The sequence below is a fragment of the Microtus pennsylvanicus genome, chromosome 6 (assembly GCF_037038515.1).
Source record: "Microtus pennsylvanicus isolate mMicPen1 chromosome 6, mMicPen1.hap1, whole genome shotgun sequence".
NCBI lineage: Eukaryota > Metazoa > Chordata > Mammalia > Rodentia > Cricetidae > Microtus > Microtus pennsylvanicus.
The window spans coordinates 92,529,460-92,601,548 of NC_134584.1; positions in this window are offsets into that span (position 1 = coordinate 92,529,460).

Consider the following 72,089-nt stretch of genomic DNA (forward strand, 5'->3'; position numbering starts at 1 on the left):
TTTTGAGAAGAGGAAACAGTGTGACCTGAATAGCTCAAGATGGCATCCAGGAAAGCGTAGGGTTGAGGTTGCACCAAAAGAATCTATAGAAACATGGCTCAATTCTTTCTAGCCTCTTTGGTATGTGAAGGCCCTCACTGCCAGAGCAAGAAAGCTGAGCCTTTCAAATCCTGGAGACCAAAGCTGTAGTCCCAGTTTGCACAGAGGGCTCAGCAAACGCAGCCAAGGTCATTTGGTCTTGGATGTAGAGTAGTCTTCGGTGTGGGTTCTGCTCCTTGGAGGGTTAGAAGCAATGGAAAGAATTCTGGAAGGTCACTGAGAGATGGCAAGTTTGAGGCCACACAGCAACCAGGCCACGCTTAGAGACACTTCCGAGGAGGAAGCTCATGGGGATTGGGAGTTGACATGCCCATTTGTTCTGAGACACTCAGTATTTACTTCTTGCAGGACCCACAGTGTTGAACCGCAGCAAACGGGTATCTCTTTCTGTACTATGTAAAACACATTGACAAAATGTGTCCGCTCAAAGACGAAGCCCTGAGGAGAAAAGAAGCCCCGTGGGGAAAGTCAGGCACAGACTGGCAAGGAGCAAAGAAGATTTGAACTGAGTTGGAGGCACTTTGTCTTGCCTTCTAGTACCAAGAACAGCCTTTGCTCTAAGACAAATGCCCAAATTTCAGCAGATTACAGTCTGCCTTTCTGGAATGGGCCAAATCTCTACAGCCACATACAATGTGTGTTTCTGCAGGGTCCTGATCACACCCTCATCTTACTTGCTAATTGTTGTTATTGCTTAATTACCGAAACAGAATCTCAGTATGTAGCCCAGGGTAGCCTCAGGCTCACCATCATGCCTTAGCAAGTGCTGGGCTTGCAGGTCCATGCCACCATGCCTGGCTCTTTATTAATGAAAAAAACCTACATCACTTTCATAAAAATAATAGGTCCAATTTGATTTGTCATGATTTTGTTGAATTTATTTTGTGCGTGCCCTCCGCAACACACACCCATGTAGACGTAAGAAAATAACTTGAGGAAATCGGTTCTCTCCTACCGTGTGGTTTCCAGAAACCAAACTCAGGCCAATAGGCTTTTTGGCTGATGCCTTTACCTGCTTGTTTGTTTCTTTCTGTGTTGTTGCTGATATTGTTGTTGAGACAGGGTCTCACCAAGTATCTCTGGCTGGTCTGGACCTCACTATACAGATCAGGCTGTCTTTGTCTCCACCTCCCAAGTGCTAGGAATAAGGCACGCCCCCTCCGGTCACTGTGTTTTTAAAATCTTTTAACTGAGGTACTCTTAAACTTTCAGAAGAGTTTCGAAGATAGTATGGAGGATTTCCACACATCTTTTATCGACCCTGCGTTAGAACCTCCCATAAATCCACTCTAAACTCCCGTTAACAGCGTCACACCAAGGTTAATTAAGTGTTCTCTGGTTATGTAAGGTCCTTATTAAATTTTAATTGACTTATTTTTGTAGCTAAATTTATTTAAAGGAAAGATGTACATTACTCTTGTTCCTGGGGAATGAGTGGCAGGGCAAAGAGAGGCTGAACACAAAATAAACATCCTGGAAATGAAACAGTGATTGCTCACCGCTCATGAATTCCAATACTGGCTTTGCCGGGGACCTGGTGTCCATTTGATGAGGGAACCTTAGTAAAAGCAGTGCCGATGTAGTTAAGACCGAGATTCTTCAAACAGGAACTTTCTACATGAGTGACTGAAGAGCCGGAGAATGGATTGACGTGGAAGCCGCTGCTTCAGAACTCACACGCAGGTCCAGTGGTACTGTGGGTGTGGAATTTCTCGACTAGGCATGGTGGCACACACATGTAATTCCAGCATTTGGGGGACCAATGCAGGAGGATCGTGAGTTCTAGGCCAGTGTGAGCTACATAGCAAGACGCTGTCTCAAAAAGCTACATTCACTAAAAGCCATGGCCAGTATCTAGTACTAGCAGAACCATGTTGGATACTGTTGGCATAGCCTTGTCCCATAGAAAATAATACAGCTTGAGCGTTGGGGATCACCTGGGGTATGCAACCCGGGGTTTCAGGAGAAAGGACAAAAAGGAGGAAAAGGAACCGGGAGGAGAAAACAATGGAAAAACAAAGGGTAGGAGCCCTCCACTGAGCTGACTAAGGCCACCCAAGAAACCTAGCCATTTGCTTGGGCATATGGGCTGTCTCTGGGGTACAGGGAACTGTCTTGTGAAGAAGGAAAGATGGGTCACTTGCAATGTCTTCCTGGCTCTTCTCAGCCAATGGAGTTGGATTTATTTCTCCACATTTCTGGTTTGTGCTAACCACAGGTCCAGTTTGGTTAGGGATAGGGATGGGATCTATCAAGGTAAGTGCCATGGAGGTCATGCTGAAACGACATTTCCTGGCCAAGAAAGCTGAATGGTGCTGTCCTAGGTAGATGATGATGTGGTGGTGGTGATGGTGGTAGTGGTCGTGATGGGGATAGTGGTGGTGGTAGTGGTAGTAGAGATGGTGTAGGGGGTGGGGATGGTGGTGGTGGTAGTGGTGGGGATGGTGGTGGTGGTGATGGTGGTGGTGGTAGTGGTGGGGATTGTGGTGGTAGTGGGGATGGTGTGGGGGGGGTGGTGATGGTGGTGGTAGTAGTGGTGGGGATGGGGGATGGTGGTGGTGGTGGTGCTGGTAGTGGTGGTGGGGATGGTGGTGGCGGTGGTGCCTCTACTTCCTTCTCTGCCGAGTAGCAGGCTGGAATCACAACGTGGAAGAGCCTGTGGCATGCTACAGCTCTGTGGGCTCAGCTGTTCTCTGTGCAAGAGATCAGGGTAGCTCATGCGGGTGGAACGCAGCTCCCTAAGGCAGGCAGGACTAAGCAAACCCAACAGGATGAAGGAGTCTTGTGCCTATGGTGGTATCAGTGAAGGTCTACGGCCGGTGAATTGATACAGCAATTGGGAACAACAGGAAATGAGGGACAGAGAATACGGTTTATGTGACAGACTGGAACTCAAATCAGAAGAGGGAAATGCACTCACTTTTCCAGTTACTGGGCAATCGAAAACAGGGAGCAATTTCAAAGCTGGAAGGAGCTGCCAACATCGTCTCCTCTAATCTCTTCGTTTGTATAGCAGGGGAAATTGAGTCCCGGAAAAGCCGAGCTAAGACTAGAACCCAGTTCTACCCAGGGTCAGGTGCAGCGGCCATACGGCTTCCGGCAGCCCCCGGCTCAGGGGCCTTCTCCACCTCTCCCTGAAACAACAAGGCAGCCACCAGAACTATATTTCAAGTTTATTAGTCTTCTTTAATGTGTTTAATGTGGCTGTAATGCTAAAGACCCACAGCACTGAAGCAAGGAATTGAAGGCATAAGCTTAGGTTTGCTCTGTTTCCAAAAAGCATCGCATCTTGACCAAAATATCTCCTAACAAAATGCATTGGTTCAAATGATGCAATTTAAATATTATATATACACTATAATATGCTTTAAATATTTTATGTATTCTTTGTGTCCCTGTGTAAGAACACACACATACACACACACACATACACACACACACACACACACACACACACACACACACACACACACACACCATTCAGCTTTTAAAATGTCAGAATGTTCTTGGTCAGAGGCCATTCTATTTCACTTACCTTGATGGCATTGGGGGAAAGTCGCTCTTTAAGCAACTTGGCATTATCCTGGCAGGTTCGCCTTGCTTTTATTGTTTTGTTTTGTTTCCCATTTCTTAAGTGACATTTTGAAATATGCACTTATGTTTCTTTCTGCAAAATGCTCTTTTGTGAAAATGAAACTATGTTTGCATAACAACTAAGATCTTCGCTTGAAAGTGCTTGGGGGTGTTGTTGGGAACTTTCATCTCTGAGGAGGGAGGGGCGATGAACTTGTGAGACAAATCTGAGAGCTGAATTGGGGAGTGAGTCAGAGGGAGGGCTGCGCAGAGAGGGGTGCGAGAAAAGGTTTGAAGTATTTCAAATGCAAGCAGACTTAGCAGAAGAATGGAGATCGGCTTGAGCGCCACTGTCAGTGTGGAACTTCTTGTTTGGTTGTGTCATGGAAAGTTCATTTTCTTAGGTACTGGAAGAACTACCTACCAGCCACTCTCCTCTCTAACCTACACTTTTTCCAGGGGCAAATTTGGGTCAGTCGTCCCTTCCCAGTCTCGCCGGTGACTTTAGATTGGAAATGAATTGTTGCAGAGACATATACTAGGGAATTTTTCTGCTGGAAACCTCTGTGGTCAAATAGAACAATCCATTGCCTTACAACTGCACAGCAAAGCTTTACTGCCAATCGCCAGCTTTCTCTCTGTTGTGGTAAAGGCTAGTCTCATCTCCAGAGGGTCATGCTTCCCTCCATGCTTGTATTGTTAGTGAGAAACAATCCTGCCTGAGGTTCAAATCCCCAACCTCCTTGACACTTCACTGGGACCACATGACTGAGATATACCAGTCTAAAAAGGCCAGGGGAACGTTACACACTTCCCAGGGATGGGAGACCCACAGAATGGGTTTAGGGAGCTCTGGGTTAACACACAGAGCTGTAGTGGAAAGAACTGGAATTCCAGACTCCTTAAAAATGAGCCTCTTAAATTAGAATTAACCAAAGTGGACTATTACGTAAGTGGGAAATAAATGTTTCCTACGTGAAGCCAATAAGGAGAACGGGGCATAGTATCTGCTCCTGCAGCTGACAATCCCTTAATTAAGACCACGTTTGAACAGCTCAGTGCCTTCCTTATGGGAAATTACCTCTCCCATTGTGTGCCATCTATATTGGATAGCAAATCACACGCCCTTTTCCCACCACGAGAAACAGAGATCCTGTTTCCTCTTCCTCTTCCCCTCCTCCCATCATGCAGCCAGAGAGGAAGCACATGACTTGGGCTCAGCAAGCAGGCTGTCTTTCCTAGGGGAGGAAAACGGGAGAAAATGTATCAGGATCAGAGGGAGGCAACAGCAGCATTCTGTCCACCGCCCTGCTGCAAGACACTTGCTACATTCCTATTGTCTGGCTCTCCACAGCCATCCTGGTTCCTGCCCATTTCTGGCCAAATTCAAAGCACTCCTCAATTCGGTGAATTTCTGAGATCCTGCCGGTAAATTTCCCCTTCTTAAATTGGTAGAGTAAGATTTACTTGACTGTGACCAGAAAATCCTAACACTTCTTGAAGGAACAAACCAAAAATAAAATTTGCAAAGAGTCCATGTTCCGGTAGATACTTTGAAGACTGTGTTTGGTAAATAACACTGAAAGCAAATATGCTATCTCTTAAAATATAAATCCACCGTACCTAGATGTCTCCTTGAACTCTGCAGGGACGTGGGGGGGAGGGGTGGGAGTGGGAAAGGAATAGCCGTGGTTTTGTATAAGCTGCAATAAATATGAAGACAGTGAAGTCAAGGCAGGGGAGTATGATTGATTTATTACATTATAGTTCATTAAAAGTGTTCCATTGCCTTTTTAAAAACCATCCAGTCATTAAAAAATCTTTGCGGACACAGTTTCCAACATCGTTATAAGGGATTTGTGACAGCTCTTCATTTTTAATGGCTCCGTTATAAACAAGGTCCATAATGGTCCTGCCTAGTAGGAGGCTGGTTTAGAAGCCACTGGCTGAAGCCGCTCAGGCTGCTGCCGCGGCCCTGTGCAAAGACGGAGTCTGAAGTTAATTTGTGTGGAGTAATTGAAAACCCTGGATGTTGCGGTATGATGTTAAAGGTACTTTTCTAGAAGGCTCTCGAATTCCAACACAGGCCTCTCAGATGTGTTTTCTCTTGTGAAACCCAAAAGATGAGAACTCAGTGAAGAGTCCCTGTCCTCAAACATCTAAGGGAGGACATGGTGCTGATGTGCAATTCAAATTGGTAAGACGGTGCCTCGGGCCAACTGGAGGGAAATGCCAGCTTTCTCATTTGTAGCAAATGGATATGAGCTCTCGGCTGGCTTGGCTAGGGTCCCCAAGAGATCAGGCAGCAGGGGAAGAGATAGGGGAGTGTGGGCGGGCTGCCTTAGCAGCAGTGCTTCCGCTAAGAGCCCCCTCTACCCACCACAGGGAAAGTGAAGAAATATAGTGGCGGTCTCAATCATGGCAAATGCCAGTTGTACCCTTGAAATAAATGTCTGGTGTGGCTGTTCACATCTAATTCCACTCCACAAACATCTCCCTGGTGTTTATTAGGTCGACACCGGAGAGCTGAACTTTGCTGGATGTGGGGATGAATAAGACAAAATGTGGACCCCTGGAAAGAGTGTGACTGGGGAGCACAGGGAGATGTTGACAAAACTGGGAATAAAAGTGTCCAGGGCAATAGAAAACACACCTAACATTCCACCTGCCTAGCACCTCCTCTTTGGAGAAAAGACCTTTATTTTCCTCTAGACAAACTGGCTTTCCGTTCCAATTTGACTCACTCCTCCACCCCACTTCATGACCTGGCTCCATCCGAGTGCACACACAGCCGGGTCTAAGGAACTAGAGCATTCCACATTCCAGTTTCCTCCCCTGGTCCTTAGCAATAGATACCTCAGCCAAGACAGGACAATGAAACTCAGCTTTGAACTTCATTTGGAACTCCTGAGAACATGATGCTGGGTTTTGTTCTGGGGTTGCTCAGCCAATACATGAAAACCTGGAGCTACCAGCAGGTCAATGTTTTTCCCTAAAAAGCGTGACCTAAAGAATAACAGCAGGTGCAGGAGAGCAGAGGCGAGAGCTACCTGATGCCACAGACAACCATCTCCACCCGTCTCTGCCTAAAGCCTTTACCCTGGATAGTCCAGAAAAGCGAGTCACTTGCAACTAGAACAAGTCACAAGTAGAGTAGCTTTGTCAGGTACCTTTGGAAAATTCCACATGTCTTCCCTGTGCTCTATTCTGAGCCAAGACATGGGAGTAGTTCTGTGGCCGTTCTTAGATTTCCTTGTGCCACCTGACTATATACCGGCCACTTAACCCACTTGGTCTTGGATTCATCGCCTTCCCTCGCCCTGATCTCTGTACCCAAAATACTGATAATCTCTGCAAAAGATGGTGCCCATGCTCCTTAGCAGGAGACTCTGAGAAAGAGAACCGTGGGATGCCCAATGGGAGACTGGGCAGTGAGGGAAAGAGAGAAACGAAAACGTTCATGCGCACTTCCCTCTCTTGGCTCTTACCTATGTGATAACTGTGCTGCCTCTGGGTTCTGGTTCTCCACCATGGCTCTGTGTTCTGCCAGGTGTTCCTGGCTCTTGGACTTCTTTTTTCTTTTCTTTCTTTCTTTTTTTTAGTTATTGCTCTTTCTCTGTCTCAGTTTCCCCTCTCTTTTTTCTCCATCTCTTCTCCTCTCCCTTCTTTCTTTTTATTCCAAGTCCTAGGAGCAGAACAGTTTCCCTCAGTCACTGGTTCTAGGTTGCCTTGCTATCCTCTATTCATCCCTAACACTCTTTCAACATTTCCCAAGTGGATCTCTACATCAGTGACCCTCTGTTGAATAAGTTGGCATGAGTGTTGTTCCAATGAAACAAATCACATGGTGGTAGGAATGGCAAAGTCGGATCACTTACCACTAAAAAGTACCCTGAAATTAAGTGCAAAGTTAGCATTATTCATTTCCAGCCCAGTAATGTCAATTGCTAAGACCAAAGTTCTAACCTCTCTGTGTTGGAAAAGGAATTGCCAACGCTAAGGTGCTGAACAAGCTAAGATAATCAAAATTTCTCAGGGAGGAAATCAGTGGAGATGTTTTAAAAGGCTGGAACTGTATCCTATGGAACACTATCACTCCTCAGCCAAAATCACCATGTGTACCTCAGAGGTACCCATTCCAGCCTACAGCTTTGGATCAGGATAAGTTTGCTTGCAGAGATCAAGAGCCAAATTAGGCTAGCTGAAGCTAAAGGGGCTTTATATTGAGAAAGCACCACCTGTGTGTCCCTCCCCCCAAATCACCCCCAAACCTTTTTTCCTGAAGAGTCTCTCTGCCCTGCCTTGGCCTTAAACTCTGGAACCCTCCCAACTAAAGGGCAGCCTGGATTCAAAGACAACTAGCTGAGATGCAATGATTTAATCTGGAATGTGGGATGACGAAGCTGCTTGGTGCAACTTGGATGGAGCATCCAGCTCTGACTCAGGCAGCCACACCTGAACAGGGGTGCACACACTGGTAGGATAAGAGGGCGGAGTCTTGGGAAGAGTTTTGAGTGGCCTGAGAGACACAGTGAATCAGAAACCAGCTCTGTCCTGGCCTTGAAACAATAGACAAGATCATGAGTCCTCAAGGCCCCACGTGGTTTCTGGAACAGCTTTGCTGAAGCTGCAGGTCTCTCGCGCTAGCCTGACCTGAAGCTGCAGACGGAGTCGGGTTTTCACCAAGGGCTGCCCATCCCTCCATAAGCATCCAGCCTAGAATGGCAGCGCTCGCTCTCATGGGCAGTGAATCCGCGCTTAGTCTGAGGTATGTGTGGCTTTTGAGTTTTTGTTTCCGAGTCACTCTTTCCCGGACACCAGGTTGATGTTATATTCTTAATTTCCTAAATTCCAGGGAGCAAAAAGCAGCAAAGACTGCTGTACTCTGTGTCCTACAAGGCTGCTGGGCTTTTCCATGTTAGCCTCAGAGCCTGAGATGCGAGGGGGGAGTTGAGCCTGGTGATCGCCGCTATTGCCGCAAACCTCCTCTCTGCTTTTAAGAACAACAAAGACACCAGCAGCCCAGTGCTCTGCCTTCTCCTGAGTCAAACGTTCTTGTTTCTGTCACATTATTTGTTCCTCGCATAGCAACATGCCATTACATCATTATCCTTCTCCTTGATTACTTAGGACTTTGATCCCCATACTGTGCCCGAAACACATCCATTCAAGAACCAAGATCAAGGGGCCGACAACAGGTCTCAGCCTACCTGGCAATGCTGATCTAAGCTGCAGCCTTGTGTTCAATAAAATCCTAACGTTGAGCCAGGAAGATGCCATCCAGACTAAGGCAAGAAGAACGTTCCAAAAAGGTGGCAGCATGGGCCACACCCTAGCTTCCAGTGGAATTAACCTGAGCCAAGAAGAACCATCTGTTGATTTGAATATTCAGATTTAAACATGTTGGGGGCAGAGGTGACCCTAGGGGTATCCGTATCAGCGAAGTATGGCCTGCGGTTTCCTGTAGGCTCTTTCCTGGGATGTCTTGCTTACCTCTGATTTTGTCTGGATGGTAGCCTGAGTCTCTTCTGCTAGAGAGGGGGGTTGTTGCAACAAGAGAAGAGGGGAGCGGCTTGGCTAACCTGCACACCACCCATCAGAGAGGGGTCTTCCCTGCAGGTGGAGCTGGACAGTGCCCAGCTTGGGTTGGGTGCCTATCACTGACCCATTGTGAGTAGGATGTTAATGAACAAGGAACAGTGCAGGCATCCAAACAGCCCCTCTTTGCTGGTTTCTGTCATCAAAAAAAGGACAGTGACCTATATAGAAATTGTTATAAAACAGTTTCCCATCTTCCAAGTCTTCCTGATGAACAGATATAATCCAGAAAGGCATGGAAATCACATCACCAGGTTCATGCAGTTCTTCATGTGGAGTCTGGGGGATGTGCTAGACCCCGAGGCCTCTCCTGGCCCTGGTGTTAACCTGTCTACACAAAGGCGGCTTTAAAATGCTTATTTCTAATTTCAGACATGTCTATGTATGACCTAAGTGTCTTGTGCCCAAGTGGGCCAGAAGAGGGGGATGGGAAATCCTGGAACTGGAGTTTCAGAAGCTTGTTAGCTGCCATGTGGGTGCTGGGTCCTCAGGTCCTCTGCAAAGTGCTCTTAGCCACTGAGCCATCTCTCCAGCCTCCTCCTCAGTTTGAATGTCAGTGGGGTAATTCCTAGTGGCTGGTTGTTTGCAGGAGCACAGCACCGACTTGTAGCATCTCAAAGCACATCCCCGTCCATTCTCCTCATGTGGCCACTTTAGGACTATCTCGAATGGTCATGCCACATCCTCTGTTCTCTGCTCGCCACACTCTGTTCCAATCCCTGCTAGGAAGATGGGAGACCATTTATATTCAGACAGAGCTGGGAGGTGGGAAACTGCATGATATCAACCAACTCTGAGCATCAAGAGGAAGGTAAAAAACAGTGGCACGGAATTGCAGATCATAAAGCTGCCGAGATACAGTTCCGTTCTGAAAGGGGGAGGGCATCTATTCTTCAAAAACCGGGTAGAGAAATATTTCAAATGGAATAAACAGTTATTTGAAAGCTGCCCTAGAGCAAATTGGAAGTCAGCACAATGCCCAGGCATTTCACTTGTTTAAGCCTGGGAGAATGCACACATACATTCTCTCTCTCTCTCTCTCTCTCTCTCTCTCTCTCTCTCTCTCTCTCTCTCTCCCCTCTCTCTGCATTCTTTATGCATACATATTTACACGCAATATACATAAAGAATGACCTTCTCCCACTCCACTACTCTGCTGCATGCAACGGTAACATTTACTGGAGATTTTATTACAAAAGCCACAAAATGAAATTCTAATCAATAATAGTTTCCAGGATGGTGAGGGGGGAAAAAAAGAGGAATTGAATACATTCATAGGTAAAAGATGCTATTATCTCAGTTCAGTAACTATGAAAGAGAAATAGATGAAAAAATCCGGGTTTTATATTAAAACCCAGCACAGCTGTAGAGTTACATAATAAAGCATTGCCTGTATCCATGGAAATGAGAGTAATTGATGCACCACGAGTTATTTTTATAAACCCAAACAAAAAAATTCAATCAGAAATGTCTCTCCCCATTTTGGGGGCATTGTATATTTTGTATCTGTACATAATGCTCACATTTAGAGTCTGAATACAGTCTCTATTGATCAGCCTTGCTGAATAGGACGTGCTGCCTTTCCTGAATATTCAGGATTAGAATCCTGCGGCCTAGTTCCCACCTCTTCTCGCCAGACTTCCTCTGAATACATTACACAGTTCTTTAAAAATCCAGGCGGTGCTGACTTGGGGGGCAAGGGTGGGGGGAGTAAAGGAGGCAGGTTCCTGGTTTTTGCAGGTGTCAGAGGGGCCGAATTTGGAGTTGGGGCCGTGAATTCCGCCACTGCTCCTAATGTCATCAACCTCATTTCCTCAGCCCATACATTCATTTCCTTAGTGCCTAGCACAGAGCGGTGGACACAGCGGGCCTTCACAAAATAAAGAGAAACAAGGAGGTCACCCTGCACATTAATCGCCCTGGTTTGCTTGGCAGAGGACAGCTGAAGACACCTGTTTCAATCACATTCTAGGGCCACACTCCAACCCTGTGTTGGGTCTGCAGAGGAGACACATAGGAATCTGAAGAATGAATGCATCTCTCCAAGAGAGTTCTTGCTGGTTAAGAGCTGGAGCTGAGGTAGTTGATCTGGGCAGAGCGGCAGGGCTCTGAACTCCAGTTCCTTTTTCCTTTGTTTGATATCAACACACTCTCTCTCCTTTGGAATTCTTAATAGTTTTTAAAAAGGGGTCTTTTGATTTCATTTTGCACTGAATATGTTGTATTCGTAGATGATCTACAAACCTATGATAGTTAAGAGCATACTGTTAGCAAACAGATAAAAATTCTACCTTCTTCACTTAATTGGTTAGATTTTAACAAGGTAAAGCCCTGAGCCTCTGTGTACTTAGCTATGAAAGGAAGATAATAGCAATATTGACATGGTGGGTTGCTATGAAAATTACACAGCAGAGTATTTGCAATGTGCTCATGATTTTAAGAAAAGCAAAACGTTTCTCAGTGATCTTGAACCATTAATGTTTGACTTGAGCTAAGTAAAAAGACCTGAAAGAGGGAGATTACTGAAGGTGGGAGTGTTATGGTTTTTGTCTCTTTAAGAGGCAAGCCACACCCACTCCCGGCTACCCCTGCTCCCCTATCCCCATCTTGGATCACTTACTGTCCCTTCTTCGAGCGTGCATGTCTCTCTCAGGCCCTTCTCTGTCTCTTTCCTCTTCTTCTTCTCTTCTCCTTCTTCCCCCACACTCTCTCTTTCCTCTAAGTAGTAAATATTCAATTCTATTCTGTATGATGTGTCTATGTGCCTTGTACCTATGCCTGCTCACACCCGCCCCCCGCATGGTGGGACCAGCCCATCCTGCCACCTCTCTGGTGGCTCTCCCGGGACCCACCGCGAGCCACTCCGGGGTCCGGTACCCACCAGCCCGCTGGGGACTGGCTGCACTGTGGGCCTGCCTATTGCCTCTGGGGACCCACCAGCATTTCCCACCGTCAGCTGCTTGGGAATCACCAGCATTCATAAAAGGGAGACCACCTAACTAGGCTCTTGCCACATCAACAATGAATGACCACGCAAAATTGCTTTAAACAAAACAACCATATTGCAGATAAGTCTTGGAAGCCACTCCAACAGACTCTTACCTCCAACATCATATCAGCTTCGTTCTAGAACCTACTAGTAAAAGACCGTGCTAGGGGGATAGAGAGGCTACCAACATGATGTTCCCCCCACTGCTACTTCCCAATGCACTGGCCACAGTAGGGAATTGAGCGTGTGTTGGAGCGGGTGGCATGACAGAGATTGGAGGGTCACATGAGCGGCTTTCTAGCTCATCCATACAGACACATACTTACAGACATTCATCTCCCTTCAGAAGTTACCTACAAATAGCGTCAACAAGTCATATAGTAATTCTGCTACTAACTTATTAAATAACTGCCAAGCTATTTCTTTGCTGCAGTTGTACCATTTGGCCAACCTGCCTCCAAGAATCTGTTTTCTCTACATCCCTACTAATATTTTTTTTGGACTTTTAGGTTTTAGTCACTGTAACAGACATGAAATGACACCTCATTGGAGGACTGATTTCCGCTTTTTTTTTTTTTTTAGGCACTAATGGGCCATTTTTTATCCTTTGAAGGAAAATATTTATTCATCTCTATCATCCATTTTTAAAATTTTGATCCCATTTGTTGAAAATATATTCTTTAACTATTGCATGACCTTGTCACTCTCATCAAAAATTAATTGATCACAATGCATCAGAGTGACTTAATTCAATGCCATCTCACTTCTCCATTTCCGTCCTTGCATCTGTGCCACAATGTCTCAATTATTGGCACTTTGTAGTAAGTTTTGATATGTGGAAATCTGGATCTACAAACTTCCCTCTGAGCTGTTTCTACTGTTCTAGGTTCCTTGGGTTTCCAAATAAACTTCGGGATCATCTTGTTAATTTTCATATCACCTTCATTCTAGAATCTGCTCAATGAAAGGCTGTGTGTCATTGACAAGATTATCCTGAATAATGATAAGATTTCTTTGAGTTTCTGAACTGTTTTGGACAATATTGTCTGGTAACAATAAATCTTCTAATCCATGGACGTGGTATATCTTCCATTGACTCAGATGCTACTCTCTTTCAATAATGTGTGCATATTCCCTAGTATAATGATTGTAGTTTTATTCTTTATTACTTCATTACTTTGAGCTGTAGTAATTTGAATTGTTTTTGTATTTCCATTTTTAGATTCATTTATTTTTATTATTTTCATTTGTGTGTGTGTGTGTGTGTGTGTGTGTGCATGTGCATGTGTGTGTGTATGCGTGGGAGTGTAGTTGTCTACAGAGGCCAGAAGAGTTGGATCCCCGTGGAGTGGAAGTTAAAAGAGCTTGCCAGCAGTCTGATATGGTTGCTGGTGACAGAACTCAGATCTCTCAGAGTACATAACTCTTAACTGTGAGCCATCGCTCTAGTCCATTTTTAAATCTTTAAATTGAAAAAAAGTGCATTGTATGTGAGTGTATGTATGCATGGTGTGTTGGGGCTGGTGCCTATGCCATGGAAAGCATGTGGAGAGGGGAGGACATCTTAATGCGGAAGTTTGCTCCCTTTCAGGAAGCAGACTCGGGTCCCTGGGTTTGCATGACAAGCTTTTTTGTTCTGGAACTATCTCGTTCATTGGCCCTGGCTTTCCAGTCTACAGCTTGTAAACTTGGTGAGCATTGTTATTTCTTCCCATAGCTTATCTGTGGCTCTTTAGTAGTTCTATGTATAGGACAAACGCCACCTGTTATCAGGTAGTTTTGCTCTTTCTTCCCAGTCCAGATGCCTTTTAGTGCTTGCTTTTTTGTCTGCTGATCCTAGAACTAAGACAATGTGTAACAAAAGTGGAAAAAAAAAGAAAAAAAGAAAAAGAAAATCACTCTTAACTTTTAGAAACAAAATTTTGGCGAAAAAAAACATAATTTTACATCAAGTATTGTGTTAAGTCTTTATTAGGTGCCCCCTTTTATTTTAACTAAGTAAATTCCTATTTATTTTTGTCTCTAGGCCCAGCCAGATACCTATATTCTCAGAGCTCTTTCCCCTCCTTGGCTGTTTGTTACTGCAGTTTGACCCGCATCTGCTACCCACTGAGCATATACTCCATGAGGAGCCCTTTGTGACCATTTTGTTCCCAACTCCAGCCATGGGATCCAGGAAATTGAATGAATGAATGAATGAATGAACAAACAAAGAAAGCCAGCCAACATACATGAAATTAGAATAAGAGGCTGTGAGGACCCTCAGTGCTCCATTCTTCCTGGTTTTAAACCATGGCTTTTTTGTTGTTGTTGTTGTTTTGTTCGTTGTTTTTAAAAAATCTTTGCTATGCTCTGGAATAAAAAGTCTACTTTTGCTCTTGAAGTGACAGGGAAGCTCCCGTTTTGGAGATGACTTTTAAGTATTGAGGACATTATTGATCCTTCCCATTTTCCATTACATCCATCCTTTTCCTGCTATCATGTCTGCGACTCCCTGGCCACATCTGTCCCAACAGCTTGTGTGATTTTCATCGGGCTCATGCCACACACATGTTAGTTTTCTCTCCCCCTTTCTCTTGGAAGGAAAAGGTCATGGATGTTCTGACTTGGTCTTCAGAAATTTTCCAAATGGAGAAAAGAGTGATGGCCACCATTGGTAAGTAATTTAAGGGCCTAATACAAAGCAAAGTTTTATTTAGTGCATATTCATTCTGAAATGTTTGAGGGCTTTTTATTCTTTCAACACAAGATACATTGTTGCATTTTCATTTTTAGCAAACAAATCAACGTTTTAATGACATTATAGCCAAAATTCCTATCTAAACACAACTCCAGTAGATCGTGGGGACCACATAGCCTCTTCGGCCAAAATCATAGTATTTTCTTTATCCATGTTTATCCAAGTCATTTTCCCCTGCCCAGAAACACTATCTTTCTCCCTATATTTTTAAGGGGTCGTTAAAAATCTTGCCTGGTTTCAGAAGTCACCACCATTCCAGCCAGAGCCATGCTGAGTTTCCATCTCTGCCACTGACAGAGCACTGACCTCCTGAGTGTCTGACAGCTGCTTAAGCTAACTTTCAGCTCCTGGAAGACTTCAGCTTGCCAAACTCCCTGGGTCAGTGGCTGCTCTCATTGCTGTCACAAAATGCCAGACACAAACAGGAAAACAGAAAATCTAAGATAATATTCTATTTTTTTTTTGAAACAAGGTTTCTCTGTGTTGCCCTGGCTATCCTGGAACTCACTCTGTAGACCAGGCTGGCCTCAAACTCAGAGATCTACCTGCCTCTGCCTCCTGAGTGCTGGGATTAAAGGCTTGTGCCACCACTGCCCAGCTTAAGATAATATTCTTGATTTTAGCAGTGTCTAGCCACATGTCCTTTTCTATCTCACTACATGCACTGATTGATACTAAAGTTACAAGTGTGTCTTACCTTTCTTACAGACTAGAATATAGTTTTCCAATACCCAGGAACTTACCATATTCACTTCTATTCCTTTATATTAATTTTTCTCTTGCTGTATAATATATTCTTATGCCCGTTTCAGCTTAAGGCAAAGGTACCTCACAGTTTCTGGTGCTCACGAGCCTTCATTCAGGATGCTCTTCTAAGAGGACTGCTCATTGGCTGGATTCATTTCCTCACATTTGAAGGTCTGATGTCACAATCTCTTGCTAACTGTTGGCCAGGGACTGCAGCTGTTGAAGACTGCCTATGGTTGCTGCTATGGAGCTCCCAGGCAGTTCAGTCGATCCCAGATTGATTTAAGATCATAGTTTTAAAGATGTCGGTCCCTGGTCACTGGCTTCCTTGATGCTGGGCCACTGGTGGGAGCATGTGCAGGAAAAGAATGTTCTCCACATGATGAGCAGTGACATAGAGAATGACACAGGAATGGGGGACCCGCTACCACTGTCAAAGTCAGGCACCCACACACCTAATCCTCCCGGCAAGGCCGCACCTCCAATGGTTTCCAAAGCCTCTCAGAAAGTGCCATCAACTCGGGAAGTGGCCCTGTCAGGTATATTTCATACTGAAACCTTAGTGGTTCCTTTCAACAACCTCTGTACATCCAAGCTCACAATCGTCAAAACTGGAAAAACCGTCTTGACATATGCGTGCTTCGTTAGAAAACTGTCCCTGCCCACTCTGCATCGCCATGGTTACCCAGCCCCAACTCCCCACCATGCACTAACTCTATACCTTACTTGAGCTTACCTGCCCCACCCTTTCATTCTGTTGCTAGTGACTAAGTGTGCTGGCTAGATTTGTGTTGCCTTGACACAAGCTACAGTCGCCTGGGAAGAGAGAGCCTCGATTTAAAAAAAATGCATCCATTACAGTGGTCTGTAGGCAAATTGATGGGGCATCTTTTTGATTAATGACATTTGTGGGAAGACCCAGAACACTGGGGTTGGTGCCACCCCTGGGCAGGTGGTCCTACGTTGTATAGAAAAGCAAGATGGAAGAGCCGTGGGAGCAAGCCAGTAAGTAGCATTCCCTCAAACCCTCTTCTTGGGTTCTTATCTTCAGGTCCTGGCCTTGGAGTCCTGCCCTGTCTTCCCTTCATGATGGGATGAAAGATGAAATAAACCATCTCCTCTCCAAGTTGCTTTTGGTCATGGTGTTTATCACGACAGGAGAAAAAACAAACTAATACAACGAGTAAGCTTGGCTCTAACCTATTACTTCCTATAGACACTGACTTGTTATTACAGTAACAAGAACACATAGCCATACGGAGTCCCTGTGCTATTTCCTTCTTCCTCCTCCAATAAGAGGAATATTAGATAGCATGGCTAGCTCATAGCTCATAGTCATGTTCGGTATCCTTCAGTCCTTGGAAAAGTTTCTTGGACATCAAAGAATTGATTCTAATGAAGAAGCATCAGGGTATTGACATGGAAGAAGGAAAGTAGGCTGAAGGGAGTTTAGGACACAGTAAAGTTAGAAATATTTTCTTAATTTGAACATGGCCTACAGTATAAGCTTACTTTATACTTAGGGAATCAGAGTAATTTCTACCTTAGTCTCTTAAAGACGTAGCCAAATTGCGAAGGAAGAGACGGGATGCAGCATTTCAGGAGAAGAATCCAGCTCAACTGATCATGAAGCATTTGCTTATGACTCGTTTCCCAAAGGCAGATGCTTCTACCTTCTAAGACAAGAACACTTCCTCCGCAGTGGCTTATGTGCTATCGTAGGCTAGCTAACCAGTCCCCAAGACAAACACGGCATGATAAACAAACACACAAAAACCCTGACTTGTGATACCAATCCTTTTCTGTCCCATCAAAAGCCTTACAAGGGCTGTGTTTAAGCTACCAAAGGTCCTACAGCTGGTTTTCAAATCCCTGCAAGCTGGATAAGCTGCTACCCAGCAACACTGCACCAGCACCGGCTTCTGCATGTCACCACACCTGGGGGTTGAGAGATACTTTCCCCGCAGTAAGCCTCTGCTCTAGCCTTGGCATGGGCATCCACACTTTGATTAATTGCTTTGAGAAATATGGTGGTTATGGTGGTTATGGTGACTTGGAGCCCATAAAGATAAAAAACCTTGCTTCCCAAAGGTTTAATTCTCAGAGATTGATAGGTAATAATGCCCTAACCATAGCATCCACTCGAAATTTCTACCTTATTACATGTTCAAGGCCTACACACTAATGGGCTTCTTGGGCATTTTTTTCAACATTAAGGCACTTGTGGATAGACACAACTATTCTTTCAAAACAGTTAAAGACCATTAGCAAAAAAAAAAAATCCCCACTCCCACAAAAATTCTTTGATGGAACAAGATAAAATTGCTCTCAAATTTTGTATTATTTATGAGGAAATCACAGCTCCTAGGGGGAGAGGTCAGTGAAGAGAGATGAAAGCACAGTGTGGGAACACAGGCTGGGGGCTGGACAGCTTGTCCTGACGATGCTCGCCTCCTCTTCACCCCGTGTGTGACGGCGCTGTGCTGTGCTTCAGCCATGTGATCTGTCACGCTCTGCAGAGGTTTCTGCCTCCAGCAATGGTGACATCCTTAAGGTTTAGGTACGTTTTGCAAGCAAATTGTGGGAGAAAATCTGGACTAAATGCAAAAAGGAGTGAGAGGCATCTTTATTTAACTTTTAGTGAGGAGGGACTCACTCTCTGATAGCAGATCCTACAACGACTCGAAGCTTCTAGTAGTTAAAATCAGAGGATATAGCACTTCATGCAGTTCACTTGGATTTGACCACTGGATTTTTCTTTCAAACTGTATTCAACTATCATCTATGACCCCATATTCACATGTATATTCTCTCTCTCTCTCTCTCTCTCTCTCTCTCTCTCTCTCTCTCTCTCTCTTCTCTCTCTCTCTCTCTCTCTCTCTCTCTCTCTCTCTCTCTCTCTCTCTTTTCCTCCCTCCTATAGCACCTCTTTCCCACTTTGAATTCTTCACAGTCTAAACTCCCGACATCCTAACAGTCTAAATGCTTACTCTACGCAGCATCCCCACTGATCCATGCCTGTATATTGTCAGCCACGGTTGTCCTTCCTTGCATAGTTCTGTAACTTCTGTCTTCTTCTTCTTTTTTTTTTTTTGCCTGGGCTTAAGCCCTTTTCCCCCCACCTCTTCACCTACTGCATCCCACTACCTAGAGAACCTCAAGCAACCTCTCTAACCTTCTGAAGCCTTCCCATCTCGAAACTGGGCATAAAGTAACATTAAACACTGTCTTTATCTGATTCAAATATACTCATAACAAGGGCATAAATTCTCCCCAGTCAGAAGCATTTCTCTTCTTGTCTTCCAGCAGACTTGATTAGGTGTGTCCCTCATCTCATTGTCCTCACTAAATTGGAGCCTATTTGAAGTATCCAATTCATCATATTCATAGCCATTCATCACAGCCACTGAGTGTCTGACAGCACCCAGCAGGCTGCCCTGTACGCTGGAACCTCATAGGGGCAGGTCGCACATCTGCCTTCTTCGTTGCACCTCTGCTTTATGAAGCAGAGCTTGATAAATCTAGACATGCAATAAATATTGGTAGAATATAAAGTCAGTACATCAGTAACAGGCTAATATGCTTCGTGAGAAGGGTGATACATCCATGAGCTGGACAACAGAGTTCTTGAAAGTTCTTGTTCACTATTGTATGCCTGGAGTTCTGTCTGTCCGTGGTCAGAAAATGACCAGTAAGTGAACTAGCGAATCAATCAATCGATCTGTCTGCTGACCTAGCATAGCTTCCATTGCTTCATGGAAAGCACCTTGCGATCTAAAAGTGCTGTTTGGTGGGGCTTAAGTAACATCATGCTCTTGGAAGCAATGGCACAGATAACACACAGGAGGTCCCTGAAACCAGTGACTCACAGGCATGATGATTTTGCTCACTCGGGGGGATGTTTGGCAATGTCTGGAGACAATTTTGGTAATCATCACTGGGAGATTATCACAAGCATCTAGTGTACAGAGTCCAGGGACACTGCTAAACATTCTACAATGACAGGACCCACAGTTTATCAACAGCTCAGGCATTGGGAAAGTCTGCTATTAATGATCAGTTACAAGAGATTGATCCTTTCACGGTAACATGCTAAAACATGGTTCAAAAAAGACAGAGACTTTCTGTGCAGTGGTCCATTTCACTCACATAATCACAGAAAGTCAGAGCGGAAAGGAGACACCAGAGTTCGCATGTGAACCCTTTGTTCTATTTAATTATTTTGTTATGTTTTGATTTTTTTCTGAGACAGAGTCTCAGAGTCTCATGATATAGCACTGCTGACCTAGAACTTTCTGTATAGATCAGGCTGGCCTTGATCTCACAGAGATGCACCTGCCTCTTCCTCCCGAGTGATGGGATTAAGGGCATGAGCCATCATACTGGTTTGAACCCTTTATCCTAAAAGGGTACCAGGTCCCAAAGGGGAAGGGAATGGTCTAAGTCATGTGGCTGGTGAATGGCAGGCCAGAATAAGAAGCAAAGCTCTTGATTCTTTTGCAAGGCAGGAGAATTCTGTGACTCATGAGCTCCTCCCCTTGTTAAAAAAATATTCTTCCCTGTTAGGAGTAGATATAATTATCTACCCATGACTATTACATTTTATAGCCAAAGGGAGATTATTCTAGGAGCGTCTTAAAATCAGATTCTCTTGCTGGTTGCTGAACAGGAAGTCAGACAGATATATACAACCACCAACTAGCTACAGATACAGGTGAACATCAACATTGTAACCTACCCTGGGCTACACAGTAAGCAACCACAAGCAGCACATAGCAACCTTGGTTCCCAGCCAGCAGTTAGCAGGATAACTTGACATTGGGCCTTCAGATGCAAAGGAATAAATTCAGCCAATAGTCAGCCATCTTAGAAGAGGATCCTGAGCGAAGGCTGATGAGCCCCAGAAACCGTGGCATAGCTTTGTGTTAAGTTGAATGAACTTAAGAATATATTATACAGCAAGGGTTATATTAATATTAAGAGATAGAGGTGAATATGGCAAGCTGCCTGGGATCAAAAAACAAAACAAAACAAAACAAAAAAACTTCTATTCTAGCCCTGAAGAAGGATTAGATATGCCTGTGGGTATTTTAGTTTTTATCTGGGCACATAAACTTGCATCTGCAAAGGTGACAAGAAAAATAGAAAAAGGAATATGGCTAGAAAGAGTATTTAAAATCAAGTAAATTCTATTGGCATTTTAGCCCATATCCAGGATGGGCCAGGTTTTTGCTGAGCCTTCTACACAAGTCCTGGGCTGTGCAGGCTCTGGGTCCAGTCTTGTCATCAGACTGGGAAAGAGGAGGTGCTAATAGCAGAACCCACTTGGGGTAAACACAGACCCCAGCAGAGCTATAATTCTACACACCTCCCTCGATAGTGTATCCAGTGTCAGGGTCACCTAGGGTGGGGTTCCAGTGTCCCACTCACCATATATCTATAGATCTACAGCCTTTAAATTAAGCCCAAAGCTGGCAAATAAAACCCTCTGGCCTCCTATAGCCATGAATGGACTTCATGATGATATAAGGGGTTCTTTTCCAAAGACAAGCTCGTGTTGCCTTGCTCCAGTTGGGACACCTCTGAAGGATGCCTCTTTTCAGAGCTCCCAGAACCTCCCATAAGGCCTGAGTGATGACCCTCCAGAGGTCAGCCTCTCTTTGCTCTGTCCTCCTTCCTGCAGGTGGCTCTTCTGATTTGTACCGTTAGCTCCTGATCCCTCCTTCTTCAGCCTGCCACCTGCTGGTGTACACCCGATGGCTTCCAAGAGTCACCCATTTCTCAGGAGAAAAATGTTACCGTCACCTCTTGTTGTTTGTTTGTTGTTTGTCATCCTGGGGACCAGACTCAGGCCTGGAGAATGCTAGACAAGCCCTCCACCTCTGAGATACACACCCAGCTCTGCCATCACCTACTTATTAGAGCACGCTGGTTGTAGCTCTTTCTGGCAGTAGTCTATATGAATGAACATTCCTATAGAAAGGACCAGCTCTGTTTGCAGGATCACATTCAGCATAAATAATACATACATACACACATATCATTTAATTATGTTTGCTGACCAGGTTTGTTTGAGACTCTCTTGTAGACCATGATTCCTCAGCAGATTGAGCAAGTTTCAAGGTTAATAAAATCATTCTGGCAAACTTGCTATTTTGAAAGCAGCTGAAGGCAGTGTCCCACTCATCACATATGTTGGACCTTTTGGGGGAGGAAAAATAGAAGAGGCTTGTGGTAGCCTCCCGCAGGGTTCATTCTCCCAATAGCTGTGAATTGCGTGGCCTGTGTTGTGTTGCTTTAAGACCAGACTTGCCTTCCAAAGCCTTTTTCTTGGACTTGGACTCATCATATTAAACAATGATAATAATCATAACTTAGCAAAAAGCTGCCTTTTTGCTCTCAGGCTCAGCACACTGCCCTCTGTGAGAATGCTCCTGTTCAATGTGCAAAGCAGCCCTACAAGTCAATATTTCTACTCCATGAGAAATAGAAATAGAAATAGGGGATTGAGGATTATGAAAACGAAGTAACTGACCCTGAATCAAAGTGTTTCAGGGGTAGAACCTAGATGGAAACTGAGGCCTGTCCCGCAAACAACCTCGAGACTGCTTGTCTTCAGTCATAGTAATCGGGACCATGAAGGCTTCCAACAGGATCTTCTCCCAACCTCCAGAAGGCCACCTGTCCCTGGAGAGCAGGCAGCAAGTTCGGAGGAACTCATAGCCCACAAGGAGCCTTATTGATGACTCATGAGAGCTTTTGAGTGAAGATCCCAGCTCTCTGGGCAGTGGGGTGAAAGGGACCACTCTAAAGAAGCCTGGGTTTGCCAGCATTGCTTTCTGGTTGTTAAGCTCCAGCCACCCACTGCCCACACTGGGATAGCAATGCTCTTTTATTGGCCACCATCTCTTCCCTGAGTCATGTCTCCATTTCCTAAGTAATATCCTGTAGCTCTCTCTCAAATGAATGACTTGTACTTGAACCTTTGGTCCAAAGTCCCTTCTGGAATGAATAAATAAATCTCCCTGGGAATACTGGGGCAGGAGGAGGACAGTATTGAGCTGACTCATGCTTCTCCTTTGGTAACATCAATGACTGGATAATTCTGTCTATTACATTGGTCCTATATCTTAGGCTAGCCCTCAACTAAACTCTTGCATGTAAAATCCTCCCTAAGGAAAACCAAGAGTTTTTGTACACTTTAGTCATAGATTTAAGACTTTTGGAGGTTTAAAGGGAACCTAAACCAGTGCTTTAAAGAGGGATAGTCTATAGAGATTTGCATTGGTATGGATCTTGGCTTATTGGTACAATTTTAAGGTCAATTTTGTTATATGTATATTTCTGCTCTTGATTAAGGTATTGTGTTTGTGCAGCTCATTTAAACTGTAATGCATAATTAAGAACTATAGGTTAATAGATATCATCTATAATAATTAAGCTTGGAGTCATGTTAGGTTTTCTAGATGTACAGAGATATATTTCAGATAGATGGAGTTGAAGAATATATAGTTATAATTACGATTTTCCTTAGTTATAATAAAAGATAATGTAGATATAAATATTGTACCTATAATTCTTATTTGATACCTGTTTTGTTATATGTAATTTTACAATGTTAAAGTTAAAACCTTCCTTTTTATTTAGTCAGAAAAGGGGAGGTGATGTGGGACTCCCCTCTGTATAGTGTGAATATCATTTATAAATGAATAAAGCTGCTTTGCCCTACAGCAGGGCAGAATTGAGTAAGGTGCGAATTCCAAGCAGATAGAGGAGGAAAGAAGGCAGAGTCAGGGAGAAGCTATGTAGCTGCCAAAGTAGACAGACATCAGATGGAACCTTAACAGTAAACCACAAGCCTCATAGCAATATATAAAATAATAGAAATGGGTCAATTTATATAAGAGCTAGCTAGCAATATGCTTAAGTGATTGGCAAAGCAGTTGTAATTAATATAGTTTCTGTGTAATTGTTTTGGGTTTGGGTGCCCAGGAAATAATTGAGTAGTCTCTCCCTACACTCCCTATTCCCACCCCTCCACATAAACCAAGATAATATGCTAATTGGCCCATGGTCAGTTTGATAGATTCTGCCCTTAATCTCCCTATTCTCCTACTTAAAAGACTTGTCACCTATGACAACCTTCTAACCTCTCAATGACCTTATAACCTTGGGAAAAATTATGATGAGAACTTCTGCTTTGTGAGGTGGTGGTGAGTAAAGTCACTATTTGTATAGTGTTTACACATTGGTAGGTAAGTGCATGGCACTACCAATCATTATCATTGTTGATATTATTGCTGTCATTGCTAAGTGTTGAGGAAGAGATCCTTGGATGAAAGTTCAAACACTGTAATGCATCACTTGAATTGCACCTTGTTCTCTTATTGGGCTCATTCTTCCATTTATAGGACCACAGTCAAATCAAAACTTTACAGCAAATCATCAGCTTGCCAGCACATCCCTCCTGCCTTAACATTGTCATCTGAGTGCTAGTTAGGGTAAAATTCAGATCTTCTGAAAAAGATGGTGGAGGGTGTGCTCTTCCAGAATACTTTTCTCTTTGGAGGAAGATGCAGGACTGTTCTAGAAGCGAGGCCCACAATGCTAAGCTCCACTTCCCCCACCCAACCTCTACTCATACCTTTCCACTTTAGACAGACTGCCCTCCTGACAACCTGTGTCATTCACCTCCTGTGCAGTAGCTTTTGCCAACTCCCCCTGAAGTCCTGTCTTTTCTGGCAATCCCCTCAAACACCAGAGAGGAGGTAGAGGCTTTATTTCTGCTCAAGGTCATGCATTAAGCTTGACTCCTGTCCAGCATGATTCCTTGAGCTCTTGTTATCGCTTTCCATCCTGAATTACTATCCAGCTTTGTATCAAAAGATCTGCACATAGAATCCTGTTACCTAACAAAGACATGCAACCCTTCTGCACCCCGGTTCCCACATATGTTACCAATTACCCATTCAAAGGTGTCTAGAAATGAGGCCTGTGAGAGAAGAGACAGCCTACACTTTTGCTTCTTGGTAGAATAACTCTGAGACACATGCTAGCACAGGGTTCATCACTCTTTTGAAAAGAGGTAGACAATAAATACTTGAAGGTTTGCGGGGCATATGGCTTTTGTCACAACTGTTCTACTCCAGACGATACATAAACAAATGAGCTTGGATGTGTTCCAATGTAATTTATTTACAAACAAGGTGGGTGGCCCCTGACTCCTGCTCTAGATTATTATACAGGGTCCCCAGGGTTGGTCTCAGTTGTCAAGTGATTCACTCATTAACATTCTTTCTTTTCTTTTCTTTCTTTCTTTCTTTCTTTCTTTCTTTCTTTCTTCCTTCCTTCCTTCCTTCTTTCTCCCTCTCTTTCTCTCTTTCTCTCTTTCTTTCTGAACCTCCATATAGCACTCTGTGACCATATTATATCCTGGTCTTAGTTTTGCTGTAGAAGAAATCCAGACTGAGACCAATAGGTCAAGCGGAAGTTACCATAAAGTCACATGATGGAGAAATTATCCAGTCCGATGGAGTCACGGGGAATGGCCAGGCAAAAGAAACAACAATTGCATAACTCAAAGCAGAAGCCATGGATGTTTTGAGAAATCAGAACAAGATCTGAGCAGCTGGATCATGGGAGGAGGTAGCCATAGCAGATCAGAGCCATTCACCCACAGAGATAGGACCAGATTCCATGGAACTATATAGACCCTGCTAAGATCCTGGATCTAGATCCTGAAATAGCAGGGAGGCACTGAAGCACCAAAGCTGCCATCTGGAATGACATGTGTATGTGCAAAGGCCAAACATGAGAGGCCACTTGGAGCTCTGTCCCTTGTCCCCTACCCAGTACTAGTGACCTGCTTCCTTTTGCTCTGTTCACCCCCCCCCCCCATTTAACTAGAACCCTTGGCAGAAAATCAATAGCATCACCCTAAACCAGATTCATCACCAGTTAAGTGCCCTCCACCCACAGGGGACCAAGAGGAAATAACCAATAAAAATACACAATAAAACAATGACAGAACAAACAAAGCCACAGTGCTCAGGCCTCATTGGTTATTGCTTAGATTTGGGGAAGGATTTGGGAGTAATATCGTTGGCTTCTACCAGCTCCTTACAATTATTACAAAGTGTCCCTTCTGCCTTGCTGCTCTATATCCTTGTCTTAAAGAACTGGGGTTATGAAATCTCCAAACAGGAATCCTGGAAAAGTTGTTTCCTGTGTTATCTCCTGTCATTCTTTACCCACATGAGAAAGAAGGCACTGTTACCCAGAGTTGTTGCTATGTCCCCATGCTTTCCAGAACTTTCTTCTGCTAGTGTGTAGGCGCACAGGAACCCAATATGCTCTGCTTCCTACAGGCTGAGGATGCGGGACATTTTCCTACCTCGTAAGAATCTACAAAGTACTTGGGGATGGACCAAGTCCACGGTGACAAAGGGAAGCTCTTTGGAGGAGTCGCGCATGATCACCAGGCTGCTGGGGACACTTCTTCCCCCTGAGGTTTAATGGAAGACAGTTACTCACATCCTCATGGAAAGATTCAGTCTGTCACAGCAATGCAACATTGCAAAAGTAAGCCTTTCTGTGACTAAAGCCACTCAGTTATAAGCTACCTGCTTCCTAAGCCTGCCAAGGCATCCTTCTGCCCCCTTAGCCTGCCCTGACACACTGCCTGAACATACGAACATATGGTACGCAGGTTACTTGAGTTGCTGTTGGGTGTTTTGAGGAAGTGGTATTGTCGATACAGGCAGATCCAGGGCTGGCACATCTGTGAGCCCCTGCAGTCATACAGACGTATCACTAGGTTTCTTAGCTTGGAACATTAAAACAGCCTTTGTGGCTTGCTCTCGTTCCCCATTCTTCCGTTTTGCTTATCTGGTTGAGTTGGGGTTGTTTGTTTGGTTGTAGTGTTTTTATTCTTTTTAGGGCTTTGTTCTTGCTTTGTTTTATTGAGATAGGCTATCACTGTGCAGCTGGGGCCAGCCTCAAGCCAACACTTCTCCTGCTTCAGCCTCTGGAGTACTGGGATTACAGTTGTGTGACATCATGTCTGCTTTCAGGCCACTCTTGTGACAATGGTGACATGCATTTTCAGGCCGAGCAATCAGAACACTATCAACCCTGCAGGCCAGGAGGCACCTGTTTGCCTAATGTTTCTGATATACTTCCTTTTGTTACAACCAGTAGAAAGTCCATCGGTTACCTGCTGAGGCAAAGAGGAAGTTATTGGGCAAACTCATCTGAGACAACCAAGGCCAGGCTGCCGAACCGTGTGCCTCAGTCCTCTTGAGTGAAAGCCAAGCTGTTTACTATTTTAAGCTACCAGGATTTGAGAAAGATCATTGTTTTGTAAGATGAAGAATTTACCATGTGCATCACTTTGTAGCGGTGCTGTTGTTACTTCACACACACACACACACACACACACACACTTCTCTCCTGTTCCATTCGGTCTTTTGATGTTGACCGTGAGTTCATTTTTGAGCTCATGAGTAGTCAGAAGTCACGTGCCGCTCAAGATTTCCGGCTGAACTAGCTGAACATTGGGGCAGAGGGGACTGTCTCATAGAGACTCGGTTTTTCTCCCCTTCTCTCTGTCACCCTTTGGCTCTTCGTAGGTACAAACAGTGACAGTTGTTCCGGACCCTATGTCCTTGCTGGCTTAATGTTAGGGATCCAGTGTTCTCATTAAAAGCCCTATCTTGTATCCCTGGCCTTGATTACATCAACATTATTCCTGGGCCAACTACAGTGACCAGAAGAATCCTGTCTGTGGCCTCGCTTGGATGACAAGTGGCATCTGTGACCAGACACAGTGCTCTATACCAACACAAGTGCTGAGGGGGCTGGAAAATATGAGGGTGCGTGTACTTTAAAAGGATGAAGGGAACGGAAGGTTTCCCCAACATCGTGAATGAGAGAGACAATTTGCTTGTGATTGGCAAGTGGAGGCATGGCCATAAGTGTGCTCCAAGCTCATTAATGCCTGTCTTTTCTTTTGAAGACAAAACTTACAAGTCAAATGTCTCTATGAGAAAGGAATTATTCGTGCTAAACTGTAAATAACTGGTACAAAAATGCTTTTGGTTGGAGTAGAAGGGAAAAGGTAGCTGTCTTCTTCCATTTGAATTTCAAAATATCCTAAGTTGGCGGTCCAGAAACAATGTAAGCTTGATCTGGAGGCTCCCACGCCAGGGTTAAGGGGGAATTCAGAGTCAGTTGGTGAAGTCTTGCTTCTTCTTCAGGGGCCTCACTGTAACTCCATATACTGGAAGAGGAAAGATTTCTCTTTCTTTAACAAGAGACCCCATCATTAGAAGACTTTGTTTCACACAGCCATCACTTTGGGAGCTGAGTTTTAACAAACTGTTTTGGAGGGGCTCAAACGTGCAGATGAAGGCAGCATCATAGGAATATTTGTTCAGTGGGGTGGGAGAGAGGAAGGGCAAAAAGAAATGCAAAGAAGAAAAAGGAAAATATGCCTCCATCTCCATTTTCCTAAGGCTGTTCTTCTGCACAGGAAAGGCCGTCATATTTTAAGAAAAGACCAACGGGGGCTTCCACAAAAAGCCTTGTTTGCAACTAGGAGTGGAAGGAAGGAATGGAGAACGCATTCTTTCCCTCAGAATAATTACAGTTTTATTGAAACCCAAGCATAGGTACATAGCCTGTGCTGTACCCATAATAACCGTGTACCATGGTGCCATAATGATGCCATCAAGCAAGTCATCAGGCAACCTAAATGGACTCAGGGGAGGGCTTCATAATTGCATCTATGGAGTATCAACTCTTCAGATTTATAGACAGTGCGGTGTCCAGGGACTTGGGAAATGGCAAGTGTAAAGGTCCTCTACTACAGGATGCCTCACAGCTGTTAGCATCCCCAAATATGTGAGAGAAGACAGAATGAAGTACTTCCTCCATTCATTTAACATCAGAGTTGTGTGCAGGAAGAAACACGTACCGAGAAGGGCAGACTTAATACCGGACCTCCTTCCTTTTTCTTGACTTGCTTGCATTCATTCAACAAGTTGTTATGGGGCACCAAATACCTGATCAGCTGTTAGAAATACACTAGTTATCAAAGAGATTAGTCAAGGTACAAGCTGTATTGCCCATAAAAATTTATTGAGAAAACAGTCCAAGTTACACGGACATAACGATAAAGATTCTAGTTCACCCGCACAAATGGTCACAAATCAGGGCAACATGGGCCAACAACAACTTGTATATAATAACATGAGGAAGGGCCACTGAGGAAACTTGCAGCCTCAAACAACACATGGGAATAAGGTTGCAGCTGGGAGGCTTTAAGGAAAGGCTTTGTAGGGGAGAAATAGATGGCTTGAGTCTTAAAAGATTAAAGAACAAAGCACCAAAGAAACATGGTAACTCTAAAGGTATGTGACCTGGTGGCAAAGACAAGAGGGCTAGGACTGCAGAACTTCTGGGTGCAGCTCCAGGCCACCCCTCTGGGGCTCTTGAGGGGAGTTGTGGACCTTGCAAAGTCAAGCATATGAAGGGAAGCAAGCACCAGCGAGTTCTTGTTTGCGGAACAGCTCCAAGCCTGGGCGGCTGGTGAGCCCCTTTGTGGAGGGGAGAGCCTCAAAGGCTCATAGCTCTTAGCCAGAGAACAAGGGAATCTCTGAGGCATGTTTGCTGGCAAGGCGGATTGCACCCCCCACCTGAAGAGAGGCACTGGGACAGATGCCAAGCCACCGCAAGCCCCTCTGCTCCTTAACATGGCACTTACAGGAGCTGTGGAAAATATAAACCGGATCATTCTCTCAAGACACAAGAGCAATCATAACCGTAAAAATTCTCATCTGCTCAATTTAATCAGTCCCAACAAAGGGACTGATCTTTGTCAGCTCTGTTACAAACCAATTTAAAAAAAAGATTAAGCAAGATAGATGGATAGATAGAGATATGACACAGTTATAGGCATACATTCCCAAATAATGTGTATCACTCAATAAGCCATGCAAATAGAACTGTACCAAAACAAACAAACAAAAAATACCATCATAGCCAACACCACAGGAGTTCCCCATACTAGAGTATGTTGTGGAATATTAGTGGAAGATGTGTTACATTTGTTTATGCTGTGGAACATTTGTTTAATGATGCAAAGATGTATTGCATTCTTTTATGTTGCATTTGTTTAACTCTGTGAAACTGTGTTAATTTGTCTGTCTAAAACACCTGATTGGTCTAATAAAGAGCTGAATGACCAATACCTAGGCAGGAGAAAGGATAGGTGGGACTTTCAGGAAGAAAGAATAAATAGAAGGAGAAAAAGAGAAGAGGGATAAACAAGAAAAAGAGGAGGAGGGCCCAACAAATCAAACTTGAGTTGCAATGAAGAGGTCACATGGCCCTGTCACAGTCGCTGAGACATTCAACTGAGGCTGACTGCATGAGGGCGGAGAATGGAGCATTTGCAGAGTAAATCCCAATACCTTTCCAGTATACAGTGAGGATAGTCTTTTTGCTGTACGGTGGTTGCCTGTTTCCTGATGGAACATGCCACCAAGTCTGAGATGTCTGAGAATAAAATATCTTTGGGGAGAATCCCAGATTCTTTCTTCTTACTCATTTACTGACTTATCCCACAGATAACAACTTTTTGGATCCCAAGAAGGTTGTCTTACTCTTCTGTTGCCTCAACAAAACACCAGAACCAAGGAAACTTAGAAAAAGAAGTGGATTTAACTTGGGGCTCACAGTTCCAAAGGGTTAGAACATGACCATCTTCCTCCACTGGTGTGGGGTAGTTTGCCTTCCTGATGAGTGGAGTCTCCATCATGAGTGTGGGGATTCCACCACACAGGTGATGAATTAAAGAATGTATTCTACAATTCCTGGGAGTAACATAGATGAGCCAGATTCACAAGCAGGCAGTTACAGGCAGTAAGACATGAAAATGAAGCTTAGCTGCCTTTCCAGAAAGAATTTGTTTGTTTAAGGGAGGACTTACAATGGGAATGGGACACAAGGTTGCTAGCCTCTGTGTAAGCCTCTGGTTTGAAAAAAAAAAGTAGGTAAAAGGGAGGATGAGATAAGAGTCCTGGCTTGTACTTATGGCTGGAGAACTAATGGTAAAGAGAACACAGCTGAAATCTGTGTTAAAGAGCTTGTGGTAGTTGAAATGAGAATGGCTCGGCCTGGAAAAATGACTCGGCCATTAAAGGCTAGGCTCACAACCAAAACTATAAGAGAATGGCTCCTATAGGCTCATATTTTTTGAAGGGTTGATATAGTTGGTGAAACTGTTTGGAAAGGATTAAGAGGTATGGCTTTGTTGGAGATGGTGTGTCACTGAGTTCAGGCTTGGAAGTTTCAAAAACCCAAGCCATTCCCAGTTAGCCCCCTATCTCTCTGCTATCTGCCCCTCTCCTCCCCCTCCCTCCCTCTCCCTTCTGCTTGTGGATCAGATGTGAGATCTCAGTTGCTGCCTCACCACCATGCCTCCTGCTATGCTTCCCAAGATGGTCATGTTCTAACCCTCTGGAACTGTGAGCCCCAAATTAAATCCACTTCTTTGTCTAAGTTTCCTTGGTCCTGGTGTTTCATTGAGGCAACAAAAGAGTAACACAACCTTCTTGGGATCCCAAAAGTTGTTATCTGTGAGATGAGTCAGTAAATGAGTAAGAAGAAAGTGAGGTAAAGGTCATGAAAGTGTTCATCCTGTCTAAACTTTAATAAAGAGAAAGGGAAAATCTACGGTTCTGCACATAGATGGAAACCACAAAAACGGCCTGGTGCAAGAGAGCATGGTAGAAGGGAAGTGTTCTGTCTCTCGATTGATGAAACTAAGAAAGATTCTTTTGTAATAAGTAATAAAAGAACTTGCCACAGCCTGATTCATGAAACTGTGGGAAATGGGAGAGGATGAAATCAACCTTTGTGCTGTGGACCCTGCATGCTACACTAACAAAATGGCAACTAAGGTATGGCTGCGGGTACAATAGTGGCACAGGCTGTCTTGAGAACAACCAATGACTTTCTGATTGGATTTAAGGTCCATTATATAGGAATAAATCTGTGTCTGCTACTGTGTGCCTGGACAAAAACATGTGGCTAGGGAGATCATAAGCTCCAGTAGGAAGGTTTGATAGATACTTTACTATGTATCTTTGAAGTGTACATGTTTGGGGAGGTTTTTGTTGTTGTTTGGGTTTTGTTTTGCTTTATCCTTTGACTTTTTACTCTAGGTAGGTACATATTCTCAATATTCTGATACATCAATTGTTTTCTTTTATAGGTAGCATTTTTAATTTCCTGTTTTAATGACCTTTGCTGATTCCAAGGGCTTTAAAATGTTCTTCTGTTTTTTTCTAAAGACATTACTATGATGTTTTCACGTTTAAGCCAACAAACTCTCTGGAATTATTATTGTTAGTTTGGAGTCAGGTAAGGGTGTGATAAGTCACATGCAGCACATGATCTAACATGAGCAAATCCAGCACACAGGACCAGCAGGTGCCATGGTGCTTGTCAGGAGACAGCGTGTGGAGAATCTCAACAAGTCCTAAGGTAGGTGTGGTCTGGAAACCTAGTCCACACACCAGTTAGTGACTTCCATTAGTAACCCTGCCTTGTGTACTTGGAATGTTCTTAGATAATAGATCTCACTTTCTCTCATAACACACAGACACTTGTGGCAAATGTCTGTAACACCAGCATTTAGGAGTTTGAGACAGGAAAACTTCACCACATTCAAGGCCAGCCTGGGCTACATAGCGAATAGTAGGCTAAACATAGTTGCATAGCAAGACTCTGAATCAAACAAAATACACACAAACTTGCAGCTGTGAGAAGTGACCGATGCAATTAGCTTGATTGTCGTTCACAGTTCAGACACAACAAATCATCATTGTATACTAAATGTTTCACTTTATTTGTTCATTATATCTCAAGAAAGCTCGAAAGAACAGCAACTAAGTCTTTTTTTTTCACCTTGCTTGTCTGCCAGCTTCCCACGGGTTTAAGACCCAGTGACCATCTACAGCCACTCCATCCCAGCATGCTTTGGTACTGTCCCCATGTATTTGCATATGCTATTCCCTACCAGAAAGAATAATAGAAAGAGATTCAAGTAACCTGTGCAGGATGCAGAGAAGCCACAACCAGACAAATGAGACTCAGTCTCACGAATATCTGAGAGAAGAACAGTCCTGAAACATAGAGTAAAGTAATGCATTTCATAATATTTCTTAGGCAACTTGTTACAAAAAGCAGCAGTCAGGAGACAGCAGGATAGCATCTTCAGAGTGCTGGATCCAACCACTGCCAATCCTGGGCTTTACATCCAGCACCGTATATCCTTCAGATGCTGGCGTGAAATAAACATGCTGTCATAGAAATGACGGAGAGTGTGCTGGGAACAAAAGTGCACTGTGGTGAAAAAAACAGTAAAGGGAATTCATTCTTCACACTGAAGGAATGTGATCCACACAGTAGTTCAGATCTATGAGGAGGAATGAACAGTGGATGTGAGGTCAGGAACAAAAGATAGGTCCCCATCTCTCAAATTCATGAGGGGAGGTGAAGAAACAGAGAAGAGGGATGAGGCAAAAGCCATGGACAATCAATGAAGATCAAATCTTAGCTTGCCATGTGTAACTATACGACGGTGATCAGATAAGCCACTACTTCATTCTCTACTGAGCTCATGACACATATGCATGGGTGTTTTTTAAAATACGAATATACATCAGAGCTTAGCATGGCCTCCAGACACAAGAGAGCCTTAAGTGAGCAGCCTCTGTGGTAGACATTGGGAACTATGTAAGAGGCAAAACTTCAAGTTCAAAACTATCCTGTCTAATGCAAAACTGTCTAAAATTTTAATAAATATTTGCCTTTTTTTCTTTCTAAAATAAAGATTACAAAAGTTCATAGCATTTATGCTGTTTGATTGTCTCAGATCTAAATATTCAGAGAGATCAAATTTCAGGATCATGGATGATGACGTCAAGTACTGGGTTCCCCATGTTAGGAGCTCAAGGAACCATGGGCACCCAGGACAAAGGGACGCTAACGTGTGCAAGACAGCAAGCACCTCAGGACAGCAGAGCAGTCCCTGCTAGCTTTCAGACTCATCCTTCACTTCTTTCCAGGAGGGGGGGGGTTGACTCAGTGCCCAATTTAATTTCACTAATTCTACTAGTTAAATACTCTCCAAGGGCTCATAACCACACCCTCTTGTTCCTGGAGAAATGCAGGTGCCCTTCCTTTCCTGACGACTATTTATTTTGAGGAAGAATTCACATCGAGCCATGATTTTAATTTGTTGGTAGGCTTTTGATTTTACAGTTTCTGGACTAAATATACGAATAATTTTAGCTATTAAACGATTCATAAGCTAGTGTTTGCAGTCATGTGAGCTCTTGCCTCCACTCCACACTATCGGTCTCCTTAAAGGGACAGCTACCATGTCATTCGCCTCCACAGTGAACACTCATTCTCATATGCTGTGGAATTCTTCTAAAAATGGCAAACCCTCACCAAAAGAAAAGGCACATTCTTGGGTCAAATCTCAGATCTATTGATTTACTGAGCCAGAAATACTGGAGGCGAGCCTAGAAGTCTGTCTGGGAGTATTCCGGAGGATGAGCACCAGGCTTGGACAGCCCTCCTTCTGAGGCATGGAGGAGAAGCATGGTACTCCATGTGTTGGGGACATCACTGTGGTAAAAAGGATGTTCAGTTTGTAGACATTTACCTTTTGTTTCAGAGGCTTTTTGTCTGATTGTTTGTTTTTAGGCAGGGAGACCAGGTCTTACCACATAGCCTAGGCCAGCCTTGAACTCACTATATACAGCCCAGGCTGGCCACAATCTCTAAATGAATGGACTCCCAAATGGTGGGATAACAGAACTATACCTAGCTCTGCTTCAGAATTTTTGTGGAAAAAATTCACACAGGGGGCGGGGCGGGGGGAAGCTCCAGGTCTATCCCATTTTCCAAATATTTTGCAACAGTACTAACTGTGGTGCTGGCCTCTTCTTTACTTTACTAGCACAGCTTTTGATTCTATTAAAAAATGATTTCCATCAGTGAAATAGTTTCAGTAAATTAGAATTTAACTTCAAAAATAGAACCATAAAGTTCTCAAAAAAAATCGTGATGTATTTCCTTCTAGTGGAAGGATCTAGAGCTCGCCACATTAATACTGGATCTTTTTTCTTTCACCGACACGAGTGGTTAATTACTTGCACTTTTGCTATCAGAAACAATAAAAAGCAAACAGCATACAAAGGGGGTTGTCAAAGCAGCGCCGTCCGTCAGGCGGCACGCCTCTTCCCTTCATCAGATCTCAGCCATCCATCAGATGTGTTAATATTTATGGAGTGTTTATGGAAGAAATCTGTTAGGATTAATAAATAATAAAGCTAATATCGTCCTTAAAATAAATCAAGAATCTCGTCATAAAGTTGCCCATAATTTACTGCAGCAATAAAGCATCGAGAACAACTGGAAAGCACCAAGCATCGAGATTATGTTTCCATTACTCAGAATATCTAACCACTTCTAAGTCTTTGTTCTTTCTTTCTCTCTGCACAAGGAAATAAAATGCCTTGGCAACTTCAACTTTTAGTAATCTTTTTATCAATCCACATCATGAGGCCAGAAGGATCAGATGTACTTGGTAGCTCACCGGCATTTTCTTTCCCCCTGATTTGAGACTGAAGTGTTAAATGTGATAAATACAATAATACTAAGATTAAAGTCTTACTATTCCGAACTGACATGGAATGTATTATTGTGAGATGTTTTACCATGTTTGTGTGTTAGGATTATAAAAACCCTTTGAAATTTATTTGAAGGTTATTTCTAGTCCTGGGTAAGACATTGAATGTTCGTTGACTTTATCTGCCAGATATGATTCTTTTTACTAGCTAAAAATTCTGGAAGGGGGTGGACATGTAATTTAAATTTTTTCATCATGAAAAGAGAAAAAAATACAAATGTGTCAAGATTTTAATGCTCATATTTTCTGTGAAAAAAATAGTGAAAAATCAGAAAAGTGACTGTGTGGTAGCAGGCCACAGCTCCACTGATCTGGGGTTTTGTTTGTTTGTTTTTCCTTCTCTGATTCCAAACTATAATTTCTTTTTCTCAAGATTACTGATCTTGCTTCAGTGATGCCCATGCCCCTGGGAAGAAAGGAAGAAGGGAGATAGCCTTCTATTCAAAGCTTAACGTTTTCAAAGCTCTGTCTTAAGAGCTGAACTGTACCAATTGCAGAGCCGGGTGATTAAATGTTCTTGAGCTTGGGAGTTACACAGGCAGATAAAAGATCCTAATCTGAGCCAAAATAGTCACTTTGTGATCACATATCAGCTACAGAGTTCTGGGAAAGAACAGTAAGATCATATCAGCCAACCCTAATGTTTTTGGTTTTGGATCTTGAACTCTTATAAGCGACTAGTCTAATTATTTCCCAAGGTCTTTGAAGTAATTTTATTGTCTTGGGGAAAGTATTAATTGTACAGGTTTTAGCTGTGTCCAAAGCACTACCAGCCAGCTCTTGAATTTTTTTATAGACAGAATCTATTTTAAATCCATCAGTCTGACTTTTGCTTGATATATTTAGAATATTTTTATTGAAGGCAACTACTTTAAAGGTAATAAATTTATCCTAATGACATTTTATGACATAGGAAACACAAATCCACAATCACGTACAGGGTAGTGTTGGAAAATTAGTGGTAAGTTCGTAATTTTTGAGAACAAAATTTGACATTGTACACACTGAAGATCAAATAGGCGAGCTCTGTACCAGTCTGCTTCAGGTATGCTCCAGGGTACAATTTCAATGCATTCAGCACTGACAAATTCATACATTCATGCGAGGCAAAGAGCCAGGAGAAAGGGAATTCTGATTCATCAGAGAATACCTGTGGCCTGAGTATTAGCTCCATGTTGGTCATGTTCATCAATAGAAGAGCTGTCTCCTCACCATGCCTGACATGAGGCTTGTATCAGGAAGTACTAGTTCTGTCTAGGGATGCAGTTCAGTGAGAGCTCTTGTCTAGGATGCTCAGGGCTCTAGGTTCACCATGTAGGAACACCCCACACAAGAAAGCCCTCAACCCCATTATTTCCGCCAGTTCATCCATCACAGTGAAGTTTGTAAAATAATTTCCACTGTACTCAGAAATCTATGATCACAAACAAAAACTTAATTTCGCCTTCCAATGAAAGCCTTGCCTTTCCTAACTAGAAAGATTGTGCTTTTAAATTTTATTTTGTATTTATGCGTATGTTTGGCCTGTATGAATTTATGTGCACGTCGTGGGTACAGGTACCCACAGAAGCCAGAGGGCATTGGATCTCCTGGAACTGGAATTAAAAGTTGTTGTGAACTACCTGATTTGAGTGCTAGGAATCGAACCTGGGGCCTCTAAAAGAAACATATGTGTTCTTAACCGCTGAGCCATCTCTCTAGTCGCTGGAATTCACTTTTAAGGACAAAATTACTTTGGAAATACCAATATTTCGATCTCTGCTCTGACCTTCAGCATGTACAATGTCAATTTCTGTTCTTAAAAGTATTGATTTTCCAACTCTATCCCACAGGCTGCGTTTCCTATGTCACTAAAGCCGTTAAGATAAAGTTATTACTGTTGTTTTAAACACTCAATACTTTTATTCCATATACACATTGTCCTGGTTTCCTTTGTCAATTTGACACGGCCCAATGCAATCTGAGAAGAAAAGCTTCCCTTCAGTAATCGCCTAGCTCAGCTTTCTTGTGGACATGTCTGTGAGGGCCTGTCTTGATTAGTAACTAGTGTTGAAGTGCCAAACCAACGTAGGCAGGACCATTCTTGGGCTGAATAATAATAATAAAAAGCTAGCTATGTATGAGTTAGTGAGGGCGCTAACAAGGATCATTCATTCTTGGCTCCTACCTCCAAGTTCCTGCCCTGACTTCCCTTGGTGATAGATTCTGACTTAGAAGTGTGAACAAATATACCCTTTCCTTCATGGTTGCTTTTGGAAAGAGTGATTTATCAGAGCAACAGGATGGAAGTTATAACTTGAGCACACAGGCACGAACGCACATGCACACACAGACACACACACACACCTCCAAGAATCCTCTGTTCTTGCTACTGAAGGCATTTTCCTGCAACCTAAGTTAGGTGTTCTTTCTTAACCTACTGATGGACACCTGGGCTGTATCTGAGGTTTATCTATCACGATAAAGCAAGTACGAATACAGGTGATTTTTCTTGAGATACTCTGTCTTTCTCCCTCAGGTAAATTACTGAGCAAAGGCTTGCTAGATTGTATAAGTAATTACAGCTTTAGTACCTAAGAAAACACCACGTATTTACCTCAGCTGAAGAGTGCTCCACTGCCATCAGCAAGGATGAGAGCTTCAATTGATCATAGGTCACTAACCATTGATAGTGTAGTCTGTTGAGCTTCGGCTGTTCTGGTGGTTCTGACTTACATTTGTTTTCCTAATAAGTAACAAAATTGAACAACGTCTCATGTTTCTACCGGCCATTTCTATGTATTTTTTGTGAAGTGTATGTCAAAATATTTCTAGCCATTTAAAGGAACTATCTTCTTACTATTGAGTTCTAAGAGTTCCTTCATATGCTCTGTAACCAAGGCCTTTGCTACATATACTATGTTCACTTTCTGTCTATGGCTTCTGTTTCTTAGTTCATCTTGTCAGTTTCCGGATAGAAATTCTTCATTCGCCTTTGAAGGATTTTGCTAGGTGTCTAATGCTGAAGTGGTTGATGTTTTTTTCCCGTTAGTAGACACTTCTGTTTCCTTTTAACCTGCACAGCCTCTGTTGAGAACTGCAGTTATTCCTCATGTTGCCCGTAAGATGTTTCTTTCCATCTCTCTTTGGTTTCTGCAGATGGATGACAATGTGCCAAGGTGTTGTTTTCATACTGCAGCTGTCTCGTGTGTGTGTGTGTGTGTGTGTGTGTGAGAGAGAGAGAGAGAGAGAGAGAGAGAGAGAGAGAGAGAGAGAGAGGGAGGAGAGGTTTCTGGGCTTCTATGGGGTGGCTTCAGAAAATTCCTGGTCAGCAATGACACCCTTACCACCATTTCTGTTCTGCTTTCTCCCTTCCTTCAGGCTTTCAATCACATTTAAACTAGACCCTTCTTGTTTTGCCCCTCCCACAGTTTCAGTTACTTTCTTAAATGTTCCCTGGTTTATAACTCCCCTTTGCTGTCTCTGCACTGCTACCAAGTCTACTTTCACACGTTTCAGATGACCCCATCCTAGCAATTCCATGGCACCCTCCATTCGGATTCCAGTGGACCTTCTTTCTCTTCCCACCCATTTCCTTCGACCTTTCCAATTGTGCTCTATCACACCTTTTACCATTGTTTTCAAGTATTTGCTTGGGTCATTCGTTTGTCTGTTTATATTCACTGATTTTTCTTGATCGTGAGTTTGATTTAACTGCTCCTCATAAGTCAAATATGCATCACATGCAAGATACTTACACAGAAATAACTTAGAGTCTGTAGTCGACCTGAAGGCATGCTCGCCAGCCTCAGAGGTTGGCTGAAAGAATAACTATCCAATCAGTTAAGCAATCGGGTCTGTCTGAGTTGTGGCCAAGTCACCTTTAGTCAACATCTAGTTGGGGATGTCTTGAGAGTAGAGATTTGTCTCACATTGTCATTGGCTCCTTTATTTATCAGAATGATGACTTCCGTGTCCTACAAGGATGTGAATGACATCACTTTCCATCCCCAGCCAGGTGACCAGGCACTCTTGGTTCACAACAAAAGTCCCAGGGAGGAAAGTTGGTAGACAGAGCAAATGGACTTCCTGATCCAGCCCAGTTTTGCTAACCAGCTGTACTGGCATAACTATTCACACTAAATTGCTCGGTTCTTATCCACAATTATATCTGTATTTCCAAAGGCTCCAATTTATTTCCTATTCTGTTTGATTTCTTATCCTCAATGAATTGCTTCAAATGAATACCACTTCAAATGAGGTCTAATACAAAATAAAATAAATGAAGCTGGCACAAAGCTCAGCCGTCCTGTATCAGTCTAGCATTTGTTCCGGGTTCTCCTCAAGGCCTCCAGACTTTTTAAACAAGTCACATTTTAAACGTTTTCCAGTCAGCTTTGGTTTTTCAAGATTAACATCAGGGCCTCAAGTACTGCAAGAACCAAACATAATTTATTAGAAGAATCAACCGTAGATGGGCAGTTGTTGGCTACTGAATTGAGCTCATTTTCCCAGACCAGTTTCTTTAATGAGAAAAATGAAGGAAATAAAATGAGACGTTTTAAAAACTAACAGAAATCTTTAATAAAATAAGTACTGACAAAAGCAATTAAAGAATCCTCTTAAATATTTTAATAGAAATGAATGAGAATGTTCAAATGATAGGCACCCAGTGGGAAGAGGGCCATTTGTTAACTTTAACTGCCAAAATTATTTCTAATTGTTTTTCCTGAACCAAGAAAAGATGTTTCACAAAATTTCAAACCACTTTAAAGACTAATTTCTGAGTTTATCCGTGAATAAAGATGAACTAATATCATTTCCCGTGTTTTGCTAAGCCTTTTGCCATTATCCATAGTCCTATGATCTAACCTGAGTCATGTGTTTGTGTTTCCCATTTCAGTACATGAAGAAGTAGTGAGAGTCAGAGAGGAATGCTCTTTTCATATAGTTAAAGATTTGTAAAAGAGGAAATAGAATGCCCATACTGCACAGCCCACACCAAGAGCACCACTTGAAAACCTTACGTGTAGCCAGGGATGATGGACGGTTCAGCACACACTGAAACCTTGTCTTAAAAATGAAACCAATGAGATAGAAAGAAAGATAGATAAAATAGATGAGAGAGAGAGAGAGAGAGAGAGAGAGAGAGAGAGAGAGAGAGAGAGATTTGCAGATGTCTTCTGAGAACTGTCCAGTCTGGTACTACTCATGGAATCTTCAAAAAGCAGATCCAAATGCTGTCCCTGAACCCAGTGGAATTCTCATAAGGGCAAGGAACATTCATCATTTGCTCCCAGAAGCATCCAGGTATTCCCCACACAGCCCAAAGAAAATTTCCAAGTAGGAGAAACTGAGGCTGTAGGGGGAGGTGAGGAAGGACTCTTGAAGAGGGGCTTCATGTGTAGTGAGTCACAATCAACAAGAACACGGATAGAAAGCGTTTTTGCATTTTCATCCCATGTTCCAACAGTTCTCAGCAACGCTACTGATGACTCCGCCTCCGAGCAACTAAGCTTTTCTTAGTTTAAGTTCTAAATAACAGCTTCATTGTCTGCTGAGTTTGACAATAGAAACATAAGCCTCAAATTAGCACTCTTTTTTTTTCTGCTGTGATTTAATAAATACTGCATTCTCCTGCAAGGCAGCTCAGGAAGCTCCCAGCTGCCTAGGGAGCCCATCCCACCGGACCCAGCTACAACCTATGTGTGTCCACTGGGTGATTTCGCCAAGGTTCGAAATTGCTGGCACTTACTTCTGTCACAGTCTATGTCTCCACCACCTGCGGTGCGACATGTTTCTGTGTCGATTTGGTAAATTTGAGATAAAGAGTCAGTAAACACGAAGATGAGAAATTTGGGCTGACTTCAATTCTGGTCTTTTTGTGACCACTTAGAGCTTTTATTTGTGTTTAAAATAATGAAACAGTTCAAATGACTGGGTATGATGTTTGTGTTCAGTCAAAGAAAAGTTCAGCTAAAGTATGAAATATTTATCAAACTTGCAAAGTATCTTTTAAATTTCAGCTTATTACTTTTACATTTTATTCTTCGCTCTAAAGCTAAAGGAAAAATAGGGATTGCTTTTGATTACAAGTGTATAGTTGGCCATAACTTCGTTGTACTAAGAACGTGGGGATGTTTTAAAAGATATGCATCATGTTTTAAAGACAGCAGATATAACACTGACTATAGAATCTACACTTATAATAATGTATGGAGTTGCTTGCTATACATGGCAGTGTTGCTGTTGGTTTTTACTCTTTTCTCTTTGCTGGGGTTGCCACTCAGCGCATACATAAATACACCGAGGTTTATTCTTTCTTATGAGTGCCTGGCCTTAGCTTGGCTTATTTCTAGCCAGCTTTGCTTAACTAAAATTATCCTGTTTGTCTTTTACCTCTGGGCTTTTACCTTTCTATATACTATATACCAATTTCTACTTCTTACTCCGTGACTTGCTGGGTAACAGAGTGGCTCATGTCCTCCTCTCCTTCTCCTTTTCTTGCTCCTACCTCTTCTCTCCTAGTTATTCTTTCTACATGCTAGCGCTGCCGACCTGTCTCCTGCCCAGCTATGGGCCATTCTGCTCTTTATTAGACCAATCAGCTGTTTGAGACAGGCAAAGTAACACAGCTTCACAGGGTTAAACAAAAGCAACATGGAAGAGTGCAGCGCATCCTTATATCATTAAACAAATATTCCACAGCATAAAGAAAATGTAGCACACCTTTTTCAGAATTGTTTTTAATTGAGCTATATATTTTTCTCTGTTCCCCTCCCTTCTTCCTTACATTTTCTACCCTCTCCCATAGTACCAATGCTCCAAATTTACTCAGGAGATTTTGTCTTTTTCTACTTCCCATGTAGATTAGATCTATGTATGTCTCTCTTAGGGTCCTCTTTGTTGTCTAGGTTCTCTGGGACTGTGAATTGTAGGCTGGTTTTTCTTTGCTTTGTGTCTAAAAGCCACATATGAGTGAGTACATATGATATTTGTCTTTCTAGCTGTGGGTTACCTCACTCATTATGATCTTTTCTAGATCCATCTATTTGCCCACAAGTTTCAAGATGTCATTATTTTTTTCTGATGTGTAGTACTCTATTGTGTAAATGTACCACATTTTCCTTATCCATTTTTGGTCAAGAGGCATTTAGGTTGTTTCCAAGGTTTGGCTATGACAAACAATGCTGCTATGAACATAGTTCAGCAAATGACCTTATGGTATGATTGAGCATCCTTTGGGTATATACCCAAAAGTGGTATTGCTGGGTCTTGAAAAAGGTTGTTTCCTAATTTTCTGAGAAATCTTCATACTGATATCCAAAGGTGCTGTACCAGTTTGCACTCCCACCAGCAATGCAGTAATGTTCCCTTTACCCCACATCCTTTCCACCATAAGTTGTCACCAGTGTTTTTTGATCTTGGCCATTTTTTTTTGAGACAGGGTTTCTCTGTAGCTTTGGAATCTGTCCTGGAACTAGCTCTTGTAGACCAGGCTGGCCTCAAACTCAGAGATCCACCTGCTTATGCCTCCCGAGTGCTAGGATTAAAGGCCTGCACCACCACTGCCTGCCTAATCTTGGCCATTCTTACAAGTGTAAAATGGAATCTTAGAATTGTTTTGATTTGTATTTGTCTGATGGCTATGAATATTGTGCATTTCCTTAAGTGTCTTTCATCCATTTTAAATGCATCTATTGAGAGTTCTCTGTTTAGATCTGTACCCCATTTTCCCAGTGGATTATTGGTTCTTTTGATGACCAGTTTCTTGAGTTCTTTGTGTATTTTGGAGATTAGCCTTCTGTTCGATGTCCCATTCAGTAGGATGTCGTTTTGTCTTGTTGACTGTGTCCTTTGTTTTACAGAAGCTCTTCAGTAAAGGAGGTCTCATGTATTAATTGTTTCTCTCAGTGCCTGTGCTACTGGGGTTATTTTTAGAAAGTTGTCTCCTGTGCCAATGCATTTAAGTGAATTTCCCACCTTCTCTTCAATGAGGTTCAGTGTGGTTGGTTTTATGTTGAGGTCTTGGATACATTTGGACTTGAGTTTTGTGCATGGCAAAAGATATGGATCTATTTTCATTCTTCATCATGTTGATATCCAGTTATGCCAGCGCCACTTGTTAAATATTTTTTCTTTTTATATTTTTTGCTTCTTTGCCAAAAATCAGGTGTTTGTAGGTGTATGGATTGATATCAGGGTCTTCGATTCGGTTCTATTGGTCCTCCTGTCTGTTCTTATGCCAATACCAGGTTGTTTTCAGTACTGTAGCTCAGTAGTAGAGTTTGAAGTTATGGATTGTGATGTCTCCAGAAGTTGTTTGATTGTACAGGATTGTTTTGGCTATCCTGTGTTTTTTGCTTTTCCATATGAAATTGAGTACCATTCTTTCAAGATCTGTGAAGAATTTTGCTGGGATTTTGATGGGCATTGCACTGAATCTGTAAATTGTTTTTGATAAGATAGCCATTTTTACTATGTTAATTCTACCTACCCAGGAACATGGGAGATCTTTCCACTTTCTGGTGTCTTCTTCAATTTCTTTCTTCAAAGATTTAAAGTTCTTGTCATACAAGTTCTTTGACTTGTTTGATTAGAATTACTCTGAGATATTTTATACTATTTGTGACTATTGTAAAGTATGATGTTTCTCTATTTCTTTCTCAGCCCATTTATCATCTGTGTACAGGAGGGCTACTGATTTTTTTGAGTTAATCTTGTATCCTGCTACAATACTGAAGGTGTTTATGAGTTGCAAAAGTTCCTTGGTAGAAATTTTGGGGTCACTTATGTAAACTATCATAACGTCAGCAAATAGTAAAAGTTTAACTTCTTTTCTGATTTGTATCCTTTTGATCTCCTTTTGTTGTCTTATTGCTTTAACTAGAATCTCAAGTACTATATTGAATAGATATGGAGAGAGTGGATAATCTTGTCTTTTTCCTGATTTCAGTGGGATCATTTTGAGTTTCTCTCCATGTAGTTTGATATTGGATGTTGGCTTGCTGTATATTGCCTTTATTATGTTTAGGTATATTTTTTATGTCCCTGCTCTCGCCAAGACCTTTATCATAAAGGGATGTTGTATTTTGTCGAAGGCTTTTTCAGCATCTAATGAGATGATAATTTTTTTTTCAGTTTGTTTATATAATGGATTACATTGACAGATTTTCATATGTTGAACCATCCTTGCATCTCTGGGATGAAGCCTATTTGGTCATGATGGATGATTTTTCTGATGTGTTCTTGGATTCCGTTTGCCAGTATTTTATTGAGAATTTTTTGCATTAATATTCATGACTGAGACTGGTCTGTAATTCTCTTTCTTAGTAATGTCTTTCTATGGTTTGGGTATCAGGGTAATTGTAGTTTCATAAAAAGAGTTCGGCAATGCTACTTCTATTTCTATTGTGTAGAACAATTTGAGGAGTATTGGTATTAGTTCTTCTTTGAAAACCTCGTAGAATTCTGTGCTGAAACTATCTGTTCCTGGGTTTTGTTTTGTTTGTTTGTTTGTTTGTTTTGATTGGGAGACTTTTGATGGCTGCTTTTATTATTTTTTTAGCAGTTATGATCTATTTAATTTGCTTATCTGTTCTTGATTTAATTTTGGTAAGTGGTATTTATCCAGAAAATTGTCCATTTCTTTTAACTTTTCCAATTTTGTGGTGTACAGGTTTTTGAAGTATTATCTGATGATTTCTTTGGATTTCCTCTGTGTCTGTTGTTATGTTCCTTTTCATTTCTGACTTTGTTAATTTGGATATTCTTTATTCTGTATGCTTAGTGTTTTGATTATTATGAGACAAGGGGACTTTTTAAATCAAGTCTATTTGGTGTTCTATAAGCTTCTTCTATCTTCATAAGCATATCTTTCTTTAGATTGGGAAAGTTTTCTTCTATGGTTTTGTTGAATATATTTTCTGTACTTTTGAGTTGAACTTCTCCTTCTTCTATACCTATTATTTTTAGGTTTGGTCTTTTCATGGTGTCCCATATTTCCTGGATATTTTGTGTTAAGCTTTTGTTAGATTAATGTTTTCTTTGACCAATGAATTATTTTCTCTATTGTATCTTCAGCACTTGAGATTCTCTCTTCATCTCTTGCATTCTACGGTTTATGTTTGCATCTGTTTCCTGAGCGTTATGCCATATTTTCTGTTTCTAGAATTCCCTCAATCTCTGTTTTTGTTATTAGCTCTATTTTGGTTTTTAAGTTTTTAATAGTTTCTTTCATCTGTTTGATTGCTTTTTCTTAGTTTTCTTTAAGGGATTTGTTGATTTCTTCCCATTTTTGTTTGTATTTTCCTTCATTTCTTTGAGGGAATTTTTAATTTCCTCTTTAAGGGCCTTAAACATTCTCCTAAATATATTTTTATGTCATTTTCTTCTACTTCATTTATACTGGGGTGTTCAAGTCTTGCTGTTGTAGAGCCACTAGTTTTTGTTGGTTTCATATTGCTCTTTGTGGTGCTGAGTGTGTTCTTACCTTGTCTACCCATATTTTCCTCTTATTGGTGTGGTTGGGGCTGCGTCTCCAGCGATCATTCTTCCAGGTACCAGTGGATCCAAAGCTTAGATGGTTTCTCCTCGTGGTGCAATCTGGGCCACGGTTCCAATCACCCCAGAAGTTACTCAGTGTTCCCAGAGGTCACTTGGCACTCCCGGGGTTCACTTTACAATCCAAAAGATAGTTCGTGCTTGCTCCGGGAGATGTTGCTGGCTCAGGCCTGGTCCTGTGGAGGTGCTGGCTCAAGCCTGTTCCTGCAGAGATCCCCTGGCCTTGCAGAGAGGTCTCTAGCTTGGGCCTGCTCCCTTGACGGTCACTCCCTCATACTTGGCTCCTGTGGAGGTCATTGACTCCAGCCTGCTCTAGTGGACATTGCTAGAAATGTAACACATCTTAAAACAATATTCCACAACATGGCAGTGTGTACTTTTTGCATGCATCAAATCATCATATCTTTAAATAAATAAATATAACTTAAAAGAAAACTTTTTAAAAATACCAGTAATGATGACTCAGTGGGAAAAGGCACTTGCCACCAAACCTGATGACCTGAGTTTGTTTGAGCCACCGACTCTGAACCGGGTATAGGAGAACCCACCCTGAAAGTTTTCCTCTCACCTTCAAATGTGTGCCACAGTTCATATACATTCTCTTCTTCCCTCCCTCTCTTCCCTCCTCTCTCTTGTACACACACTCACACGCACACACAACGAGATTCACACATAAATACAAACACACTGCACACTAAATGTGCTACATCATTTCACGCATGTGATAGCTTTGCTGCTACAAGCTTTCTATTTCTGTCGTTCTGGTTTTGCTGATGGAGACACTGAGGCTTCAAGATGCCCTGGGAGAAGATGAGCTGAGGACCCAGGTGCTCTGACTCCAGAAGCTGTGCCATTACCCACAACGCTATTCTGCCTCTCAGATCGTAACAGTTCATCCGCAAATGTAATCATCTCCAGCTGCTCTTTCCCGAGCTTCGCCACTTGTCTGGGGCTTTGCCCACACTGTCTCATGGACTCCGTCAGTCCTCGCAAGAACCCTATGGGGTGTTGGTCACCATTCCTGCAGCACAGTTAGGAAATAGATGAGGATACAGAAACCCGCCTGAGACCAAACAGCTATGATGGCAGGAGACCGTCTGTACCTAGCTTTGCATGGCTTTCTTGTTTTTCTCTTCCAGCTGCAGTTACCTGCTTCTGTTTGTAATAGGACAACCAAAGATGCAGACGGGTGAAGTGCTAGAAGGTACCCGCAGGGTGTGGCACTCTCTGACTCAGGCTCATTGGTTGTTTACTATTTACACAATTCTTCCTTCTACACAGCCATGACAGGTGAGGGGAGAAGGCACACCTCCTCATGTGTGCAAGGACCTTGTAGGACCAGGGCCTGAAGCTCAGAGGCGTCATCAGAAGAAGCCCATCAGTAACCGGGCTGCAGAAAAGTCAGATGTTTAAAAATTCATCCTAGGCAAAGCTCACTCCCAGCCAGGCAGCTTGGTGTTCAGGCATCCAACAGGACAGAGTGATGCTGAGGACTAAAACAGTGGCTTCAGATGTGTCTGGGGCAAGGCAGCACAGCTGGACCCATCTCTCTTTCCGTTGTTAGAGCTGGTGTCCAGCAGGGCCTTCTCCAGGGGTCACAGGACAACCTGCTGCCCTCTGGCCTGATATCCCATCATCTGCACAAGCCCCTGGGGAGAACCAGCCCCTGGCTGGAAGATGAGCAGTCTCCATGGATGACTTGCAGTGTTCCAGCATGTGCTGCCCATATACCCTGAAAAAATAAGGGAGGAATTGAGCACCTCCTCCTGCCGAGTCTGAATTCGTCTCCTAGGTGGAGTGGCCCCACCTGGATTGTACAAGCGAAGTCCAAAAAGAAGTCCTACTGTTTTCAGAAGAAAAAAAAATGAAAGCCTTGCAGGTATGAAAAAAATTGCAAAACCAGATGCTTACCTCCACTGTCGTATTCATTACCACCTAAGCAATCTCTCCAGTCCTCCTGTGACTCATCCTACTGGGTATATCTGTGCAACTTCTCGTGTATATCTTGGTCCTTGGGTCATACCAACCATTAGTAAACAACACAGATAGGCTGGGGAGATAGCTCAGTCAGAAAAGTGCTCACCATGCAATCAAGAGGACATGAGTTTGATTCCCAGGACCTGTGTAAACAATCTGGCCATGTGGCATGAGTCTGTAATCCCAGCACAAGGAAAGTGCATACAGGCAGAACCCTAGGGCTCACTGGCCAGGAAGCCTAGCCCAGTTGGTGGGCCTCAGAAGCCAGCGAGGGATCCGGCCTCAACCAAAAAAGTGGATGGGCCCCGAAGAGCAACACCCATGGTTTTACCTTTGCCCTCCACATACGTATGCCCATGTACCCATAGGCATACACATGAACACATACAAGAAGAGAAAACAATGCAGGCATGTGTCTGCACAGCCATGCTTCAGGTATCATTTTACAGGCCACATAGGTACCTGTTACTCCAAAGTCGTCAGCATCACCTTCTACACCAAGTAGCACAATGATAACAGATGATGTCATCATTCATATGATGACACATATCCCACAGGCAGTACCACCTAGCTAGCCACAGCTGTGATGTCACATCCTGTGGTAGGGAAGCCTATGAGAATGCGAGCCACAGAAAACAGCATTGATTCTTTCCTCCCCTATTTCAAAGTACTTGAAAACCTCAATTCCCCATTCTTTAGGTTTCAGGTTTTAATATTATTTTTATTACTTGAAAATTCCCTATATGCACACAGTGTATATTGATCATATCCCTCCATTGCTACCTCCTTCCAACTCCCTCTAGCACACCTCACTTCATCTTTCTCCCAGCCCCATGGCCTCTTTTTATTTTTTGTTACTAATAACCTTGTGAGTTCAATTAGTGTTGCGCATAGGCACAAGGGTGTGCGGTCACCCACTGGGGCAGGAGCAACCAACCCCTGGTCACATCTACAAAGAAGAGTGGCTCTCCCTCCCTCAACAATCGCCAACTGTCAATCACTCCTCCAGTTAGGGGTGGGGCCACAGGGACCTCTTCTCTATTCATGCTAAAATTTCGATTGGCTTAATCATGTGCAGGGCTTATAAAGAGAACCACAGTTGCTGTGACCTGATGTGTGCCAACAGCCACTCTCTGTCCAGAAGTCTCTACCCTTCCTAGCCACTGGCTCTTAAATTCTTCCCACCTTCTCTTCAATGAAGCACCCCAAGCCTTGGGCATTGACACAGGACACCTATCCAGGGTGAGCACTCAGTGTTATGAACACTCACCACTTGGACCAATTTTGAGTCTCTGCCTTAACCACCCTCCCCTGCAAAATGAAGCTCCTCTGCTTAAACCTGAGAGCAACGCAAGCCTATGCTGATAAACACAAATATTCAGAGCGCAGTTTGGCAATGCGACCATTTAGCAAAGCAGTAGGTTTCCCCCACACAACTTCTCCCCAGGGCCTATAATCTCCCCATTCGTGACTGAGTGTTGAGTACCAGGTATGAAATCCTTCCTGCAGAGCAGCCCTCATAACTGATCAAAAGGAGGCAGGCTTCCCCCATAACCACCATGCCACTATTGCAGAAGTGTTGCTGCATGCAGGATTCATTACTGAGTAAGACCCTTGGTGTATTTCATCTTCTGCACCCTGCAGGACACCCACTGGTACTGTGTAAGCCATAAGCAGGAGATGGGTTCCTAGTCGGTTTGAGGTTGATTTCTCCGTCATATAGCCAAGGTGAGTGGTGATTCCAGCCATAGAGTCCCCCGTCTAATTACACGGGTAACCAAGAGCAATGGTAATAGCCCGTGTTATCTGGGGGCCTCTAGCCAATCCCGGTTCCTAGTTATTCATCATTTCACACTTCTGCTTCCAAGCCTATCACGACTCACAGGGATTTCCAAGTAAACAAAGTCACAAAATTCCTTAGCCTCATCACCCCCGCACCCCCGCACCCCCGCCACCACCACAGTACTGTCCGCTGTATCATGAGTTTGTGTTTGAGTAACTGCTTCACGGGGTGGGTGCAGAGGTCTGCGGGTAGTATAATGAGCAAGGCTGGAGAAAGGCAATTGGAAGTGATGGGGACTACAGTGAACGGGTGGTGTATGAAGAAATGGTCACTACTCAGAGTCAGTTTTCTCTGAATGAATGCAGGATCTATCTATCTTCTCAAATTATCTGACATTTTAAATTTTATATATCCAACTTCATATAGTTACTTACATAGGGGTAAGACACCATGCACACGGAACGATATATATCCGCAGGCTGCATTTGCCACGTTGCAAAACCTTGACCTCTTTGCCTGGCCCCTCACCAAGGCTGCTCACCCCAGAGAGTGGAGGAGCGCTGGCATTTTTCTGTGGAGTGCAAAGAGCTCCTCAGAGGCCGCAACTCACGACAGCCAATGACCAGGAAGGGGAACTGCGGCAAGGATTGGAGCAAAGTTTGTGATTATGGAGAAGCTGCCTCCTAGGCCTGATGAATAAGCCACTTCAAGTGTCAAGTCTCAGCAAGACAAGGCCCTCCTGGAAAGTTTGGCAAGCCTGGAAACACTGGTTAAAGACCTGTTCCCCATTTGGGCTGCGCCCAGCGCCAACACTACTTTCTCCCGCATTCCTTTCCTTTTGCATAGGCTCTCTAATGTATGGCTGGTAAGGTAGGCACCCTTGTCTGGGGAGGGTAAGTTCCAAGACCACCAATACTGGGGTGTCTAAAAGCAGAGAGTCCCACACATTACATGTACTCTAGTCCCCCCAAACACACACACACACACACACACACACACACACACACACTATGTACACCTATGAGGAAATTCCCATACTCTCAGCACCCAGGAGGGCAAGGCAAGAAAGGATCAGTGCCAGCCTAGGCTATGATACTGCCATTCTGTCTCTTAAAATAAGGGGAGGTATTTATAATAAGGGGGTGATAATAACTGATAGTTAAACAAATCAATTATGATGATATATTACAATAAAAGCAGCTATCTATCGTTTATTAAATGTTTATTTCTGGAATTTTCTATAATACTTTCAGAACACTGTTAGCCTCATAAGCCACAGGAAGAATTAAAGAGACAACTGCACTCACCAGTGAGATTTCCATAACTGTTTGCAGATCCGTGCGGTGATCCAGTTGCCGAGTTTCTCAATGCTGCCAGCGTACATCAAACACACACTGAAGAAGGTGAGTGTATTCACCCAACTGCAGACGAGGCAGCGCAGCCTGGTACTGGGTAGGGTCCATCCCTGAGAGGGCCTGGGCGCTGACTTGTTTCAGTGGCCGAGGCTTTAAACGCGCATTGACCAAGCATTCTTTGAGAATCGCTTAAGTGGAAATGGTACATGAAATCAATATTCCATTGAGTAGTTGGAGTCAACAACTGGCAGAATGAGAGACTGATGGAAACTCAAGTTAGAAACCAAACACAGCGGCGGGGCTCTGTGCCCATCGGCAGTCCTGGGGCATCAGGCATGGCCGCAACTCTTCGGAGTGCCGCGGATGGTGAAGGCAGTGCCACCAAGCCCTGCCGCACCTTCCGTTTCATGCAGCATCTTGTCCTGGCTTCTGCTTCAAAAAGAAAGGAAGAGAGATGTAAAGAAGCTGGTGGCAAGGGTGGGGTATACAAGCTCTGAAACTGTACCGTGGGGGGAAAGGCCTGAGGAAGGCTGTGGGGGAAGGGGGAGAGAGTGACATGTCCTAAAGGAAACAGGAAGAAATGGCTTCTCAGCCTGTGACAACAGACGTGTCTCCCCTTCTCTCATATCCCTCCATCCCCTCTTCTTCTCCCTCCTCTCCCTCTCTTTATTTCCCTCTCCCTCCCTCTCTTATCTTTACTCTCTTTTTCCCTCTCTTTCTCTCTCTCTCTCTCCCTCTCCTGCCCTTTTTCTCCCTCCCTCTCCCTCCCTCCTGCCCTGCCCTCTCTTGTTGCTATGGTGCCTTCTGCACTTCATTTGCTTCTGACAACACGGGAATCACTAGGTGTATTCTTACTGATGAGATGTTGTCTCTGAGAAGATAGACGGCAATAATGGAACAGCTGAACTGGAAGGCTTTTGATTCTATTGATCCAATCCCTTTTCATAAATGTGGGAAGTGGTGCCCAGAGAGAAGATGCGGCTTGCCCAAGTCCAAGGGTATTTGTGTGCAGAGACTCTCAATTTAGACTTCCTAAGGTGCCACACCTGTTCTTACCAAGTGGCTGCCCAGGTGAGTGAGCGCCCCACGCTCGCCTTTGTTTGGAGGCTACCCCGAACCATTCCATCGTCTACCTGTTTGTTTGTCTTTCTGTCTCCCCAACTCCAGTAGATACAGGGACAGGCGGGTCTAAGAAAGGGTGTCAAGATAACTTTGAAGTCGTTTGAGCCTGAAGTGAATAATGAGAGGAGAGGCAACAAGATCAAGCCAGCGCCTTAAGAGCAAACTGCCAAGAACGACCACTCTTGCTCATTTTCTTCCACTAATGCTGATAAAACTGCGCCAAGTACGGACACTCGGCAGAGCAGGATTAATGAGCAAGCCGAGATTACTTATAATTGACCTATTCATTGTTCCTATGCAGATGGCTTTGCTAAGTATGTGAAAACAGTTTGTTCTCTTAAATAGGCTATATATTCCCTGCCCTCCATCTTGTTTACACTATTAATTTGCTTAGCAAACCTTTTTACCATATCTAGCGCGAAGGTAAACTACGGCCCAGCCAGAGGGTCTGAATTATTCATATCCTCTAAATTAGCACGGCCCAGATTAATGAGGTTTTCCTCGACTTTTTATCTTCAGCCACCTTCCCCTGAGGCAGAGGGTCGTTGCTTCCTTCTCTCTGTGTCCCTGTTATCATAAGCTATGTTCCCCAGGTGATACCCGGTTAAAGGGCACCTGGTCACAATCTCTCCCCGGCTACTCTGAGGGCACAATGAGAAGAAAGAGGAGCATTGTAGCATCCCCGATCTCCCGATACCCCATCGCCCTTTCCTTGGTTCAAATTCCATTCAGCAAGGAGCTTTGGAGACTTGATGGCTCAATTGCCTTCTTTCACATGTGTTGGTTTTGGTTGTTGTTATTGTTGTGTGTGTGTGTGTGTGTGTGTTTATGTTGGACACCATGATGTCCTTACTAGGGGATACAGAAAGGGATAATGGTTTGGGAGGATTCCAAGAAAGGTTCTCTTCTCCCCTCTATCTCCTTCCTCCTGCCCTTCTCTCTGTGTTTGTGTGTGTGTCCATGTTCTCTCTCTCTCTCTCTCTCTCTCTCTCTCTCTCCCCCCTCCTCCTCTACCCAGAATCTCATTCACTCTGTGAATGCCATCATCACGATGTGAAAATAACAATTTGGAGATTGGTGCCATGTGTGAAAACTGAAAGCAAAGAGATTTTGTGTGTTTATCCAAGGTAAGTGCGTAGGCAGCAACCGCACAGGATCACGGACACTGCGGAGGGCTCGCTAGAAGCCCGCTGCCATATGCATGCTCGTTTCCTCTTTTACTGCTAATTCCCCCGCCATGCCATCTGATCAGTTCTCAAATGTCCCCTGTGTCTTCGCCTTAACAATCAAGCCTGGTAGGCCATTCTACACATTTGTGATTCTCCGCATGAGAAAAAAAAATACTTCCTGACATCTGCTCTGAATTTGTTTCTCTTTAATTTCCATTTATGCTCCCTTATCCTAACATCTGTGTCATTCTGAAAACAGTAACTCAGATTGACGTTATCTGTGCCATTTAAAATTTTATATTCCCCTGCTAGAAGTCCCTCTTCACCATGCCGTGGGTGTGGAATGCTGATGATCCCCAGCCCAGCGAGGAGGGGCTCAGCTGTGATTTCTGAGGGGCCTGCAAATGTGTCAGACCCTGAGACTTTCTCAATATATTTTCAAAAGAGGGGCAGAGATCAAACCTGAATCAGCGGTCTTTCAGCTGGAAATGTTCCTGCTCAGACTCCTCCCTGGGTCCCTTGTGCAAAGGGAGGGACGGTTAGCAACTGGAAGGCCTACATCCTTACTTTCCTAAGCCATTTTCCAGCGAGACTTAGCATGCCGAGAAACATGATCGGGAAACTTTTAACTAAAGAGATGGGGCAGAAGACGGGAGCTTGGTGGGAAGAGAGAACAGAAGGAACGAGAGTTGCTTGTTTTTCCAAGATGGTTCTAACATTCAAAGCCATGATCACTCCGCTACATGCATGACCAAGCTTTTATTTGAATGCTGAAACCGTCTCTGCTGCCTTCGGTCCCTAGCCTTCAGGCCGATCTAGCGTGGCTATGACTGTCACTTACCTCAACTCTAGTCATTGTCACAGGAGGTCATTTCTGTCTTGTGGCTCCTTGCCATTTCCACACCCTAGTTTTCATCTCTTCCTCTATGCGTAAAAACACACATTTAATATATTCAATTTTTTAAAAAATGATACAGTTGTTCAATCAAGAATTTGTTTCCATGTGCGGCACAGCCGCTGCTTATAAGGGCAGGGCACACACTCAGAGTTTGGAAAGGGGAACCAGCATGGCTTGCCATCATGGGGCTTAGAGTGAGGGATGACCAAAAAGAAAAAGGAAACAAAAACAAAAGAGGAGAGCGAACCAAATTATCCTCTGAGTATACATTGTGGTCAGCGCTGTGAAGAGGAGACAGAAGTGTGTTAGGAGAGTGCCTGGGGAAACGGTTCTTTAGACTGAGTGATCAAAAAGCCATCCTAAAATACAATCTCTAATAGATCAGGGGCAAAGGTAAACATGGATATCATGGTCAATGGTACAAACTTCTCCAAGGCGCATGTCAGTGGAGGAGAGACAGGGCGCTGTGAAGTTAGGCGGCAACCTTGCCCATCACAGCGGACACAGAGACACCTGTGCTGGATGAATGGGCCTCTTGAGGTCCTGGTGGCTGCTGTCTTCCACTGTGAAATCACCTCTCAAACACTGCTGCTAAAGATCCCAACAGAGAGAGCGTATGGAGTCTGCAAGAACTGGGAGAAGCTTTGAAAAAAGGGAAGGGTGCTACGTGGGGCTGCCAGGAACCAGGTCACTTCTCTTCCAGCTGAGGACACCACATCTCTATATAAACAACAGCTTTGGCTGAGTACCTGTGGCCCCTTGTGAAGCCAGAATGGAATTCCTGAAAGGTAAACTTAGCATCATCCCGTTCTGCTGGCTCATTGCCTAACTCATCAGACACACCCTCCTTAACCCTCCCAAAGCCTAAGACCATTAGAAAATAAAGTGAGTATCATAGGTCTTAAAGAAATCACATAAGCCGGCCCGGCACACTGCCCTAACCACGGTGCCCAAGCCTCCACCACCTCCTTTCCCCACTAACCCTGTACCCCATTTGCACCATGAATATGTAACAGGCTATTTGAAAACATGTTCCTTCCATTCTCCAGCCTCCCTCTTGACTACCTCCAGCTTCAGGGACGGTATATGAAACGAATGTTCAGGGAAGCTGCTCCAAGCCTCTGCTCTTGCTCGGTGCTCTGACTGTAGAGCCCCTGTATCCTGGCCCCAACCCTGCTGTACTTGCTTAATTGCATCCCTTAGATCCTAAGTTCAGAGAAAGCAGAGCCCACACGGCGCTCTTGTCCCCAACTGGTCCCTAAGAATTACTGGGGGGGGGGGAGATCTTCTTCAAAGTAATGAGTAAGTGTCAATGGTCTTGTTAAACCTTGCTGCTGAGCTAAAATCTGTGGCCAGCGGCACTAGACCTCACCCGAGAAGATGCCACTGACCCCCTCCCTTGTATCCCAAACTTTGCCAAGAGCTCCTCTGCACGGGGAGATAAATATGCCTCCCAGATAGAAAACAGCCCACAGTAGGAGCCCTAGAAGATGGAACCAAAAGTTCCTCTTGATATCTACAGGAGGAAGTTAGCATGCCAGGAGTGTGTGTGTGGGGGGTGTCCTTCAACACGTCTCCCCATGATGCCAGCCTTGCCATCAGAATGTTCAAGAACCACACAGCTGCCTTCCTTCCCCTCCCCCTCAGCTGCGATGAGCATGCAGCCTCGGGATTCCACTTCCCCCTCCTGGAATTATTTATGGGGCCCTGGGCTTGAATAAAGAATCCATTCTTTGGGAGGAAACCATGATGTGTTCGAAATTTTATTTATTTATTTATTTATTTTTAATGTTTGGCGTATAGACCGTTTTGGTAACCATGCCCCGATGTGTGAGTAATAAGTAGTTGCTTTGGTGCTTGCTTCATGCTAAAGCTTATTCAGATGTGATAACATTTTTGCTGCTGTATCTTGGCAACGTGATTTATTCTGCAAACGCTCCGTGTTACCATCCCACAAAGCTGTACCATCTGGGTTGAATTAATAGGCTACCCAGAGAAATAAATGAGAATGGTCTCCTATAATTAACATGTAGGTAAAGTATATTTAACAGATTATTATAATTAATATGTCAGTTACTGATTTCATGCTAAACAGAATTGTGAACACAAGATATTAAGATTAGTTACCCTCTCTGTGTGTGCCTCCAAAAAAAAAAAAAAGTGGCCATGGAGAAAGAAATGAGGGCGGAAAGTTCAGTATCAATAAAATTGACCTTAACATTAAGAACATCAGATACCAAAACCGCTAAGCAAACAGTGACAATGTCGGCAGTCAGAAGCTGGCAGCGGCAAATTACTGGTTTCATAAATTCAGAGCAGATACCAGAGATGTCCAGAATATCCCAGATGCGACCGGCGAAAGCACCAGAACGTGTTTAATCTATACGCAGCTGAATGTGCCTAGCTAAAGCGAGAAGTGGGGGAAGGGAGAGGGGAGTAAAGACAAAGAAAAACCAGATTTCGCCTGATGCCAGCCTGAGTTCCCTGCTGCTCAGCACCCTGTGCAAAAATGCCAGCGCATGCACGAGAAAGGCAGCGAAGGAGACTTAGAGGCCCAGGAATTCGGGAGAACAGGCAGCCAAACTGGACCTGCCAGCAAATGGGGAGGGATTTGTCTGGTCATCCAGCATAAAGAGCAATGAAGAAGTGACTGAGAATCAGGCAGCAGGGACTGGGAGAAGACAAAAGACTCCCTGTCCTCTGACTCATATTTCCTGAGAGAGCCTAGGTCGTTCCAAGCTTCTGGGAAAGCAGGGGCACTGTGGTGATGCATGTGGATGCTGAGCTGAACTGTTAATATGCCCAGTCTCGAAAGCTCCATCGGGAGATACTATGGGCCACGGACAGTGAATGCGCAATCAAGTGTTCAGTGTTTGTCCATGTGATTCAAGAAGGAAGAATTTCTTTCCACCTCTCCCTCGGTCACCGGCAAGCAGAGCTTTTCTGGACTGTTCTCTTGTCCTGCTTGTTCACACTACCCTGAGATCAGAAACCTTTGCGAATTTTCTTGCTGACTTTGAGCTACTAAACAGGGATAAAAATGAAGGGCATGTCTTCATGCACTGGAAGGGGTGGGTGGCATATAGTCTCCGCAAGGTGCGGTCACGTTTCTGGAAAAGGTTCTATAAGGTGCCTGTGTGGGTGCTGTCTCAGGAATACCCAGCATCTGCTTCTAAAGACCTCCAATCTAATTGCTGAACAAATGGATCCAGGAATCCTCCAAGCTGAGCCTTCCCCAGAGGGTGCCCAGGACAGAGCACAACCCATTTCTAAAACAATCAGGCCATCTGAGAAGTGACAGAGAGTCAAGCAGAATATGTCTTCCAAGAATGTATCATGTTTAGCCTTCGGGGACAGGATGACAGGAAGTGTCTCTATTGCCTTTTCCTCGGTAGTACAAAGGGGGAAGAGATATTACCTTAGCCAGAGAGATGGGGAGGGTTATTGGAGAGGTGAAGAAAGGGTGGGGGTGGGGAAGGGAAGGGAAGCTGGGCTTTGTTGGGGTGGTCTGAGGAAGGTTCAGGTAAACAAGGCTCACAGACAGCTCTTGCTCTCAGACTCCCAACATGAAGGGAGCTGTCCAGTTCTCTTTCCTTTAGGAGATCCGGGCTTCTCTTCCCTACTGATCATTCTGTCTCTCTATACGATAGCCTTTCCTGCTCCATCTATCCATCCGTAGGGCTAACCACACATCCGCCATCTTAATTCTTCCTCAATTAAGCCATCCTCAAGAGCCTGACTGGAGCCCTGATGCCACAGTGCCAACTTCCCAAAAGAGAGTCTAATAGGCAGCCTGGGAACCAGAGGTTCAATTCTAAGCCAATCACCTGTGCCTGCAGAAAAGGGGTTTCTTGGTCTACTCAGCAAGGGAGGAAAAACACAACTCTACTGGAAAACAGGAAAGGGAAAATAATTAGCACGATTTGATTGGAACTTCTAACATGACAACCCTGTTGGTGTCACCATGGCAGTATGGAATGTTATTTGCGACTTTAGAGGAAGGTAGTCGTTGCCAACCTAGGATGATCATTCTGTTCTCTAAAACACTTTAAAAAAAACTGTTGTTAAAGTATCCCCAAGAAATAAAACCAAAATCAACACAGGCATGCCTACTAACCATCACGGTCTTAGTCATGAGAGGGGGTGTCAGTATACCGAGCCTACGACCGCAATCACGGCGCATGGCTCGTTGCAGTTGCTCTGAGAATAGTTGTTAAGGGAATGAACACATTAAGACAGTTTTGTAACTGGCTTTAAGCCTTCTGCCTCATCCCAGGCCACCATTCTGATGGGTTCTGACCAGACAATGATTTCTGACTTTGGCCTCAGGCAGCACTCAGAGTGCACCAGTCACTGCCTGCTTGGGCAGCAGCTCCTCAGCCCCAGCTGATGTCTGCAGGTGCACAGCGTGTGCTCCGAGGGGAGAGGCACACAGCCCATGAAGCTGGCTCCAGATCTGCCAACATAAGCCCCGGGCTGCTCAAGGGACATCAGCCTCAGATGAGCTCCTGAATGCAAAGAAGATTCCAGTGGGAATGTGACGACCAAAGAAGCCAAGAAGGCACATCGTGTCCCTGCGCAGAGCAGGCTCTAGGACAATTCAGTGGAATCCTTCCAACAACGCCACAAGCGGCTCTTCTGCATTCACCTTAGTCTAGGGATGCAGCCCTACGCCTGCAATTCTGCTTATCCACACATCCAGTTGTACGGGCGCGCGCGTGCGTGTGTGTGTGTGTGTGTGTGTGTGTGTGTGTGTGTGTGTAAGGGAGAGAGAGAAAGAGAGAGGGGGAGAGAGAGAGAAAGTTTTCTCTGCAAGAGGATTTTAAAAGGTAGAGGCCATGGAAGTATTCAGGGAGTGGCAAAGGAAATACACATGCCCAGATCTGTGAAGTAAACGCAGTTACCAAAACCACCACAGTATATTGCATTAAGCACCACAGACATTAGAAAGCACCAGAGTACATGACTCTGGTTTGTTTGTTTGTTTGTTTGTTTGTTTTTTAAATAGCATATATCAGTTCTCTTAGTCACTGTTCTATTGCTGGGAAGTTACATCATGACCGAAGCCACTCTTAGAGGAGAAAGCATTTAATCAGTGGTTGGCTTACAGTTTCAGAGGTTGAGTTCATTATCATCGTGGTGGGGAGCATGGCAGAATGCAGAAACGGGCTGGAGAAGTAGCTGAGAGCTACATCTGGATCCAGATCCAGAGGCAGAGAAGGGGTGGGGCGGGGGTGTGGGGAGACTGGGCTTGGCATGGGCTTTTGAAACCTCCAGTGATACACTTCTTCCCACAAGGCCACACTTCCTAATCCTTCTGATTTTTTCAAAATGTTTCACCTCCCTAATGACAAAGCCCTCAAATATATGAGTCTACGGAGTGGTGCAGGAGAATTGTCTATAATCTGTTCATCATATTTTAAATAAACACTGATTGGCCAGGCAGGAAATATAGGAGGGAAAACCAGACAGGAAGTAGAAATGATGTAAGGAGAATTCTGGGAAGGAGGAAGTTGATTTCCTCCCACACCTGCCCAGATCACTGAAGCAGCAGGATGTGATCTGCCTCACTGAAAAAAGGTACTGAGCTGTCTCACCAGCCAGCCTCACTGATCCAGAGCAAGCCTAGCCTAAGCGACGGTTGACAAACACATTTTGGCACCGAATTAAGCAGTCTGAGTGAGCGATGCAGCTGGCTGATGTGAGAAAGTTAGAACTGCTTCCATTTTCAGGGACAGACTGGGCACTGGCTCTGGATGAGGAAGACCAAACCGTATCCATGGAAACAAGTCCGGGGGTGTAGCTCACTTCTACCAGGTGCTCACGCACTATCACCAGGAATCTGGCCCCATATCTCATTTCTGCTTTGTTGTGCTTGGCCTTGATCTCAAGCAACTGGGTGGCTAACGACGAAACACAGCAGCTTAGAGCAAAAAAGAAACAAGAATTCCTCTTTTCCAAAATCTAGTCATTTTGGAAAATGGCTCACCTTGGCCTGGCTCACCCGAAACCAAGTGCCATAGGGGAGGAAAGAAATAGACTCTTGACTTCCGACTGGCTGATCCTGCACTCATGGCCTACTGGAGACACAGTTGTCCATGTAGAGCTATGGGAACGGCTAAGCAGGAGTGAAAGCTTGGGGGCTGTTACTAAAAGGAGGAGGATGGATGTTAGGCTAGATGGCTCTTGGATAATCTGGGACCACTCATCTCAAAGACATGCACTCCAAAGCACAAGAGTGAGTCTCTGATATGAACAGCCAGGCCCAGGCATACCTCAGGAAGGCATGCGCAACAAGTTCAGGTAAACGCCTTCCAGATTGAGTCAGGGTGTCTGCAGCCTCGCCAGCAAAGGAGCCACTCCGACTCACGTTTGCTCAGCATCACAGCAATGTGGTTCTGAAGGCTCACGTTAGCCTATCAGAAGGGGGGGATTAACATGTATTTTGATTTCTGTTGCAAACAAGTTGTTTCAGAAATAAAGTTGGCATGGCAGGCGTCTTGGTTGATTTAATCTCTGACACGGGAAGCTTATTTATAGTATCACAGCCTTCTGAATGTTTAAAAACTCAAGCATTATAAGCCTGCTGTGCTTTTCCTGCGAAAAGCACGGAACAGCACTAAATGAATAATACCACCTGGCCCAGCAGCACCGGCAGGATCCGGCATCAAACACAGCTTCAGTCTGTTCCCAGTGTGCAGACATCCCTCTGCCGGGGCGGCAGCCGTCTTACAGGAAGATTCTCATGCCCCCATGCCCAGGGATGAATCCCAAGAACGGAGCCCTGAGAAGAAGGGGAATTTTCCCTAGCCACTTTCACTCTCCCAACCTCTTCTGGATGCAGAAAGTTCCAGATCGGCTGATTCATGCTGCCTCTTCAAGCTTCAGATAATCTTCCCAAAAGCAGCGCCCCATGCACATCTAGAACATGTTTGGTGCTAAATCAACTTAAGACACTCTTGTTTTCCCAGTCAATATGAGTCTCACGCAGTGCACCCCACCACACACACACACACACACACACACACACACACACACACACTCATTAAAATTACATTTGGATGTGGGGTAATCTAGCTATGTAAGTCTATCTTCCCATTACAAGAGATACATTATAGTCAAGTTCAGACTAATGTACAGAAAACATCTTAGAGGTACGTAAAACAATCAGGCATTGGCTTTCTGGAGAGCAGAAGATCACATGGCACCCCGCAAGATAAAGTTTTACATGAATTTATAGGCAAGTGCCAACCATTCAACACAGCATCTAGACTCTATAAACAGTAAGCTTTTCTGGGTTAAAGGGAAAAAAAACTGCTTCTTTTTCGTTCTTTCTTTTTAAATCTCAGTGTCAGAGGTTGTGATTTTGACATTTAGACAGAAAACAGATGGCTTGTAGTTTAAAAGCTGACACCAACTCTCTGGAACATAGCTGCAAAGAAACCAGGGCTTTTCAGTGAGGAATGGGTCGCAGAACAGCTAGAGGCTCTCTCTCCACTCCCTGTCACCAGTGGAATCAGGATGTCCCCAACAGGAAGAGTCTCAAAGATGAGCCAGGGACCTCTGGAAAAGTAATGCCGCTAGCTAAGGTGCAAGCATTCAGAACATGAGCCTTTGGAGACACTTGATGTTCTATACATCTGTATTGATTTATTGATTGATTGATTATATCAGCTTTGAGAGAATATGGCTGGGTCAGGGAGGAAGAAACCCCTGTGTACCTTCTGTGTCTGGGAGAATGACAGTCCTTCTGCAGTCCTAAAGGAACAATATTGGAAGATGTCTAGGGATAGCACACTGAGCCTCAGGACAGCAAGCCTTCCCTTGAACACAGACATGGATGGTATATTTCTACAGTTACCACCAGGCGACACCTCCAACATCGTGACCTTGTCAGGTGGTACTCAGCAGTCTCTTTCTGTGTATGCTTCGAGGCCTGAAGAGGGCCAGAGGGCATCTTATCCCCAATCCCGTCATCCCAGTTTTAACACTGCTGGGACTTTGTGCAATAAAATTCATTGCTGCTGCAATGGGAACCCAACTCTCCTTGCGCCATTTCAGATGTCCAGCAGCGCTGCACCCCCACCTGACGCTTCTTTCCCCGTGGAGCTCTCTATATCATCTCCCGCTCTTCCTCCCATACTACCGACTCCAACAGCCGCCATATGTGACTTTACCATGCATTGTCTTGGCCTCTCAGTAGCTCTATCTCCTCACTTCTGGTTTTGTTTTGGTCCTGAGTCAGGGTTCAAAAAAAAATTAGTAGTTCCCAAGTTTTGGCTCTTCTGCTCACCATCCTGTACTCAGGCAAACTCTCGTTCTCAAGTCTTCCCATTACCAAGGGTGCACACATCTAAGAAAGATATGCGTCCTCTGTGGTTTGAATATGAATGACCCTCAAAGGTTTAGTTTGAATATTTGGTTTTCCATTGGTGGAACTGTTTGGGAAGGATTAAGAGGTGTGGCCTTGAAAGGTGTGTCATTGGGGGGAGGGGCTTTGAGGTTTTAAAAGACTCACACCATTCCCAGGGTGCTCTCTGCCTCCTGCTTGTGGTTGAAGATGTGAGCTCTCAACAGTTTCTCTCCCCCCCCATGCATTTGTTCTGCCATTATAGCCTAGAACCTTCTGAAACCATAAACCCAAACACATACTTCTATAAATTGCCTTAGTCCTGGGGTCTTATCACAGCAAAAGAAACCCTAACTAATAGAGCCCCCTTCTAAGCAGTCTCTGCAAACTCAGACAAAAAAAAAATGCTACTCTGTTCTGTGCCTCAGTTTCTCTATCTGTAAGATGGAGATAAAAGTAACAGTCTATCATGCAGGCATTAACTAAGCTAACTAACATTTCTATGCCAGCATTGCTTCAAAAAAGTTTTTAACATTAGTTTGTTTGTTTTATAGTGAGGTGTGTGTGTGTGTGTGTGTGTGTGTGTGTGTGTGTGTGTGTCTGTACCATGGTACACCTGTGGAAGTCAGAGGACAACTTGAGAGTCAGTTTTCTCCTTCCAGCACATAAATCTTAGCTGCCAACTTGGCAACACGTTGACCTGAACCATCTCACCAGCCCCAGGGCGATCAATGCTTTCAGATTTTTCCCCTCAGGACTCTTAATTTTTACCCCAGTCTGTTTATTTTGCAGGAGAGAGGGACACCATAGATTGTAGTTTGTTCTTTCCACCCTGTAAGTTCCAGGGATCAAACTCAGGTACTCAGGTTGTCAGCAAGTCCTATGCCCATGGAGTCATCAAGCCCTCTGACGGTTATGCAGGTAGAAAAGCATTTGCAAGTGAGAACATGGTGGCACCAAATGTTTGCGTGACTTGCCCAAGGTCATAAAGCTGGCGTGCAGATCCCGACCCTCTGGGCACTGAGCCTCAGCTCTCCACACCTTCTCCTGCCTCTCCAGATATCTGCCAGTTCCAGCTGTATTACACCAAGTGCTCACCGACCGCATTTCTGGGGAGGCTCCTGCAAGGCATAGCGTGTGAATGCCATTGGTGCACACAGGACACCTCAAATTTCCATTCTCCGGACCTGTTTCCTTGACTGGGCCTGGAAAGCCAGCTGGCATCAGCCTTTGTAAGCAAAGCTTTATGGGAACACAGCCGCGTGGGTGTGCTTGCCTGCCATCCACAGCTGGCTTCAGACTGCAGAGCCAGAGACTACTCTAGTCAAACGGCTTACAAAGGTTAGCATATTTAATACAAGCCCTTTACAGAAAAGGTTGGTGGAATGCTGTCCTCAAGCATCTGTTTAAAGAGGTCTCCTGAATAAGTCAGCTGATATAGTGATATTTCATCTGTGTTTTTAGTAATAATAATAATAATAATAATAATAAAAGCTTGCCTGAAGATCACAGAGTAAAACAGCCCCACTGGTCAACCTTACAGACCAGGCTGTGGTGACACACACCTTTAATCCCAGTAGCCACACTAGTTGTCATAGAATCCTGGCTGTAGTGGTGCATGCCTTTAATCCCAGCCCTAGAGAGGAATATAAGACAGGAGGAGACAGCCTTCAGACACAGTCTCGTTCTGAGATTCCCGGAAGCAGGATCGCCATTTCAGACGGAGGTAGAGGTAAGAGCCAGTAGCTGGTTGTTTTGCTTTTCTGACCTTCAGATTGAACCCTAATATCTGTCTCTGGGTTTTAATGAATCTTGCTACAAGGAGAAGACAGAATGTCAAGGGGAAAAGCACTAACTTAGGCAAAGGAATAAAATGCCCAACACGGTGATTCCTCTGACTCTCCATGCTACACTCGGCAGGAACGATGCTTTAGACCCAGTGGTTCTCAGTGCTGCAACCCTTTACTACATGCTGTGTCCCCAACTATGGAAAATTATTTCATTGCTACATCATAACTGTTAATTCTGCTACAGCTACAAATCATAATGCAAATATCTGATAGGCAGGATATATAATAGGTGACTCCAAAAGGGTCATGGCCCACAGATTGAGAACCACTGCTTTAGACATACAAAAATCTTCCTTTATCTTTATACCCAGACTGTGCAGTGAGATCATCCTGATGGAAAAACTGAGCCTCAGAGAAGTTAAGCGTTAAAGTCTCATAGCTGGAAACCAGGATTAAAGGCAAGATCCCAAGCTCCTACCCCTATACTTTCCTATTGCCCCCAATCCCACCCTGGTGCCAGCTTCACTCCCTCCCTCAATGAGCAAGGAGGCAGAACTCGAGTCCTCATTCTGGCTCAGAATGACTTTCGGAGAAGCTCAGTGCTGGTGGTTCCTCTGCCAACTCCAAAGGGCTCTTCTATTGTCATCCTCCCTGTCCCCTTTTCTACACCTCATTTCCAAAGAGAAAGAAAGGACCGGACCCCCACATGTGTGTATGTCCACACACACACACCCCTCAGTATGCCAAACAGAGGCACGGAATAAAGCCATGGGACATATATAAAATTATTATGTAGATAAGTGGGTTGCTTTTTATTTTTTCCAAGTGGGCACTTCAGAGTTGTTCTGGCCACTTGGCAAAGTGTAAAAGGTCGGTCTCGTCTCCCGCCCTGTCTCCACTCCCACGCGTGCCGCTGTGCACAGGCTGTTTTCCTTGGCCTCGCTACTGAGCCGGGAGAAATCTATCGGTTTCATTAGCTCTTTGAAAAATGAGGTGGGACTGTGTCAGGGAGGTGACGAGGTCACCGAGAGGCATTTATCATTTTCGATGAGGCATAATGAACCTCTCGAAGCTGGACTCTAATTTAATTGTCGTCTACTTAATTGAGAAGGAGGAAGCCAGTTCCGAGACACTGACTGAAGGTGTTTTCATTGAGCACAGACAGATCTTGTTTGCACTCTGCAGGTGATAGAAAAGCTGCTTCTGGTCAAACGGTCTGGCTTACTCTCCCTCAGCGCAATCTTTATTCTGTGCCTAGTGGAGTCTGGAGCTTCCAAACCGATGTATCCCTTTAGCAGGTGATACCACTCCCCCTTACCACCCTCAGCCCAGACACCAAACAGAGAAGCCAACCTCCATTCCTCAACTGTGAATCCATCAGCAGATCCCATTGGCTGCCAATTCCTGGCTTCTGGGTTCAAGCCATTGTTCCTGGATGCGTACTAAAGCTGGCCAGCGCTTTTGCCTCTCTCTCCTCAGTTCCTGAAGCATCCAGCATCCCAAGTGGGGGAAATCAAAATCAGATGACGTCACCGGGATTCATTATATACTGCACGTGACCCATTCTCAAAGTTAGTGGCTTAAGGTTAAAATAAATAAATAGACACTATCTCATGCAGGTTCTGAGGACTTGGAGAACTTGGGAGGAGCTGAGCTGGGAGGTTTACACATCTTTTCTCCAGCAGGCGGGGTCAAGAAGACCTCTGAGCTGCAGTCTCTGGAGGCTCCACTTTCGATGTGACTCGGGCCACATGCTGGTGGAAGGTGTCAGTTTGACCACATAGTGATGTAGGTGGGTCTTCTGTCTACCTGTTGCTTTTGTTGGTTAATTAATAAAGAAAAGTGCTTGGCCTGATAGGTCAGAACATAGGTAGGCGGGGAAGACAGAACAGAATGCTGGGAGGAAGAAGGCAGTGAGGCAACCGCCATGAAGCTCCAGCCCAAGATGGACGCAGGTTAGAATCTTCCTGGTAAGCCACCACCTTGTGGTGCTACACAGATGATTAGAAATGGGTTGATCAAGATGTGAGAATTAGCCAATAAGAGGCTAGAACTAATGGGCCAGGCAGTGTTTACATGAATAGAGTTTCTGTGTAATTATTCTGGGGCTAAGCTAGCCACGCGGGAGCCGGGCGGGACGAAAAGCAGGCCTGCTCGCCTCATCATTACAACATAGGACTCTCCTAGGGCTACTTACACACACTCATGGTGTGGCAGCTGGCTACCTCAGAGGTGGCACGTCACAAGCTCCAACATCTTTTGCAACCCCAGAATCACACCCGATCCTTTTCTTGAGAGCATCTTAGTTATACAAAGTCTAATGTAGCAAATAATTATCTGATTAATATAACATGTCAGGAGATGTTTGTTGATTGAAAGAATGAGATATGATGTATCTAGGCTTGGACCAAAGGATCTACTGGGATCCTGTGTGCTCTCGCCTGCCCTCAAGTAGCCACATTACTAAAATCCCTTCCTGTGGAGTTACTTTCCTGTGGTTTGAAAGAAAATAGCCCTCAAATGGAGTGGCACTATTAGGAGGCGTGGCCTTGTTGCAGTAGGTGTGGTCTTGTTAGAGCAAGTGTGTCACTTGTGGGGTATGGGCTTTGAGGTCTCATATATGCTCAAGCCACACCTCCCAGTGTTTCAGACCACTTCCTGTTGCCTGCATATCAAGATGTAGGATTCTCAGCTCCAGCACCATGTTTGCCTGCAAGCCACCATGTCCCACCATGATGATAATGAACTAAACCTCGGAACTGTAACCCATGACAGTTAAATGTTTTCTTTATAAGAGTTGCCATGGTCATGGTGTCTCTTCACAACAATAGAAACCCTAACTGCCCTCCTCCTCCTCCTGTCCAAAAGAAATACAAACAAAGGTTCAATTCCATGAAAGTTTACTCTGGGGAACCAATAAGCTTGTTGGGCACACTTGAAAGAGCAATGGGTAAAGGGCTGTGGTAGGAACTGTTGTCTTAGAAGCAGCCATACTAAAAGATCAGTACCAGCATGAATGACTCTCCCACAGCCCCCATCCTTCCCCATCTGTAGCCTGCAGCAGCTAGCCTTTCCCAGAGATCCTGAGGCCATACGAGGTTAAGGCAGAATTGCATACAACTCATTGGAAGGGGTAGTTGTATATGCAGGTGGGATCTGTTACCTTCATCAGCCCCTCCATCCAAGAGGGAATGTCACTAGACAATTAAACCCAGATGAACTCCTGAAGATGGTGGCAGTTTGGCTCAGAGGATAGTCCCATGCAACAAGCCTAAATGAGAATCATGTGTTTTGGGTCATGTAAACAAAGTATCCAGATACGTTCAAATTCTTCTTTTATAGAGCAGTTCAAAAGAACTCCTGCATGCTTGAACTATGAACAGAGTCCAATAAAAGGCCTGGTTCAGCTACTCAGTTGTGGGGATTGCTCCAAATAACTTCCCTTTTACATTCTGTGGTTGTCAGAGATTGAACCCCTGACCTTGACCATACTGGGCACGCACCTACTACTGAGCTACACCCACAACTGATAACATTCATATTTCAAGGCTCTAAAATATTACCTTCTCTCCCCACCCCTAGCAATTGATTCTGTAAGGTGTGTGGCTCAGATGGGCATGATAGGGAAGGAGACACCTGCTCCAGTTGGGTATTCTTGTGGTTATCTAAAGTGCCCTCCCCTTCTGGGTTCTGCTCCCTGCTCCTATTCCGGTCACACCAGACCCCATCCTCCTGTCAGAATTACTATGAGAAGCCAGGCAGTGGTGGCACACACCTTTAATCCCAGCACTCAAGAGGCAGAGACAGGTGAATCTCTGTGAGTTCAAGACCAGCCAGGTCTACAGAGCTAGTTGCACAGAGAAACAATGTCTCAAAAAAAAAAAAAACAACCAAACAAAAACACAATTATTATGAGAGAATCTTGTCCCAAATTAAATGTGGTAATGATAGGGACCAACTTACTGGCTCTTCCCATTGCCTCTGACATGTACTGAGGTACTCAGGACTCTTCCTACAGAAATTCCGAACCTGAATCCACAGAGACAGACAAATTCACTTCCTCTCCTCTCATAGCCCCATCTCACAATCCAGTGCTTAGATCAATAGTTAAGTTGCAAAATCAGCCTCGTTGCCTATCAACTTATGAATAGATTTAAAAGATAATATATGTATATATATATATATTATATAATGAATAGCCATAAAGAATAAAATTAGGTTATTTACAAGAAATTTGGTGGAATTGGCAATTATATTGGTAAGTAAAATATGCTAGACTCAGAAAGAAAAATATGCAGAGTATAGATTTGGGTTTTTTGAAAAAAGCACATGGGTAGAAAGGGAACTATTTGAATTAGTGACCAACAGAGAGGAGGGACAAGGAAGGATGATGGAAGGTAACTATGAGCAAAGGACAATGAATACATGTAAGAACATGCAATGATGACAACCACTGTTTTGTCCAATTAGTATTCACTGAAAAGAAGCCAAAACAGTGAAGGTTTGAATCTGCACATGTAAACAGAGGCCAGGTCAGAGGGCACCATCATACAAACTAGTTTCTAATTTCATCTGTGTCAAGCCACAGACATTCAAGCTTGTGCATCTGCCTGAACAGCTAAGTTCCTATTACCGTGAAGAAAAGAACTCTACACTAGAGAAACGAGAGCAATGAAAAGAGCCCACTCCGTGGGACGAAGGCAGTCTAAGGCAGTGCGTCTCAACCTGTAGCTCACGACCCCTGTGGGTCAAATGACCCTTTCACGGGGGTCACCTATCAAATATCCTGCATATCAGATATTTACATTACAATTCATAACAGTAGCAAAATTGCCATTAAGAAGTAGCGATCGAAGTAGCTTTATGGTTGGGGGGGTCACCACAACACAAGGCATTGTATTAAAGAATTGCTGGGTTAGGAAGAACCACTGGTCTAAGGAACTGTGAGGTCTGCACTGAATGAGGAAGGGTGTGAATGCCCGGCAGTGGGCGTTACCTAGGCTTTGGGAATGGGCGTGGCAAGAGGGGCAGTCTCTTAGGACACGCAGGTGGGTGGGAGGTAAGCACGTCCGCTGTGTCCTGGCAGGTGGGGGCTGGAGGCTTTTCCACGGAGGTGGGGTGGGTTCAATTGCTTCTGCTTTCCCTAAAGCCACCCGAGAGTCACCTCAGGCTTCCTCCACCTTTGGAATTTCACTTGGCAATGGCCTCATTAGGGAGAAGCTCCATCGACAGTCACATCAATAACTAGATGTGTAACTAACTTTGTTTCCTCTCCCCCAGGGGGTGGCAGTGGGGAAGGCAGAGAATATAAACTCTCAGTCTCATAGTGGAAGCTTTTAGGGACGCGTCTTCCTCCAGTGGTGCCACGCTGACAGTGTGGCTAAATGAGGCTTAATTTGACAATCCCAACAATCCATTGTTAATGACATGCCATGGTTATAATTTGCATTTGATAGATCCAATTTTTTTTTTTTGTCTCTGCCGTTGGCTTTCTCCCCTAGCTCTCTCCTCCGGGTTCCTGCACCCCCGTGTTCTTTGAAAAGCAAGTTTTCTTTTCACTACCAGAAATACCATCTCTGCTATTGGGACACAACAGTTAAATAATGTGAAACCGCACCGATGCCAGCGAAATAAAAGTGAGTTTTACAGAAGCGAGTTCCTTCCCTGAACATAATAACAGTAAATTTCCAGGGTCCTGTAGTGTAATATCCATTAGATTTATTATGTTGCAAGTCCTGGTCCCACTGGCTCAGCCTGAGGGTAAGTATATTACATTTCATCACAGTTTCATTTTCTCCTACAGATGAGAAATGGGAATGCGATTGCAGTTATGTAGCATGCATGTGTTAAATCTGATCTCTAATAAAATCAAACACATCACAACTCAAAGCACTTGAGCACAGTGTCGGCAAAATGAAACACCATCTGTCATCGTGTAGAGAGTGCCTTATTAGAACACAAAATCAAACCGCTCAGTGTGAACATTGTTGCTTAATAAATGGGTAAATGAAAACTGATAATTATGATCTTATTTATTTTAAATGATTACTTAAAGCCACCAAAAGCACAACATAATTTGTCAATTAGACGCTCTGGACTCTGTAAAGGTACACAGAGCAAAATACCTCGGAATGAAAAGATTAAACAGACGTACAGAGAAACAAAGGGGGATGGATGGAGAGGAACTTTCTAGAACCACCTGCCATGAGTACACATGAGGAAGAGAAGGGGGCTTGGAGAAGCCATGATCAGTTCTGGTTAGAGGGCTACGGCCTCAACACTGGAGTCCCCAGAGCGTACAATTGGAAAAACATCAGCGTGTTCCATTGGGCAGCAAACACAGTGATACACTGATAGCTTCAGTGAGAGCTAGTGGCATTGCCAAGGTCCCCAAGAGGCAAAGCTGAAGCTGTGAGCTTGCTTCCAGCTGCTGGGGGCAGGAGATGTCTGCTTGATTTGATCTTTTATTTGACTAGAACACGGTTAAGTTAGAGTAAATTAAATCACTTCTGGAGATGGAAATTAAGTAGGTAGAAAGCACACCGTGTCGGGGAGGAGAGAGAGCAAGAAGCAAAGAGAAGCTAAAGGCGGTGACCATTGGCAAACAACCGCGCTATGGAGGAAACTCTGTTCTTTATTTCCTGGATGGAGCGGTGCCTGCAAACACAGCACTGGGGAGCCTGAGGCAGGAGGATTCCAAGTTCAAGGCCAGCCTGGGCTAAGTATGGAGACCCTGTCAAAGAAAGACAGATATGAAGATGGGGAGGGGGAAAGAAAAAAAGGGAGAGGAGGGAAGGAGGAAAGGAGGGGAGTCACCTAACTCATTACTAGTGGGAGACAGCACTAGAGTCTCTTCCTAACGCTTTTAGGCATGATCTTGTCCATCTCCCTTGATGAGATCACAGCCATTCCTGGGAACCTACCGGACTTCCCCAGAGTCTGCAAGCCCAAGATATTTTTTGCCCTCCTGATAATCAGTCTGATACCAGTGTCCACACAGTTTGGTATGAGTGTCTACACAGGTATTAACCACTCTGGAGTTTTCTACCTTTGGCTTGATACCCCGTTTTTCAATGTCTTGGGATTTGGGGAAATTCCTTTTGTCCCTAAGAAACCAAAAAGGGGGCTTACAGATTTCCTCAGATTCCTAGGCTTCCCCCAAGACTTTCATAGCATGTATTTTATGGTCATGAGTGAAAACAAATTTGGAAAAACACGTAGTGCCCTGCCCTGTTGCCATGACAGTTTCCCGCCACTTGAAAGGGTGGTTTTGTTAGCAGTGGTCAAGGGCAGGGCTGAGGGCAGTTGTTTCCAGATTCTTCACCTCTTATTCAAGGAATTGACATAAAAACTCAGGAAGATGGTATTATGGCAAGAAAACTTTATTTAAAGCAAACAATAGGAGAGATCAGAATACACCATGGGGGAGCAGCAGGCCACAAGATTGACAATACTCAAAGGCCCTGGCTCCAGCCTGGACTGTTTTCATGAACTCTAAGGGAAGGAGAAAGTGGTTACCAAGGGAAGTTTTAGTGGTTCTCTATTTTGATTGACAGATTAGGTCATGTCATCATTTTTTCCTTCTG